Below are 71237 nucleotides of genomic sequence, written 5' to 3' on the forward strand. Positions count from 1 at the left end.
TCCTGTTCTTCCTCTCTACCACACCATTTTGCTGAGGTGTGTAGGGAGCGGAGAACTCGTGCTTGATCCCCTCCTCCTCAACGAACTCCTCCACTTGAAGATTCTTGAATTCGGACCCGTTGTCGCTCCTTATCTTCTTCACCTTGAGCTCAAACTCATTTTGAGCTCTCCTTAGGAAGCGCTTGAGGGTCCCTTGGGTTTCAGACTTATCCTGCAAAAAGAACACCCAAGTGAAGCGGGAAAAGTCATCAACAATAACTAGACCATACTTACTTCCTCCTATGCTCAGATAGGCGACGGGTCCGAAGAGGTCCATATGCAGCAGCTCCAGAGGTCTTGAAGTGGTCATCACATTCTTGCTGTGATGTAATCCTCCCGCTTGTTTACCTGCTTGACAAGCTGCACAAGGTCTATCTTTTTCGAATTGCACGTTAGTCAAACCTATCACGTGTTCTCCCTTTAGAAGCTTGTGAAGGTTCTTCATCCCCACATGTGCTAAGCGGCGATGCCACAGCCAGCCCATGCTAGTCTTAGCAATTAAGCATGCATCTAGACCGGCCTCCTCTTTTGCAAAATCAACTAAATAGAGTTTGTCGTCTAATACACCCTTAAAAGCTAATGAACCATCACTTCTTCTAAAGACAGACACATCTACATTTGTAAATAGACAATTATATCCCATATTACATAATTGACTAACAGATAGTAAATTATATCCAAGAGACTTAACTAAAAACACATTAGAGATAGAGTGTTCATTTGATATTGCAATCTTGCCTAAGCCTTTCACCTTGCCTTGGTTCCCATCACCGAATACGATTGAATCTTGGGAATCCTTATTCTTGACGTAGGAGGTGAACATCTTCTTCTCCCCCGTCATATGGTTTGTGCATCCGCTGTCGATAATCCAGCTTGAACCCCCGGATGCATAAACCTGCAAGGCAAATTTAGGCTTGGGTCTTAGGTACCCAACTCTTGTTGGGTCCTACAAGGTTAGTCACAATTGTCTTAGGTACCCAAATGCAAGTTTTATCACCCTTGCATTTTGCCCCTAATTTCCTAGCAACTATCTTCCTATCTTTTCTACAAATAGTAAAGGAAGCATTTAAAGCATGATAAATTGTAGATGGTTCATTAACTTTCCTAGGAACATTAGCAACATTTCTCCTAGGCATATTATGAACAACATTTTTCCTACCAACATTTCTATCATGCACATAGGAAGAACTAGAAGCAAACATGGTATGAGAATCAAAAGCATTATATGCATTATAACTCCTATAAGCATTTCTATATTGTCTCTTGTCATGATACATAAAGGCATGGTTCCTTTTAGCACTACTAGCCATAGGGGCCTTCCCTTTCTCCTTGGTGGAGATGGGAGCCTTATGGCTTGTTAAGTACTTGTCTTCCCTCTTGAAGCCAAGTCCATCCTTGATTGAGGGGTGTCTACCAATCGTGTAGGCATCCCTTGCAAATTTTAGCTTATCGAAATCGCTTTTGCTAGTCTTAAGTTGGTCATTAAGACTAGCTATTTCATCATTTAATCTAGAAATTGAAACTAGGTGTTCACTACAAGCATCAATATCAAAATCCTTACACCTAGTGCAAATCATAACATGTTCTACACAAGAATTAGATTTATTTGCTACTTCTAATTTAGCATTTAAATCATTGTTAACACCTTGTAAAGTAGAAATGGTTTCATGGCAAGTAGATAGTTCATAAGAAAGCATTTCATTTCTTTTAACTTCTAAAGCATAGGATTTTTGTGCCTCTACAAATTTATCATGTTCATCATACAACAAATCCTCTTGCTTTTCTAAAAGCCTATTCTTATCATTCAAGGCATCAATCAATTCATTAATTTTATCTACCTTGGTTCTATCTAGGCCCTTAAATAAACATGAATAATCTATTTCATCCTCATCACTAGATTCGTCCTCACTTGAAGGAGCATAAGTAGAGTTTCGAGTACATACCTTCTTTTCCCTTGCCATAAGGCATGTGTGACGCTCATTGGGGAAGAGGGATGACTTGTTGAAGGCGGTGGCGGCGAGTCCTTCATTGTCGGAGTCGGATGAGGAGCAATCCGAATCCCACTCCTTGCCAAGATGTGCCTCACCCTTTGCCTTCTTATAGTTCTTCTTCTTCTCCCTCTTGTTCCCTTGATCCTGATCACTATCATTGTCGGGACAGTTAGCAATAAAATGACCAATCTTACCGCATTTGAAGCATGAGCGCTTCCCCTTGGCTTTGGTCTTGCTTGGCTGTCCCTTGCGACCCTTAAGTGCCGTCTTGAATCTCTTGATGATGAGGGCCATCTCTTCATCATTAAGTCCGGCCGCCTCAATTTGTGCCACCTTGCTAGGTAGCGCCTCCTTGCTTCTTGTTGCCTTGAGAGCAAGGGGTTGAGGCTCGTTGATTGGACCATTCAATGCGTCGTCCACGTACCTTGCCTCCTTGATCATCATTCGCCCGCTAACGAATTTTCCAAGGACTTCTTCGGGCGACATTTTGGTGTACCTGGGATTCTCACGAATATTATTCACCAAATGAGGATCAAGAACGGTAAAGGACCTTAGCATCAGTCGGACGACGTCATGGTCCGTCCATCGCGTGCTTCCGTAGCTCCTTATTTTGTTGATAAGGGTCTTGAGCCGGTTGTATGTTTGAGTTGGCTCCTCGCCCCTTATCATCGCGAACCGTCCAAGCTCGCCCTCCACCAACTCCATTTTGGTGAGCAAGGTGACGTCGTTCCCCTCATGAGAAATCTTGAGGGTGTCCCATATTTGCTTGGCGTTATCCAAGCCGCTCACTTTGTGGTATTCATCCCTGCACAAAGAAGCTAGAAGAACAGTAGTAGCTTGTGCATTCTTATGTATTTGCTCATTAATGAACACAGGACTATCCGAACTATCAAAGTGCATTCCACTCTCTACAATCTCCCATATACTAGGATGGAGAGAGAATAGGTGACTACGCATTTTGTGGCTCCAAAATCCGTAGTCCTCCCCATCAAAGTGTGGAGGCTTGCCGAGTGGAATGGAGAGCAAATGTGAATTTGAACTTTGCGGAATACGAGAGTAGTCAAAAGAAAAGTTCGAATTAACCGGTTTCCTTCTCTCGTAGTCGTTGTGGTCGTCGTCCTTTTGGGAAGAAGTAGACTCATCGCTGTCGTCGTAGTAGACGATCTCCTTGATGCGCCTCGTCTTCTTCTTCTTCCCTTCTTTCCGTCTATGGCCCGAGCCAGAGTCGGTAGGCTTGTCGTCCTTCGGCTCGTTGACGAAGGATTCCTTCTCTTTGTCGTTGATCACGATTCCCTTCCCCTTAGGATCCATCTCTTCGGGCGGTTAGTCCCTTTGTGAAGAGAACGGCTCCGATACCAATTGAGAGCACCTAGAGGGGGGGTGAATAGGTGATCCTGTAACACTTAAAACTTAGGCCACAAAAACTTGGTTAAGTGTTAGCACAATAACCGCCAAGTGGCTAGAGAGGAATCTTCAACAAAACACAATAACCAACAAGATCAATCACAGAGATGGCACGGTGGTTATCCCGTGGTTCGGCCAAGACCAACGCTTGCCTACTCCACGTTGTGGCGTCCCAACGGACGAGGGTTGCAATCAACCCCTCTCAAGCGGTCCAAAGACCCACTTGAATACCATGGTGTTTTGCTTGCTTTTTCTCAATCCCGTTTGCGAGGAATCTCCACAACTTGGAGCCTCTCGCCCTTACACTTGAAATTCACAAAGAACACGGAGCAAGGGAGGGATTAGCAACGCACACAAGACACAAGAATCAGAGTGTCAACACGCACACAAGTCGCAACAAGAGCTCGCAACACAATTCAATGAGTTCACAACTCCACTAGAGCTCTATATGCTATCACAATGAAACGAATGCGCAAAATCGATGTCTTGGTGCTTAGGAATGTTGTAGGAATGCTTGGTGTCCTCCTCCATGCGCCTAGGGGTCCCTTTTATAGCCCCAAGGCAGCTAGGAGCCGTTGAGAGCAATCTAGGAAGGCTGATCTTGCCTTCTGTCGACTGGCGCACCGGACAGTCCGGTGCACACCGGACACTGTCCGGTGCCCGATTTCCTTCCAAAAATGGCGTAGCCGACCGTTGGCAGCCTGAGAGCCGTTGGCGCACCGGACATGTCCGGTGCACACCGGACAGTCCGGTGCCCCCTTCTAGCCGTTGGCTCGGCCACGTGTCCCGCGCAGATCGTGCGGCCGACCGTTGGCCCTGCCGACCGTTGGCTCACCGGACAGTCCGGTGCACACCGGACAGTCCGGTGAATTATAGCCGTACGTCGCCGGTGAATTCCCGAGAGCAGCCACTTCGCTCGAGCCAGCCTGGTGCACCGGACACTGTCCGGTGCACCACCGGACAGTCCGGTGCACCACCGGACAGTCCGGTGCTCCTAGACTCAGCAAAGTCTTGGCTGTTCGAGCCAAGGCATTTTCAATTGGATTTTTCCTGTTTCCAGCACTTAGACACAATACATTAGTCCATAAAACCATGTACTAAGTCTGAGAAACATACCTTTATCTTTGATTTGTACTTTGTCCACCTTTTTACACTTAGGCACTTGTGTTGGACACTAAACCACCAAAATACTTAGAAATGGCCCAAGGGCACATTTCCCTTTCAGGCGTGTAGGGAGAAGAGAACTCATGCTTGATGCCCTCCTCCTCAAGAAAGCTTTCGATTTGTGAGTTCTTGAATTCCGTCCCATTGTCGCTTCTAATCTTTTTAATCCTTAAGCCGAACTCATTTTGAGCCCGTCTCAAGAATCCCTTCAATGTCTCTTGGGTTTGTGATTTTTCCTGTAAAAAGAACACCCAAGTGAAGCGAGAATAATCATCCACAATTACAAGACAATACTTACTCCCGCCGATGCTTATGTAAGCGATCGGGCCGAATAGATCCATGTGGAGTAATTCAAGCGGCCTGTCGGTCGTCATGATGTTCTTGTGTGGATGATGAACACCAACTTGCTTTCCTGCTTGACATGCGCTACAAATCCTGTCTTTCTCAAAATGAACATTGGTTAGTCCCAAAATGTGTTCTCCCTTTAGAAGCTTGTGAAGATTCTTCATCCCAACGTGGGCTAGTCGGCGGTGCCAGAGCCAACCCATGTTAGTCTTAGCAATTAAGCAAGTATCGAGTTCAGCTCTATCAAAATCTACTAAGTATAGCTGACCCTCTAACACTCCTTTAAATGCTACTGAATCATCACATCTTCTAAAGACAGTAACACCTATATCCGTAAAAAGACAGGTGTAGCCCATTTTGCATAATTGAGAAATAGAAAGCAAATTGTAATCTAAAGAATCTATAAGAAAAACATTGGAAATAGAGTGGTCAGGAGATATAGCAATTTTACCAAGTCCTTTGACCAAACCTTGATTTCCATCCCCGAATGTGATAGCTCGTTGGGGATCTTGGTTTTTCTCATAGGAGGAGAACATCCTTTTCTCCCCTGTCATGTGGTTTGTGCACCCGCTGTCGATGATCCAACTTGAGCCCCCGGATGCATAAACCTACAAAACAAATTTAGGCCTTGTTCTTAGGTACCCAAACGGTCTTGGGTCCTTTCACATTATAAACAAGCATCTTGGGTACCCAAACACAAGTCTTTAACCCCTTGTGTTTGCCCCCAACATATTTGGCAACTACTTTGCCTGATTTGTTAGTTAGCACATATGATGCATCAAAAGTCTTAAATGAAATATTAGGTTCATTTGATGCAATAGGAGTTTTCTTCTTAAGCAATTTAGCTTTAGTGGATTGCCTAGAACTATATGCCTCACTCTTATACATAAAAGCATGATGAGAGCCAGAGTGAGACTTCCTAGAATGAATTCTCCTAATTTTGTGTTCGGGATAACCGACAGGGTATAAAATGTAACCCTCGTTATCCTGAGGCATGGGAGCCTTGCCCTTAACAAAGTTAGATAATCTTTTAGGAGGGGCATTAAGCTTGACATTGTCTCCCTGTTGGAAGCCAATGCCATCCTTAATGCCATGGCGTCTCCCACTATAGAGCATGCTTCTAGCAAATTTAAATTTTTCATTTTCTAAGTCATGCTCATTGATTTTAGCACTAAGTTGAGCTATGTGATCATTTTGTTGTTTAATTAAAGCTAGGTGATCATGAATAACATCAACATTTATATCTCTACATCTAGTGCAAATAGTAACATGCTCAACGGTAGATGTAGAGGGTTTGCAAGTATTTAATTCAACAATCTTAGCATGTAAAATAGCATTCTCATCTCTAAGATTGGAATAGAAGCATTGCAAACATTTAAATCTTTAGCCTTAGCAATTAATTTTTCATTCTCAATTTTAAGGCTAGAGAGGGATGCATTCAGTTTGTCAATCTTAGCAATCAAATTAGCATTATCATTTCTAAGATTAACAATTGAATCATCACAAACATTTGATTTCTCAACCTTAGCAATTAATTTGGCATTTTCATTTCTAAGGCTAGAAATAGTGTCATGGCAAGTGCTTAGCTCACTAGTTAATTTTTCACATTTTTCTACCTCTAGAGCATAAGCATTTTTAGTCTTAACATGCTTTTTGTTTTCTTTAATAAGGAAGTCCTCTTGGCTATCCAAGAGTTCATCCTTCTCATGAATAGCACTAATTAATTCATTTAATTTCTCCTTTTGTTGCATGTTAAGATTGGCAAAAAGAGTGAACAAGTTATCCTCGTCATCACTAGAATTATCCTCATCACTAGAGGTTGCATACTTAGTGGAGGATCTTGATTTTACCTTCTTCTTCTTGCCGTCCTTTGCCATGAGGGATTTGTGGCCGACATTGGGAAAGAGAAGTCCCTTGTTGACGGCGATGTTGTCGGCGTCCTCGTTGGAGGAGGAGTCGGTGGAGCTCTCGTCGGAGTCCCACTCTCGGCAAACATGAGCATCACCGCCCTTCTTCCTGTAATATCTCTTCTTCTCCTTCTTTTTCCCCCTCTTGTCGTTATCCCTATCACTATCACTAGACAAAGGACATTTAGCGATAAAATGAACGGGCTTACCACATTTGTAGCAAACCTTCTTGGAGCGGGGTTTGTAATCCTTCCCCCTCCTTTGCTTGAGGATTTGGCGGAAGCTCTGATGATGAGTGCCATTTCCTCGTTGTCGAGCTTGGAGGCGTCGATGAGAATCCTACTTGGTGTAGAATCCTTCTTTTCTTCCTCTGTCGCCTTGAATGTGACGGGTTGCACCTCGGGTGTTGAGGTGGCGCCTTGCTCGATGATTTTCTTAGAGCCTTTGATCATCAATTCAAAGCTCACAAATTTTTCTATCACTTCCTCGAGAGACATTAGTTTATATCTTGGATCACCACAAATTAATTGAACTCGAGTAGGGTTAAGAAAAACAAGTGATCTAAGAATAACCTTGACCATCTCATGGTCATCCCATTTAGTGCTCCCGAGGTTGCGCACTTGGTTCACTAAGGTTTTGAGCCGGTTGTACATAGCTTGTGGCTCCTCTCCTTGGTTGAGCATAAAACGACCGAGCTCCCCCTCGATCGTCTCCATCTTGGTGATCTTGGTCACCTCGTCTCCTTCGTGCGCGGCCTTTAGCACATCCCAAATTTCTTTAGCACTTTTTAACCCTTGCACCTTATTATACTCCTCTCGACTAAGAGAGGCGAGGAGTATAGAAGTTGCTTGGGAATCAAAGTGCACAATTTGGGCTACTTCGTCCGCATCATAATCTTCATCCCCTATGGAAGGTACCTGTACTCCAAATTCAACAATGTCCCATATACTTTTGTGGAGTGAGGTTAGGTGATATCTCATCAAATCACTCCACCTAGAATAATCTTCACCGTCAAACATTGATGGTTTGCCTAATGGGACGGAAAGTAATGGAGTATGTTTGGAAATACGAGGATAGCGTAGAGGGATCTTACTAAACTTCTTGCGCTCATGGCACTTAGAAGTTACGGACGGTGTGTCGGAGCCGGAGGTGGATGGCGACGAAGAATCAGTCTCGTAGTAGACCACTTTCTTCATTTTCTTCTTCTTGTCACCACTCCGGTGCGACTTGACGCGGGGAGGTGATTCCTCCCTCTTCTTGTTGCCGGACTCCCCCGATTGAGCCTTCCCGTGGCTTGTGGTGGGCTTCTCGCCGGTCACCATCTCCTTCTTGGCGTGAGCTCCCGACATCACTTCGAGCGGTTAGGCTCTAATGAAGTACCAGGCTCCAATACCAATTGAAAGTCGTCTAGAGGGGGGTGAATAGGCAAATCTGAAATTTATAAACTTAAGCACACACTACAAGCTGGGTTAGCGTTAGAATTAAATGTGAGTCCGAAAGAGAGGGCGAAAACAAATCACAAGTGAATAAGAGCGGATGACACGGTGATTTGTTTTACCGAGGTTTGGTTCTTGCAAACCTAATCCCCGTTGAGGTGGTCACAAAGACCGGTCTCTTTCAACCCTTTCCCTCTCTCAAACGGTCACCTAGACCGAGTGAGCTTCTCTTCTCAATAAATCGGGACACTAAGTCCCCACAAGGACCACCACACAATTGGTGTCTCTTGCCTTGATTACAACTGAGTTGGAAACAAGAAAGAAGGAAGAAGAAAAGCAATCCAAGCGCAAGAGCTCAAATGAACACAAATGTCTCTCTCTAGTCACTAATTTTGTTGGAGTGATTCCGGACTCGGGAGAGAATTTGATCTCTTTGTTTATGTCTTGTATTGAATGCTATAGCTCTTGTATGAGGTTTGAAGGCTGAAAACTTGGATGCAATGAATGGTGGTGGTTGGGGGTATTTATAGCCCCAACCACCAAAAGAACCGTTGGTGGAGGCAGTTGTCGTATGGCGCACCGGACAGTCCGGTGCGCCACCGGACACTGTCCGGTGCGCCAGCCACGTCACCCTACCGTTAGGGTTCGACCGTTGGAGCTTCTGACTTCTGGTCCACCGGACAGTCCGGTGGTGCACCGGACAGTCACTGTTCACTGTCCGGTGTGCCTTCTAGCGCCTGTCCTGACTTCCGCGCGCACTGTAGCGCATTTATTGTTCGTTGCAGACGACCGTTGGCGCTGTGTAGTCGTTACTCCGCTGGCGCACCGGACAGTCCGGTGCTACACCGGACAGTCCGGTGAATTATAGCGGAGCGGCTCCCAGAATTCCTGAAGGTGGCAAGTTTGGAGTTGGGTTCCCTGGTGCACCGGACACTGTCCGGTGGTGCACCGGACAGTCTGGTGCGCCAGACCAGGGTACACTTCGGTAGTCTTTTGCTCTTTTTATTTGAACCCTTTCTTGGTCTTTTTATTGGTTTGTTGTGAACCTTTGGCACCTGTAGAACTCATAATCTAGAGCAAACTAGTTAGTCCAATTAATTTGTGTTGGACAATTCAACCACCAAAATTCATATAGGAAAAGGTGTAAGCCTATTTCTCTTTCATTGTCGAGTGTGAACTTGTACTTTATTTTTACTATTTTGTATTTATTTCTATATTTATATTATTTTGTATTTCATTCTATATCCATATTTGGATTGATGTACTAACTTCTTTTTGTTAATACAGGATGCCAAAGAAAATGACGTCCATAGCGTGGATTTTGCTAGGGATGACGAATAGCTTGAGGAGCGAGGACTCAGTGTTTCAGGGCACTGGTTCTTCATTGAGCAGACGTAGAGCACTGACACAACATTTACCTCGAGATGATCAGATCATTGTAAATTACTTGTTAAATCAATTCATTTTTACAATATGAGTATATGTGCAATTATTTATTAACATTCTTACTTTTAATAGGATGATGAACCTAAGCGACAGGAAGTACATGACGTAGGAAGAGGAGAGGATGTAGGAAATGTAGGGGTAGGACGGAGAGGGGAGGAAGGAGAGGGAGTTGGACAAGATGCTGGGAAGATGGAGGAGATGACAATGAAAGAGAGTCAGGAGGTGGGGACTCTGGGGCTGGTGGAGAGTCAGGAGGTAGGGACTTTGTGGGAGATGCTGGCGGGTCTAGATCATCCCAAGCAAAGAGCACAAGGAAACTACATTTCGTCAGCCCTCCACGAGCTTACCGGCTTTTAGGATTTTGATAAAACCAAGTGGAAATTGAATGACATGCTCTTTGTTTCATTGTTACTATAATTTATAGATTTATTCCTAAATTGTATTATGCTTGCAGGACTTGGATCTACAAAACGTTTATGGGCACAGGACACTACAAGCAGGTGAACGGGGTTCTAGGTAATCTCGTTCGTCTCCACTAGCCCGTCTTGTGACTTTACCGAGTGGCGAGTGTGTCTCGCCACCACATGGGAGCACTACCGTTATGGTATCTGTAGAGAGTTTGGCAACGCGCAATCATTAATTTGAGATTTATTTTGTGTATGATTTTTTTCCTTGAGTTCTTTATCTCATTTCATTATTTAGTGGTGTCTTTTTTGATATAACACTCTTTTTTTGGTAGAAACGTTACAAGTTGCCGAAAAATGGGTCTTATGATCTCAACGCTCGTTACATGTTTGAATATAACACGGATGATGTTGTTGTGGATGCAATATACTATGCCTGGATTCAGGCTATAAAGTCATGGTATAGGACGAGTGGTGATGACGACCAGCGCTAAGGACCAAAGCGAAGTGGTCATCAATTTACCTTACTGAGGAGCAATACCTTTAGGTAAACACTTTAATGACTCTTTTATATTTTTGGCTCATTCTTTTTTTGGTACAAGCTAAAGCATCAATTTACTTGATCGAGGAGCAATATCTAGGCATCTGTTCCTTGGATGACCACCCGATCATATGATTATTGAGCCTTATGCATGTAGTGGGCTTCCCCTGAGTTCGACGCCGTTTTTTGAAAGGAACATGGGAAACCGTGGAACCGAGATGTTCCACAACTACGACGACGATGGACACGTGCACTTGGCTAAGAGAATAGTAAGTTATATTATGTCCTAACTTCAAAATAAATAGACACATGTCGTTCTAACTTGTATGTACAGGAAACTTGAACCGGTTCTAGTCTGACGGATGTGGAGGTGTATGCGCATGAGCATAGTGATCCTGATCCCTAGAATGTTGATGTGTTGTGCACTCAGACAGCCACTGACCGTCTCATAAGATTTTTATACTCTAGTGCATGTGTTTTGCATCACCTTCATGGTGTCTTGTTATTTGTTGTGCTTTTCTCTAGACAGCATATCAGGAGCAAATGGTTGAGCGTCATGGGCAGGACTATGACCGGAAGAACTAACCAATTGACCTCGAGACAACATATCCAACGTAGGAGAACAAGTTCATGAACAGTGAGAGTATTTCATTTGAATTTTGTTGTTGCGCTCTTTTGGATTTCTCCCTCGTTTGGAGCTTGGTGAACCAGCTCCTCGCTAAATCCATTACGGGCAAGATAAAAAAGATGCAGTTGCTGCACTATGATCTAATTGTCTAGGTCTATACACCATTGTCCATACAGAAACCGCATGCATCCGAGAAGCAATCTTAGGCCCTTTTTGTTTCCCTCTTAAATTATAAAAATTAGATTATAGTGGAATAGCAGGAGAGTAAAATACCTCTTTAGATCACAAATAAGCTGAAATAAGCTACTCATTGCTAGTTTATTTTAGCTTATTTATGGTTCTAAAGTGATATTTTATCCTTCTACCTTTCTACCATAATCCAACTTATATAATTTAGAAAGGAAAAAAACATCCTTAGTTCAAGTACAAATTCTGCTACAAATGTGAAAAAAAAAAGATGGTTAGAATTTTTATGCGCGGTGCTCCAATGTAAAGAGGAATGTTCTATCCAGAAGTTAGGCCTAGAATGGCGAAGTATAGTCATTAATTTTTTAGGCAGTCGAGAAAAGTGGTGGAAGAGAAGCGAGGACGATGGCTACAAAGAGGGATATGCTAAAAATGCACGAATGGTTTTGGTGGTTCAGGCGTAGAGACCAAGCGTTGAAGAGCTTCCAATATCAGCAAACTTCAAAACCTGCAATTGGTGAAGTCGCTTTATCATCGGAATGGTAGTGTTTCCAAATTCTTTTGGTAGCTAGGGTATAGTTCGTGGAAATTCTAGAATGATTTTGCATAAGAGCCCCGACGGTACAGGCTGAAAAATAAGTTTAAGACTCGCGAGCTAAGCTCGGCTCAAACACATTTCCAGTCTGACGAACATGTCTCGATCTGAAACTCCAATCAACAAGTAGCCGTTGTTAGTTGTAACGGCAGCTATACTTTGAATGGAATGACGTACATACTGCCTAATGATAACTTAAAACTTGAGAAGACTAAGGGGTGTTTGGATGGCCCGTGTTTTGAATGCCAAATAGAAGATCTTAATATGAACTAATCATGGACTACTACTAGTAAGAACTAATCAAGGCTAATTGATGAGTAAAACTCATTAGAAAAGAAGGAACTTCTAGCTAGTCCATGTTTAGTACTATTATCTAAGGATGGACAAAACGTTAGTCCCATAATCCAAACAGGCCTGAAGACCATTGCAAACAGTCTTTTGACACACTTGTAACAGTATTTCCAATCTTTCGCCGCAAAATACACATCGAGGTCAGTATGATTCTGGTATTGCTTTGTGAAACATAGCACGAATAACATAAAAACAAGATGGGACGCTGTATCTAAATCCAGAAAATGTGAGCATCCATTCATGTGGTGAGACGGGTAATACAACTCTGGGAAAGGTTTATTTCTCGACTGACAAGTGACAACTGGAACTGGTAGGTTGATCAATCATTTTAACCATTCAGTTTCGAAAGGGGTAGAGGCATCCAGCAGTTCCAGATCCTTGTTCGGTGCTTCAACTACCCATTCCCCTTCTTCAGATAAACAAATGCCAATAGTAGCAGTAGATCATGCATCCATCGTCAGAATGCTGCCCATCCAGCTCCTGTGCTCTTTGTTTGTCCGGGTTCAGCAGATGAAGGTAGATTTTGCTGCGTATCACATATACATATGGTTGAAGTGTAAGGGCATGGAAAAGTGAGTAAAATAACCAAAAAAACAAAGACCAGCGAAAATTAATTTGCATGGCATTCTAAGCTTTTATGTATGCTTATCCAACTGAATGAAGAATATCAGACATTCTTTTTTATTTATTATAGACTTGCTAGTTTCATTTGATTAGAGCAACTCCAATAGTTATGTAAATTTTAGCTCTCTAAATCATAGATTTAAGAAGTTGCTAAATGACTTTTGGAGTAAAAAAATGTGAGTTCTCCAATAGTTCTCTAAATATAGATTGTAATTTTGTTTTGTATCTATCCACATAAAAAAATAAGTCACAAAAACTACATAATGCAGTAAATATTTTTGTTTAGGGAGTTGTTAAATGATTGCCAAATGTAGAGAGAAAATAAGATTAGATGACAAGTTGTTAAATTTAGAAAGTTCATTTAGAGAACTGTTGGAGAATAATTTTTATATTAACTACCTAAATTATTGATTTAGGAAGTCTTTTAGAGAACTACTGGAGTTGCTCTTAGGGGCACCTAGAATAGAGGTGACAAGATTGACCAGATCCAAATGGACAGCTTCTTTTTTTATTTTGTTTAAGCTCAGAGGATTGCTTTATCATGTGTAGCATAAATCTTGTCTTATTATCAGTTTATGAAATCGGCTAGTATGTGCATGGGACAGCTGCATGTGATCTTAGTAGTGCTCCATTCTGGACAACAATACCCTAAATTGTATAGGCACCAAATAGAAAACCTCACCTTTATAGCAGAAAGATCTGAAAAAGGATCGTTATTTCTCTTGGTGGGTTCTTTTGGAGCCCTGATTCCTGCAGTATGTCCAGAATTCATCCTTGCAGCTGCAGGGTCGTTAGGTGGTGGTGGAAGTGGAGATCTAAGCTTCCCAGCTGCGCCTGGAGGTGGCGCAAGAAGCATGCTTGTCTTGGGTTTTGCAGTGGTCCCTCCAGATAAACCAGCAGCTGAAAGCATACCACTTCCAGTTGATGGCTTGTTTTTTACAGTTATCCTAATGGTTTCACCTTCCTAGAACAAAAGGAACACCATTGAAGTTCATGCAAATACCAGAGATAATGCACAAGAAAATATTGACAGATAGGAGAGATGGACATGACAGTGCTCTTCTGTAAAAACCAGTATGATACTATGCGGGAAATTTACAACACAAACTACAAATTTACAAAAGAAGCAATATCAACTTTCTTGTTGATCATTACCACACAATATTGGCACATTGATTAACTATTAACTCATTAAGTACATGATGTAGCCTTTGTTCACAAATGCAGAAGGCTGAAAAGTCATAATTCTTTTCTGCTTTTCATCAAAATGAGAATTCTTCTGGATCAATTTGTATCAATAATGTCATGCCAAACAAGTTCAACAGAAGTTCCACAAATAATAGGCTTATTATTTGGTTCCAGTGATTAAAGGGGAAAATCACCTATTTGATCATTGTTAAGTGAACAAATTGACTGCATGGCTAAAAGTCTAAGAGGGTATTATTTCTGAAAAATCTTGATATATATTCTATAAATTGATTGTATTATTTCAGACAAACCAATAACAGAAGTACAGAACAAGGTCATCTATAATCCCAATCGAAAATGTGAACTTACTAGAATTTGCTTATTTTGGATGTGTTTCTTGCATTCCCAATCTTTGATCAGCTTTACAATTCTAGATACATAGTTATACAAGATGTAGGATTGTATCTCTTTTTAAAAGATTTGACAGCCAATCTCAGTTTACTTGCTATGCAAATAAAAAAACATTTTTCATATTATATTATCAGGTAATTTATCTATATAATCAGTTTACGAAGTTAGCTGATCGTGGCTAGCAACACATTATCATTTTCAACTAGTCTAATTGCATTGATTGCCAGTTTTATGAAAGATAAACAACAAGATGTTGTAGCTCATCCGCTTAAAGTACATAACGTTCTGCCACTCAGAGGAAGCAACAACAGAATTAGTCAAACAATGACGAAAAAAATGAGAGACAACAAGTGCTTTCAGATCACCTTGAGTCGGCGATTGACAGCCGGATGTATATCAATCTCACCGCCGCCAGTCTCCTCGCCGCCAGCGCCCGTGGTCTCCTTCTCCTGCTCCCTCTTGACGTACTTCTCGTGGTCAGAGAGGGCGACGTTGAAGTCGAATGCTTCGTTGCGCTCGTTGAAGCCGAGCCCGACGAAGGCATGCTTCCCCCTGCCGTCCTCGATGCGGAGCACGAAGTAGCGGGAGGAGTCGAGCACGGTCTCGACGGCGCTCTCCCGCTGCCCCGGCAGCACGAAGCAGGCGGCGAAGAGCTCCCCCGTGGCCGGGTCCTCGAGCCGGATCTCGCAGCGGTCACCGCAGGACACCACGCGGAGGCGCCCGGACCAGATCTTGTCCGACTGCAGCCACTCGCCGCACTTGTAGCCGCCGCTGGTGGTGCGCGGCGGGATCTTGTACACTGACACCTCGCGCACCACCAGAAGCGTGTGCTCGAAGGCCTCCTCCTCCTCGGCCAGCGACGACGCCATGATCCTGCGTCCCCTCAAAACTCACTGCCTCCTCACTGATGCAATCCAAAAACAGGTAATGGTAACGGGACCAGGTTACGACGAGAGGAAAATGAACCAGTAGAGATCTGGATCACCTCGGGCACGATCTGAGCCAAGACGATATTTCTGTGATATATCTCGTAGGAATTTTGGCGGTTGGGGGTTTGGATTGGGGTTCTCGAGGAGAGAAGAAGAAAGGTTGAGAAGACGTGGGATCGAAGGGTGGAAGGTGGGGGAGGAGGAATGCACAAATCAGATTGTCACGTTTTACGATTTTGTCCTTCCTTTTGGGATAATTTTGATCTATGTCTTTCTATATTTTTTCCTTTTAGTTTTCTTCTGCATGTGGCTTTTTATGTACGGAAACAAGGTATTTGTGCATTTCATATCCGTGTTTTTTTTAATTTTGGATTAACACTAACATGGCATTTGTGTATTTCGTACCAGAGTTTTTATTAGGCTATTCTCAATGTAAGTTTCATGCATATTTAATGGTGTGCCGCGTCAGCATTTTGGATGACATGACATAGCATTTAAGAGAAATGAGTTTTATAGGATAAAATTAGTTTCATGTGGATGAAATCATGTCAACCGGTTTATAAGGTCTTGAAAACTGTGTAAAATCTCCATTGAGAGTGGTTTGTTTCATCTTGACATATTTTAATAACCTCTTGTCGGAGACCATAATTAGGGGTACCCCAACACTCTTAAACTCGGCTGGTAATCACCATCAGCACAAGCTGCAGAGCCTGATGGGCGCAATTCAGGTCAAGGCTCCGTCCACTCAAGGGACGCGATCTCGCCTCACTCAAGCCCAGCCTCGGGCAGGAACAGTAGATCCAGGCGGATTCACGCCTCGCCCGAAGGCCTCCTCAAGCAACGGGCACACCCTCGACTCGCCCAAGGCCCAGCTCGGGCAGGCTTTGCAGTGAAGCAACCTTGGCCAGATCGCCTCGCCAACCGACCGTATCGCAGAAGCATTCAATGCAAGGATCGCCTGACACCTTATCCTGACGCGCGTTCCCCAGTCGACAGGGCCGAAGTGACCGCAGTCACTTCGCCCCTCCACTGACTGACCTGACAGGAAAACAGCGTCGCCTGCCTTGCTCCGACTGCTGTGCCACCCGCCAGGGTGAGACTGACAGCAGCCGAGTCCAGCCTCAGGCACCACAGGAAGCTTCGCCTCGCCCGACTCCAGGGCTTGGCCCCCGCCTTGGCCTCGGAAGGTGGTCTCCGCCTCGCCCGACCCCAAGGCTCGGCCTCAACCTCGACCTCGGAAGGCGGTCTCCGCCTCGCCCGACCCCAGGGCTCGGACTCGACCTCGGGAGGAATCGCGTCCTTGCCCGACCCCAGCCTCGGCCTCAGGAGGAGTCTCCGCCTCGCCCGACCTTGGGCTCGGACCGACCACGCCGCAGGGGGTACATCATTGCCCTACCCCTAGCTAGCTTAGGCTACGGAGGAACAAGACCGGCGTCCCATCCAGGCTCGCCTCGGTGACAAGTAATGATGGCTCCCCTTGTGCGCCCATGACGACGACGGCTCTCAGCCCCTTAAGGAAGCAAGGAGACGTCAGCAAGGTCCCGACAGCCCCAACAGTTGTGCTTCTACAGGGCTCAAGCGCTCCTCCGACGGCCACGACATCGCATGCACAGGGCTCTAGCACCTCTCCGACAGCCACGTTGGCATGTACATAGGGCTCTGGCTCCTCTCTGCCGGACACGTTAGCATATTGCTACACCCCCCATTGTACACCTGGACCCTCTCCTTACATCTATAAAAGGAAGGTCCAGGGCCCTCGTACGAGGAGGGTGGTCGCGCGAGTCTCTCTCTTTCTCCCTCGCGAACGCTTATAACCCCCTACTGCAAGCACATCCACTCTGGCGCAGGACAACACGAAGCCGCAGTTTTCCCCTCTTTGTGTTCCGTCTCGCGCCAACGCATCTGGGCTGGGGCACGCAGCGACAATTTACTCGTAGGTCCAGGGGCCCCTCGGGGTTGAAATGCCGACAGTTGGCGCGCCAGGTAGGGGCCTGCTGCGTGGTGACGAACAACTTCCCGTCAAGTTCCAGATGGGTAGTCTCCAGCAACCTCTTCAACCCGGGACGTTGCTCCGTTTCGGGAGTCTCGAGTTCATGTCCCTCGACGGCAGCTACGACATGGTACTCCTTCCTCCGCCGCGCGACAACGACGGCTGTCAGCCCGCCCGGCGGCGGCGGACTCGGCGATGTCTTCTTTCCATGGCGGAAGAGCAACATCCGGGTTTGTCCCGTCGCCTTCCTCGCCGCAGGAGAAGGAGGCGGGGCAACCATGGCCAAGCAGGAGGCAGCACCTCGTCGGCTGTTGAGCGAGTCGACGACGCCGGCGTCCCAGCGGGGGACACGTCGGGCGTTGACTTCACGTCTGAGACAAAGATGGGCGCCGTTTCCCCACAACACGCCAACCCCAAGCGAACGGATGACGCCAGCACGCTCGCGAAGGACTTGCTGGGCGTTAGCCTCGTACCTGAGATAACGGCGCAGTCCGTCCCCTACGCGACTTCGTCACCGTCCGTCGATCAGGAGGTACCGTCCGTTTTCCACCCTGTGCCTTTTAGATTCAGCTTCGATCTGCCAAGCGACCCCGCTTCGGTGGACGCTTTCATAAAGGCATATCCTAACCTTCCGGGGTACCATATGTGTTCAACCTGGGACCGACTGACGGCCGTCTCGACCTACGGGCCCCGGGCTCCGAGGAAGACGACGAGCCCGACTCTGGTTGGGATTTCTCCGGGCTCGGTAGTCCTAGCGCCATGCGAGACTTCACGACCGCATGTGACTACTGCCTCTCCGATTGCTCCGATGATGGCCACAGCCTTGATGACGAAGGTTGTGGCCCAAGTCGCGAATGTTTCCACGTCGATCTGGGGGGTCACGACGAAGGCAACCACCTTGGTATGCCGGAGGACGATGATCCCCCTAGGCCTGCGCCTCGAGTTGACATCCTACGGGAGCTAGCTGTGGTCCTAGTCCCTGCTGGGGGTCAGGACACACAGCTCGAGCAAATCCGTGAGATGCAGGCCAAGCTCGACGAGGAAGCAGGACAACTTGTGCAGCTCCGGCAGAACATCGGGCAGGAGTGGGCAGGCTGAGCACTAGCCGGAGAAGCGCGTCATCTAGCCCAGGACGTCCAGCACCGCATCGCTGACGATGCTAGGGCAAGGTTGCCCCCGGCTTCCAGTGGGGTCAGCCAGAACCTGGCTGCAGCGGCAATACTACTCCAAGCGATGCCGGAGCCATCCACCACCGAGGGGCGGCGTATCCAGGGAGAACTCAAGAATCTCCTGGAGGATGTCGCGGTCCGACGGGCCGAGAGCTCTGCCTCCCGAAGGCAAGGGTACCACCTAGAGCATCGCGCCGTGAAAGGGAATTAGGCTTACACCTAGTTCCTAAATAATTTTGGTGGTTGAATTGCCCAACACAAATCTTTGGACTAACTAGTTTGCCCAAGTGTATAGATTATACAGGTGTAAAAGGTTCACACTCAGCCAATAAAAAGACCAAGTTTTGGATTCAATAAAGGAGCAATGAGGCAACCGAGGGCACCTCTGGCTGGAGGCACCGGACTGTCCGGTGTGCACCGGACAGTGTCCGGTGCGCCCAGAGGACACCAACTCAAACTCCTCGCCCTCGGGATTTCTCGGAAGCCGGCGCGCTATAATTCACCGGACTGTCCGGTGTGCACCGGACATGTCCGGTGCTCCAAGGAAGCGCGGTCTCCGGAACTCGTCAGCCTCGGGTTCGCGCGGCAGCCGCTCCGCTAAAATTCACCGGACTGTCCGGTGTGCACCGGACTGTCCGGTGTGCCAGCGGAGCAACGGCTCCCTGCGGCGCCAACGGCTCCCTGCGGTGCATTTAATGCGCGCGCAGCGCGCGCAGACGTCAGGCACGCCCATACCGGTGCACCGGACATCAAACAGTACATGTCCGGTGTGCACCGGACACCCAGGCGGGCCCACAAGTCAGAAGCTCCAACGGCTAGAATCCAACGGCAGTGATGACGTGGCAGGGGGCACCGGACTGTCCGGTGTGCACCGGACTGTCCGGTGCGCCATCGAACAGACAGGTTCCCAACGGCCACATTTGGTGGTTGGGGCTATAAATACCCCAACCACCCCACTATTCATTGCATCCAAGTTTTCCACTTCTCAACTACTACAAGAGCTCTAGCATTCAATTCTAGACACATTCAAAGAGATCAAATCCTCTCCAATTCCACACAAAACCCTAGTGACTAGTGAGAGTGATTTGCCGTGTTCATTTGAGCTCTTGCGCTTGGATTGCTTCTTTTCTTTCTCACTTGTTCTTGTGATCAAAACTCCATTGTAATCAAGGCAAGAGGCACCAATTGTGTGGTGGCCCTTGCGGGGAAGTTTTGTTCCCGGCTTTGATTTGAGAAGAGAAGCTCACTCGGTCCGAGGGACCGTTTGAGAGAGGGAAGGGTTGAAAGAGACCCGGCCTTTGTGGCCTCCTCAACGGGGAGTAGGTTTGAGAGAACCGAACCTCGGTAAAACAAATCCGTGTGTCACACTTCATTATTTGCTCGCGATTTGTTTTGCGCCCTCTCTCGCGGACTCGTTTATATTTCTAACGCTAACCCGGCTTGTAGTTGTGTTTATATTTGTAAATTTCAGTTTCGCCCTATTCACCCCCCCTCTAGGCGACTATCAATTGGTATCAAAGCCCGGTGCTTCATTAGAGCCTAACCGCTCGAAGTGATGTCGGGAGATCACGCCAAGAAGGAGATGGAGACCGGCGAAAAGCCCACTACAAGCCACGGGAGCACTTCATCGGAAGAGTCCCGCACCAAGAGGAAGGAGAAGAAGAAGGACTCCTCCAAACGGAAGGAGAAAAAGTCTTCCTCTTCTCACCACAAAGAGAAGAAGGAAAAATCTTCTTCTCACAAGCCGCATCGGAGAGGGGACAAGCACAAAAGGATGAGGAAGGTGGTCTACTACGAGACCGACACTTCATCAACATCAACCTCCGACTCCGACGCGCCCTCCGTCACTTCTAAGCGCCAAGAGCGCAAGAAGTATAGTAAGATCCCCCTACGCTACCCTCGCATTTCCAAACATACTCCTTTACTTTCCGTCCCATTAGGCAAACCACCAACTTTTGATGGTGAAGATTACGCTAGGTGGAGCGATTTAATGCGATTTCATCTAACCTCGCTCCACAAAAGCATATGGGATGTTGTTGAGTTTGGCGCGCAGGTACCTTCCGTAGGGGATGAGGACTATGATGAGGATGAGGTGGCCCAAATCGAGCACTTCAACTCTCAAGCTACAACAATACTCCTCGCCTCTCTAAGTAAAGAGGAGTATAACAAAGTACAAGGGTTGAAGAGCGCCAAGGAGATTTGGGATTTACTCAAGACCGCGCATGAAGGTGATGAGCTCACCAAGATCACCAAGCGGGAAACGATTGAGGGGGAGCTCGGTCGGTTCCGGCTTCGCAAAGGGGAGGAGCCACAACACATGTACAATCGGCTCAAGACCTTGGTGAACCAAGCGCGCAACCTCGGGAGCGTAAAGTGGGATGACCACGAAGTGGTTAAGGTTATTCTAAGATCACTTATTTTCCTTAACCCTACTCAAGTTCAATTAATCTGTGGCAATCCTAGATATACCAAAATGACCCCCGAGGAATTTATCGGGAATTTTGTAAGTTTTGAGTGCATGATCGAAGGCTCGAGGAAGATCAACGAGCTTGACGATGCCACCACATCCGAAGCCCAACCCGTTGCATTCAAGGCAACGGAGGAGAAAAAGGAGGAGGCTACACCAAGTCGACAACCAATCGACGCCTCCAAACTTGACAATGAGGAAATGGCGCTCGTCATCAAGAGTTTCCGCCAAATCCTCAAACAAAGGAGGGGGAAAGACTACAAGTCCCGCTCCAAGAAGGTTTGCTACAAGTGTGGTAAGCCCGGTCACTTTATCGCTAAATGTCCATTATCAAGTGACAGTGACAGGGATAACGACAAGAAGGGCAAGAAGAGAGAAAAGAAAAGGTACTACAAGAAGAAGGGCGGCGATGCCCATGTTTGTCGCGAGTGGGACTCCGACGAAAGCTCAAGCGACTCCTCCGACGACGAGGACGCCGCCAACATCGCCGTCACCAAGGGACTCCTCTTCCCCAACGTCGGCCACAAGTGCCTCATGGCAAAGGACGGCAAAAAGAAGGTTAAATCTAAATCCTCCACTAAATATGAATCCTCTAGTGATGACAATGCTAGTGATGAGGAAGATAATTTGCGTTCCCTTTTTGCCAACCTTAACATAGCTCAAAAGGAAAAATTGAATGAATTGGTTAGTGCTATTCATGAAAAGGATGACCTTTTGGATTCCCAAGAGGATTGTCTAATTAAAGAAAACAAAAAACATGTTAAGGTTAAAAAGGCTTATGCTCTTGAAATTGAAAAATGCGAAAAGTTATCTAGTGAGCTAAGCACTTGCCGTGAGATGATTGACAACCTTAGGAATGAAAATGCTAGTTTAAATGCTAAGGTTGATTCACATGTTTGTAATATTTCAATTCCCAATCCTAGAGATAATAATGATGATTTGCTTGCTAGGATTGAAGAATTAAATATTTCTCTTGCTAGCCTTAGATTAGAGAATGAAAATTTGATTGCTAAGGCTAAAGATTTTGATGTTTGCAAAGTTACAATTGCCGATCTTAGAGATAAGAATGATATACTTCGTGCTAAGATTGTGGAACTTAATTCTTGCAAACCATCTACATCTACCATTGAGCATGTCACTATTTGTACTAGATGTAGAGATGTTGATATTAATGCTATTCATGATCATATGACTTTAATTAAACAACAAAATGATCATATAGCAAAACTAGATGCTAAAATTGCCGAGCACAACTTAGAAAATGAGAAATTTAAATTTGCTCGTAGCATGCTTTACAATGGGAGACGCCCGGGCATTAAGGATGGCATTGGCTTCCAAAGGGGAGACAATGTCAAAATTAGTGCCCCTCCTAAGAGATTGTCCAACTTTGTCAAGGGCAAAGCTCCCATGCCTCAGGATAACGAGGGTTACATTTTATACCCTGCCGGCTATCCTGAGAGCAAAATTAGGAAGATTCATTCTAGGAAGTCTCACTCTGGCCCTAATCATGCTTTTATGTATAAGGGTGAGACATCTAGTTCTAGGCAACCAACCCATGCTAAGTTGCCTAAGAAGAAAATTCCTAATGCATCAAATGTTCATGCCATTTCATTTAAAACTTTTGATGCATCTTATGTGCTTACTAGCAAATCCGGCAAGGTAGTTGCCAAATTTGTTGGGGGCAAACACAAGGGCTCCAAGACTTGTGTTTGGGTACCCAAAGTTCTTGTTTCTAATGCCAAAGGACCCAAAACAGTTTGGGTACCTAAAGTCAAGAACTAAACTTGTTTTGTAGGTTTATGCATCCGGGGGCTCAAGTTGGATACTCGACAGCGGGTGCACAAACCACATGACAGGGGAGAAAAGAATGTTCTCCTCATATGAGAAAAACCAAGATCCCCAACGAGCTATCACATTCGGGGATGGAAATCAAGGTTTGGTCAAAGGATTGGGTAAAATTGCTATATCTCCTGACCATTCTATTTCCAATGTTTTTCTTGTAGATTCTTTAGATTATAACTTGCTTTCTGTTTCTCAATTATGTCAAATGGGCTACAACTGTCTATTCACTGATGTAGGTGTCACTGTCTTTAGAAGAAGTGATGATTCAATAGCATTTAAGGGAGTGTTAGAGGGTCAGCTATACTTGGTAGATTTTGATAGAGCTGAACTCGACACTTGCTTAATTGCTAAGACTAACATGGGTTGGCTCTGGCACCGCCGACTAGCCCATGTTGGGATGAAGAATCTTCATAAGCTTCTAAAGGGAGAGCACATTTTAGGATTAACAAATGTTCATTTTGAGAAAGACAGGATTTGTAGCGCATGCCAGGCGGGGAAGCAAGTTGGAGTCCATCATCCACACAAGAACATCATGACGACCGACAGGCCGCTTGAGCTACTCCACATGGATCTATTCGGCCCGATTGCTTACTTAAGCATCGGCGGGAGTAAGTATTGTCTTGTAATAGTGGATGATTATTCTCGCTTCACTTGGGTATTCTTTTTACAAGAAAAATCTCAAACCCAAGAGACTTTAAAGGGATTCTTGAGACGGGCTCAAAATGAGTTCGGCTTGAGGATCAAGAAAATAAGAAGCGACAACGGGACGGAGTTCAAGAACTCACAAATCGAAGGTTTCCTTGAGGAGGAGGGCATCAAGCATGAGTTCTCCTCTCCCTACACGCCACAACAAAATGGTGTAGTGGAGAGGAAGAATCGAACTCTATTGGACATGGCAAGAACAATGCTTGATGAGTACAAGACACCGGACCGGTTTTGGGCCGAAGCGGTCAACACCGCCTGCTACGCCATCAACCGGTTATATCTTCACCGAATCCTCAAGAAGACATCATATGAACTCCTAACCGGTAAAAAGCCCAACATTTCATATTTTAGAGTTTTTGGCAGCAAATGCTTTATTCTTATTAAAAGAGGTAGAAAATCTAAATTTGCTCCTAAAACTGTAGAAGGCTTTTTACTTGGTTATGACTCAAACACAAGGGCATATAGGGTCTTTAACAAGTCCACTGGACTAGTTGAAGTCTCATGTGACGTTGTGTTTGATGAAACTAACGGCTCTCAAGTAGAGCAAGTTGATCTTGATGAAATAGGTAATGAAGAGGCTCCATGCATCGCGCTAAGGAACATGTCCATTGGGGATGTGTGTCCTAAGGAATCCGAAGAACCTCCAAATGCACAAGATCAACCATCCTCCTCCACGCAAGCATCTCCACCGACTCAAAATGAGGATGAAGCTCAAGTTGATGAAGTAGACGATCAAGCAAATGAGCCACCTCAAGATGATGGCAATAATCAAGGGGGAGATGCAAATGATCAAGAAAAGGAGGATGAGCAAGAACCAAGACCGCCACACCCAAGAGTCCACCAAGCAATCCAACGAGATCACCCCGTCGACACTATCCTCGGAGACATTCATAAGGGGGTAACTACTAGGTCTCGGGTTGCTCATTTTTGTGAACATTACTCTTTTGTTTCCTCTATTGAGCCACACAGGGTAGAGGAAGCTCTCCAAGATTCGGATTGGGTGGTGGCAATGCAAGAGGAGCTCAACAATTTCACAAGGAATGAGGTATGGCATTTAGTTCCACGTCCTAACCAAAATGTTGTAGGAACCAAATGGGTCTTCCGCAACAAGCAAGATGAGCATGGTGTGGTGACAAGGAACAAAGCTCGACTCGTGGCCAAAGGGTATTCACAAGTCGAAGGTTTGGATTTCGGTGAAACCTATGCACCCGTAGCTAGGCTTGAGTCAATTCGAATATTATTAGCCTATGCTACTTACCATGGCTTTAAGCTTTATCAAATGGACGTGAAAAGTGCCTTCCTCAATGGACCAATCAAGGAAGAGGTCTATGTTGAGCAACCTCCCGGCTTTGAAGACAGTGAGTACCCTAACCATGTTTATAGGCTCTCTAAGGCGCTTTATGGGCTCAAGCAAGCCCCAAGAGCATGGTATGAATGCCTAAGAGATTTCCTTATTACTAATGGCTTCAAAGTCGAAAAAGCCGATCCTACACTCTTTACTAAAACTCTTAAAAATGACTTGTTTGTATGCCAAATTTATGTTGATGATATTATTTTTGGGTCTACTAACGAGTCTACATGTGAAGAGTTTAGTAGGATTATGACACAGAAATTCGAGATGTCGATGATGGGGGAGTTGAAGTATTTTCTAGGATTCCAAGTCAAGCAACTCCAAGAGGGCACCTTCATTAGCCAAACGAAGTACACTCAAGACATTCTAACCAAGTTTGGGATGAAGGATGCCAAACCCATCAAGACACCCATGGGAACTAATGGGCATCTCGACCTCGACACGGGAGGTAAGTCCGTGGATCAAAAGGTATACCGGTCGATGATTAGTTCATTGCTTTATTTATGTGCATCTCGACCGGACATTATGCTTTCCGTATGCATGTGTGCAAGATTCCAATCCGACCCTAAGGAATCCCACCTTACGGCCGTAAAACGAATCTTGAGATATTTGGCTTACACACCTAAGTTTGGGCTTTGGTACCCTCGGGGATCCACGTTTGATTTGATTGGTTATTCGGATGCCGATTGGGCGGGGTGCAAAATTAATAGGAAGAGCACATCGGGGACTTGCCAGTTCTTGGGAAGATCCTTGGTGTCTTGGGCTTCAAAGAAGCAAAATTCGGTCGCTCTTTCCACCGCCGAAGCCGAGTACATTGCCGCAGGACATTGTTGCGCGCAATTGCTCTGGATGAGGCAAACCCTGCGGGACTATGGTTACAAATTAACCAAAGTCCCTTTGCTATGTGATAATGAGAGTGCAATCAAAATGGCCGACAATCCCGTCGAACATAGCCGCACTAAGCACATAGCCATTCGGTATCATTTTCTTAGGGATCACCAACAAAAGGGGGATATCGAGATTTCTTACATTAATACTAAAGATCAATTAGCCGATATCTTTACCAAGCCACTTGATGAACAATCTTTTACCAGACTTAGGCATGAGCTCAATATTCTTGATTCTAGAAATTTCTTTTGCTAGCTTGCACACATAGCTCATTTGAATACCTTTGATCATATCTCTTTTATATGCTATGACTAATGTGTTTTCAAGTCTATTTCAAACCAAGTCATAGGTATATTGAAAGGGAATTGGAGTCTTCGGCGAAGACAAAGGCTTCCACTCCGTAACTCATCCTTCGCCATCACTCCAACCATCTCTCTATTCTTTGGGGGAGAAATGAGCATCAAAGAAACGGACTTCGTCTTTGGTATAATCTTAACTCATTTACTTATGACCAAAGGGGAAGAAATTACTTCGAGGGCTCTAATGATTCCGTTTTTGGCGATTCATGCCAAAAAGGGGGAGAAATGAGCCCAAAGCAAACAGACCGCACCACCACCATTTTCAAAAAACTTCGTGTTTCCAAAAATATTATCAATTGGTTTTCCTACTATGTTCAAAAGGGGAAGAAAGTAGTATTTCAAAAATATATCAAAACCCTCTTGAACACTAAGAGGTGGATCTCATTTAGGGGGAGTTTTGTTTAGTCAAAGGAAAAGCATTTGAAACAGGGGGAGAAAATTTCAAATCTTGAAAATGCTTTTGCAAACTCTTATTCATTTACCTTTGACTATTTGCAAAAGGTCTTTGAAATGGATTTACAAAAGGATTTGCAAAAACAAAACATGTGATGCAAACGTGGTCCAAAATACTAAATAAGAAAGAAACATTCCATGCATATCTTGTAAGTAGTTTTATTGGCTCAATTCCAAGCAACCTTTACACTTACATTATGCAAACTAGTTCAATTATGCACATCTCTGTTTGCTTTGGTTTGTGTTGGCATCAATCACCAAAAAGGGGGAGATTGAAAGGGAATTAGGCTTACACCTAGTTCCTAAATAATTTTGGTGGTTGAATTGCCCAACACAAATCTTTGGACTAACTAGTTTGCCCAAGTGTATAGATTATACAGGTGTAAAAGGTTCACACTCAGCCAATAAAAAGACCAAGTTTTGGATTCAATAAAGGAGCAATGAGGCAACCGAGGGCACCTCTGGCTGGAGGCACCGGACAGTGTCCGATGCGCCCAGAGGACACCAACTCAAACTCCTCGCCCTCGGGATTTCTCGGAAGCCGGCGCGCTATAATTCACCGGACTGTCCGGTGTGCACCGGACATGTCCGGTGCTCCAAGGAAGCGCGGTCTCCGGAACTCGTCAGCCTCGGGTTCGCGCGGCAGCCGCTCCGCTAAAATTCACCGGACTGTCCGGTGTGCACCGGACTGTCCGGTGTGCCAGCGGAGCAACGGCTCCCTGCGGCGCCAACGGCTCCCTGCGGTGCATTTAATGCGCGCGCAGCGCGCGCAGACGTCAGGCACGCCCATACCGGTGCACCGGACATCAAACAGTACATGTCCGGTGTGCACCGGACACCCAGGCGGGCCCACAAGTCAGAAGCTCCAACGGCTAGAATCCAACGGCAGTGATGACGTGGCAGGGGGCACCGGACTGTCCGGTGCGCCATCGAACAGACAGGTTCCCAACGGCCACATTTGGTGGTTGGGGCTATAAATACCCCAACCACCCCACCATTCATTGCATCCAAGTTTTCCACTTCTCAACTACTACAAGAGCTCTAGCATTCAATTCTAGACACATTCAAAGAGATCAAATCCTCTCCAATTCCACACAAAACCCTAGTGACTAGTGAGAGTGATTTGCCGTGTTCATTTGAGCTCTTGCGCTTGGATTGCTTCTTTTCTTTCTCACTTGTTCTTGTGATCAAAACTCCATTGTAATCAAGGCAAGAGGCACCAATTGTGTGGTGGCCCTTGCGGGGAAGTTTTGTTCCCGGCTTTGATTTGAGAAGAGAAGCTCACTCGGTCCGAGGGACCGTTTGAGAGAGGGAAGGGTTGAAAGAGACCCGGCCTTTGTGGCCTCCTCAACGGGGAGTAGGTTTGAGAGAACCGAACCTCGGTAAAACAAATCCGTGTGTCACACTTCATTATTTGCTCGCGATTTGTTTTGCGCCCTCTCTCGCGGACTCGTTTATATTTCTAACGCTAACCCGGCTTGTAGTTGTGTTTATATTTGTAAATTTCAGTTTCGCCCTATTCACCCCCCCTCTAGGCGACTATCACGCCGCGACTTCCCGATTCATGTGGGAAGCCTCGGTCCACACCGGGCGCACGCGGGACGCGACGCCTGCAGCCCCTGGTCGCCTCGGCAACGAGCACCACCGCCGTGACCGTCGAGCCTACCTCGACGAGAAGGTGCGTCAAGGCTACCACCCCAGGCGTGGGGGACGCTACGACAACGGGGAGGATCGGAGCCCCTCGCCCGAACCGCCTGGTCCGCAAGCCTTTAGACGGGCCATACGACGGGCGCCGTTCCCGACCCAGTTCCGAGCCCCGACTACCATCACCAAGTACTCGGGGGAAACAAGGCCAGAACTGTGGCTTGTGGACTACCGGCTGGCCTGCCAGCTGGGTGGAACGGATGATGACAACCTCATCATCCGTAACCTCCCCCTGTTCCTCTCCGACGCCGCCCGGACCTGGTTGGAGCATCTGCCTCCTGCGCAGATCTCCAGCTAGGACGACCTGGTCAAAGCCTTCGCTGGAAACTTCCAGGGCACATACGTGCGCCCTGGGAACTCCTGGGATCTCCGAAGCTGCCGCCAGCAGCCAGGAGAATCCCTGCGGGACTACATCCGGCGATTTTCGAAGCAGCGCACCGAGCTGCCCAACATCAACGACTCAGATGTCATTGGCGCGTTCCTCGCCGGCACCACTTGCCGCGACCTGGGGAGCAAGCTGGGTCGCAAGACTCCCACCAGGGCGAGCGAGTTGATGGACATCGCCACCAAGTTCGCCTCTGGTCAGGAGGCGGTCAAGGCCATCTTCCGGAAGGACAAGCAGCCTCAGGGACGCCAGCAGGAAGACGTCCCCAAGGCGTCCGCCCGGCGCGGCACGAAGAAGAAGGCCAAGAAGAAGTCGCAAGCAAAACGCGATGCCGCCGACGCAGATCTTGTCGCCGCCACCGAGCACAGGAACCCTCGGAAGCCTACCGGAGGGGCCAACCTGTTCGACAAGATGCTCAAGGAGTCGTGCCCCTATCATCAGGGTCCCGTCAAGCACAACCTTGAGGAATGTGTCATGCTTCAGCGCTACTTCCATAAGGTCGGGCCCCCGGCAGAAGGTGGCGGAGGCCTCGACAACGACAAGAAGGAGGGCAACAAGGCAGAGGAGTTCCTCGAGGTCCACGACTGTTTCATGATTTATGGTGGGCAAGTGGCAAACGCCTCGGCTCGGCACCGCAAGCAGGAGCGCCGGGAGGTCTACTCAGTGAAGGTGGTGGCGCCAGTCTACCTAGACTGGTCCGACAAGCCCATCACCTTCGACCAAGGCGACCACCCCGACCGCGTGTCGAGCCCAGGAAAGTACCCGCTCGTTGTCGACCCCGTCATCGGCAACGTCAGGCTCACCAAGGTCCTCATGGACGGAGGCAGCAGCCTCAACATCATCTACGCCGAGACCCTCGGGCTCTTGTAGATCGATCTGTCCACGATCTGGGTCGGTGCGGTGCCCTTTCACGGGATCATCCCCGGGAAGCGCGTCCAGCCCCTTAGACAACTCGATCTGCCCATCTGCTTAGGGACTCCCTCCAACTTCCGAAAGGAAACCCTCACGTTCAAGGTGGTCGGGTATAGGTGTACATTCAGGCCGCCCGGCCCGGCCCGGCCCAAGCCCGAAAAGGCCCGTATTATTTGAATTTCGGGCCGGCCCGTTTGAATTTCGGGTCGTGTCGGCCCAGCCCATGGGCCTAGCCCTCGGCCCACGGCCCGACTCGTAATTGCTTAAACCTGTCGGGCTCATTTCGGGCGGCCTGAAATTATAAAAGCCCGAAATTCACATTAGGGCCCGAAATTCAGTTTTTGGCTCGAAATTCACATCAGGCCCGAAATTCAAAACAAATTTAATAAAACAAATAAAAGATAAGATAAATAAATTTGACCAAAAGAAACTTAATATTTGTATTAAGTTACTAGAGCTATGCAATGACTACCTCGTTTATAAATTATTTTGTTAGAAAGAAAAAGAGTATAATTAGCTCTATATAAAGTTCGTAAGTTCAGTTCATTATCTAATGTTCATAACAAAAATAAAATTACATCGCATACTCTAATTCAAAGCTAAAAAAACATCTAACTAACATGATCTATAGCTTTGTGTTCTTTATCAAGTACATAAAAGTTTGGAATGAAGTGTGATTTTAATAAATATATGGGCCTTTTCGTGCCTCTATATGGGCCATTTCGTGCCTGCCTTAAACGGGTCGTGCTCGTGCCCGCCCATGGGCCGCGACCTTGGCCCAAACCCGACTCGATATATCATGCCGTGCCGGCCCGACACTAAAATATTTCGTGCTGTGTCGTGCATGGGCCGTGCTTTTTTCGTGCTTCGGGCCGGCCCGTCACACCCGGCCCAAATGTACACCTATATGGTCGGGTTCCGAGGAACCTACCACGCAGTGTTGGGAGACCATGCTACACCAAGTTCATGGTCGTCCCCAACTACACCTACCTCAAGCTCAAGATGTCGGGCCCCAACGGGGTCATCACCGTCGGATCCACGTACCGACACGTGTACGAATGCGACGTGGAGTGCGTGGAGTACGCTGAGGCCCTCGCCGAATCCGAGGCCCTCATCACCGACCTGGAGTGCCTCTCCAAGGAGGTGTCAGATGCGAAGCGCCACGCCGGCAACTTCAAACCAGCAGAGGCGGTTAAGTCCGTCCCTCTCGACCCCAGCAACGACGCATCCAAGCAAGTCTGGATCAGCTCCGAGCTCGACCCCAAATAGGAAGCAGTGCTCGTCGACTTTCTCCGCGCGAACTCCGAGGTTTTTGTGTGGAGTCCCTCGGACATGCCTGGCATACCGAGGGATGTCGTCGAGCACTCGCTGGATATCCGAGCTGGAGCCCGACCCGTGAAGCAGCCTCTGCGCCGATTCGACGAAGAAAAGTGCAGAGCCATAGGCGAGGAGATCCACAAGCTGATGGTCGCAGGGCTCATCAAAGAGGTATTCCATCCCGAATGGTTAGCCAACCCTGTGCTTGTGAAAAAGAAAGGTGGGAAATGGAGGATGTGTGTAGATTACACTGGTCTAAACAAAGCATGTCCGAAGGTCCCCTACCCTCTGCCTCGCATCGATCAAATCATGGATTCCACTGCTGGGTGCGAAACTCTGTCATTCCTCGATGCCTACTCAGGGTATCACCAAATCAAGATGAAAGAGTCTGACCAGCTCGCGACCTCTTTCATCACACCCTTTGGCATGTACTGCTATATTAATATGCCATTCGGTTTGAGGAATGCAGGCGCGACATACCAAAGGTGCATGAACCACGTGTTCGGAGAGCACATCGGTCGAACGGTCAAGGCTTACGTCGATGACATCATAGTCAAGACGAGGAAAGTCTCCGACCTCCTCTTCGACCTTGAAACGACCTTCAAGTGTCTGAGGGCGAAGGGCGTGAAACTCAATCCCGAGAAGTGTGTCTTCGGAGTCCCCCGAGGCATGCTCCTGGGGTTCATCGTCTCCGAGTGGGGCATCGAGGCCAACCCGGAGAAAATCGCGGCCATCACCAACATGGGGCCTATCAAAGACTTGAAAGGAGTACAGAGGGTCATGGGATGCCTTGCGGCTCTGAGCCGCTTCATCTCGCGCCTCGGCGAAAGAGGCCTACCCCTGTACCGCCTCTTAAGGAAGACCGAGCGCTTCACTTGGACCCCCGAGGCCGAGGAAGCCCTCGGGAACTTAAAGGCGCTCCTTACAAGCGCGCCCATCTTGGTGCCCCCCGCCGCGGGAGAAGCCCTCTTGATGTACGTAGCCGCAACCACTCAGGTGGTCAGCGTCGCGATCGTGGTCGAGAGACGAGAGGAAGGGCATGCACTGCTCGTCCAGAGGCCGGTCTATTTCATCAGTGAAGTACTATCCGAGACCAAAATCCGCTACCCGCAAATTCAGAAGCTACTGTACGCGGTAATTCTGACGCGGCAAAAGTTGCGACACTACTTCGAGTCTCATTCGGTGACTGTGGTGTCATCCTTCCCCCTAGCGGAGATCATCCAGTGCCGAGAGGCCTCGGGTAGGATTGCAAAGTGGGCGGTTGAGATCATGGGCGAGACAATCTCGTTCGCTCCTCGGAAGGCCATCAAGTCCCAAGTCTTGGCAGACTTTGTGGCTGAATGGGTCGACACCCAGCTTCCGATAGCTCCGATCCAGCCAGAACTCTGGACCATGTATTTCGATGGGTCGCTGATGAAAACAGGAGCAGGTGCGGGCCTGCTCTTCATCTCACCCCTCGGGAAGCACCTCCGCTACGTGCTACGCCTCCATTTCCCGGCGTCAAACAACGTGGCCGAGTACGAGGCTTTGGTTAACGGGATGCGCATCTCCATCGAGCAAGGGGTTCGGCGCCTCGATGCTCGTGGCGACTCGCAGCTTGTCATCGACCAAGTCATGAAGAACTCCCACTGCCGCGACCCGAAGATGGAGGCCTACTGCGACGAGGTTCAGCGCCTGAAAGACAAGTTCTACGGGCTCGAGCTCAACCACATCGCTCGACGGTACAACGAGACTGCGGATGAGCTGGCTAAAATAGCCTCAGGGCGGACAACGGTTCCCCCGAACGTCTTCTCCCGAGACCTACATCAACCCTCCGTCAAGACCGACGATACGCCCGAGCCTAAGGAGGCCTCGGCCCAGCCCGAGGCACCCTCGCCCGCCGAGGGTGAGGCACTGCGCGTCGAGGAAGAGCGGAATGGGGTCACGCCTAATCGAAACTGGCAGACCCCGTACCTGCAATATCTCCACCGAGGAGAGCTACCCCTCGACAGAGCCGAAGCTCGGCGACTGGCGCGGCGCGCCAAGTCGTTCGTCTTACTGGGTGACGAGAAGGAGCTCTACCACCGCAACCCCTCAGGCATCCTCCAACGATGCATATCCATCGCCGAAGGTCAGGAGCTATTGCAAGAAATACACTCGGGGGCTTGCGGTCACCACGCAGCACCTCGAGCCCTCGTTGGAAACGCCTTCCGATAAGGTTTCTACTGGCCAACCGCGGTGGCTGACGCCACTATGATTGTACGCACCTGCCAAGGGTGTCAATTCTACGCAAGGCAGACACACCTGCCCGCTCAGGCCCTGCAAACAATACCCATCACCTGGCTGTTTGCTGTGTGGGGTCTAGACCTCGTCGGTCCCTTGCAGAAGGTACCTGGGGGCTTCACGCACCTGCTGGTCGCTATCGACAAATTCTCCAAGTGGATCGAGGTCCGACCCCTAAACAGCATCAGGTCCGAGCAGGCGGTGGCGTTCTTCACCAACATCATCCATCGCTTTGGGGTCCCGAACTCCATTATCACCGACAACGGCACCCAGTTCACTGGCAGGAAGTTCCTGGACTTCTGCGAGGACCACCACATCCATGTGGACTGGGTCGTCGCAGCTCACCCCATGACGAATGGGTAGGTAGAGCGTGCCAACGGTATACTCCTGCAAGGACTAAAGCCGAGGATCTACAACAACCTCAACAAGTTCGGCAAGCGATGGATGAAGGAACTACCCTCGGTGGTCTGGAGTCTGAGGACGACGCCAAGCCGAGCCACGGGCTTCTCGCCGTTCTTTCTAGTCTATGGGGCCGAGGCTATCTTGCCCACAGACTTAGAATACGGTTCCCCGAGGACGAAGGCGTACGACGACCAAAGCAACCAGACCAGCCGAGAAGACTCACTGGACCAGCTGGAAGAGGCTCGGGACATGGCCTTACTACACTCGGCACGGTATCAGCAGTCTCTGCGACGCTACCACGCCCGAGGGGTTCAGTCCCGAGACCTCCATGTGGGGGACGTGGTACTTCGGCTACGACAAGACGCCCGAGGGCGCCACAAACTCACTCCCCCTGGGAAGGGCCGTTCATCATCGCCAAGATTTTGAAGCCCAGAACATACAAGCTGGCCAACAGTCAAGGTGAGGTCTACAACAACACTTGGAACATCCGACAACTACGTCGCTTTTACCCTTAAGATGCTTTCAAGTCGTTCATATACCTCGTTCTCTTTACATGCACAAATAAAGTCTAACCGTCAAGGAAGGGTCAGCCTTGCCTCGGCAAAGCCCGACCCTCCCTCGGGGGCTAGAAGGGGGGAACCCCCTCTGCGTCAAAATTTTCCTCGAAAAAGTTTTTTTTTACCAAAACGACTTTCGTGTTTCCCGACTATATCGGTAACAGAACCCCGCAAAACGAATAAGAGCGCATGTAAGCAGCAAGGCCGACCGAGCCGAGGGACTCCTACGCCTCCGGGATACGGATACCTCACTCGTCACCTTCCGCGAAAAACAACTCTTACTCGGATAAGCGATTCTGCTACTGACAAACAAGTCCGGATACTCAAAACAAGAGGAAGAGAAATGTAGCTTTATAACACGACGGCAAAGTGTTTAGGCCTCGGCGGCCGCGAAAGACACATGCATGTTCCAAACAAACTGCTCCGGCAGAATCAGGCATCGCCCGGGGGAGGAGCGGCACCCTCGGCTTCGTCCCCACCCTCAGCGTCGTCTCCACCCTCGGTGAGGTCCGCCCCGGCCCTGGACGGCGATGCAAGCGTGTAAGGAAAATGGACCCCAGGCCATTTGGCTAATTGAGTTTTGGTGTTTGATGAACAACACAATCCGTGAACTAATAAGTTTTCTAGTGTTTGTGTTTGTAGTTCACAGGATGCAAAGAGAATTGGACCAAGGCAATGAGGATGCAACACCTCAAAAGAAGACATAAAAAGATACATAGGAGTCCAATACTCAAGAACAAAGAAGCCCGAAGAAATCAGCGAAGAATTCCAAGATAAGGGCTGTCAGCCAGCGCCTGGTGGCGCACCGGACATTGGTGTCCGGTGTGCACCGGACTGTCCGGTGTGCCAACGGGCAGACGGCAAAGGTCGGATCCAACGGTCGACTGCTACAGGCGCCAACGGTCGGCTGACGTGGCGTGCACCGGACATCTACTGTGCAGTGTCCGGTGGTGCACCGGACTGTCCGGTGCACCCGACGACAGAAAGCTGCTGCTTTCTGTCCAACGGCTAGTTTGGGGTGTGGAGGCTATAAATACCACCCCAACCGGCCATTCTCATGTGTGAGAGCCCAAGCAACATACCAAGACACATAGTGCATATTTCCAAGAGCTCAAACACCCAAGTGCTTAATAGAATCACTCGGTGATTAGCGTAGGTGCTTTGCGAAGTGCTTAGGTTAGTTAGACCGCTTTAGCGCTTGCTCTAGGTGAACCCTAGATTGTTGAGTGAGTTTAGATAAACCTCACAACCCCTCGGCTCTTGCGTGAATCGTTGTAATTGTACCGAGTGGGGCGAGAGTCTTGCGAGACCGTGACAACCGCGTTTGTGTCACGGCCGCCACCGTGTACCGGAGGGAACGAGGCCCGCGGCGTTTCGGCCGGAAGCTCGATAGTGGAGACGGCGGGGAGCGTCCGAGAGGAGCCGGAAGCGGAGCACCACTTGCGCGTGGAGAAGGCCCGTGGCTCTCTACGGAGTTACTCGACCGTGGTGCTTGGCCCTCGCGTGGGCTTCCCTTTGCGTAGGGGCACCAACGAGGATTAGTCGGGACCTTGCGTGGTTCCGGATACCTCGGTAAAAATACCGGCGTCATCCACGAGAGTTTGCTTCTCTACTTAGCTCTTTACATTCCGCATTTATATTAAGCATTTAAGTTTCAATCTTGTAATCATACTTATTTAGTGTAGATTGAAACTTCGCCTTTGCGGTAGAGATAGCAACACTTAGACAAAACCTAGCTTGCACATTCTAGTTTTGATTATTTGCATAGGTTTTGCTCTAGGGATTTAATTGTGGCCTAGTTTAGTAAAAGTTTTAGAAGTCCTAATTCACCCCCCCCCCTCTTAGGCGTCACCCGTTTCCTACAAGTGGTATCAAAGGCCGGTTTGGCTCATTTGAAACGCTTTAGCTTCACCGCTAAAAAGAGTCGATGCTTTTTAGAGGAAGGGATGGATACCCATAGGCCACCACACTTTGACGGCACTAACTTCCCATATTATAGTGCTAGAATGGCTTGTTACCTAGAGGCCGTTGATCTAGGTGTTTGGAGAGTCACTCGTGACGGGATGAAACCCCTCAAGAATCCCGAGAAACCCACCACGAGTGAGGAAAAAGAAATTCATTTAAATGCTAGAGCCAAAAATTGCTTGTATGAATCTCTTAGCATGGATATTTTTAACCAAGTATTTACCTTGAAAACTGCTAATGAGATTTGGCTAAAATTGCATGAGCTCCATGACGGCACATCCAATGTCCGTGAGCAAAAACATTGCCTAGTCTTAAATGAGTATAATTCTTTTGCTATGAAAGATGATGAGCTTGTTAAAGACATGTATTCTCGTTTGAATCTAATAATCAATGAGCTCAACTCTATTGGCATAAATAAGCTAGGTGATGCGGACATTGTGAGGAAGATTATCTCCCTGCTACCACAACAAAGATATGGGAGCATCATCACCATCCTTCATAACATGGAGGACTTGAGCAACATGACCCCGACCATCGTGATTGGGAAAATCGCGGCCTTTGAGATGTCGCGAAAAATGAGTCGAGGAGAGGAGCCAACTTCCTCAAGACCATATGCTTTTGCATGTGATGAAAGGAAGGGCAAAAAGAAGGCTCCCACTCCAAGTTCCTCAAGCGAAGAAGAGGAAGAAGAAGAAGAAAGTGATGATGATGAAGATAATCAACCATGCACATCATCCTCCGAGGACGAAGAAACAATCCGACGCATCGAAAAGGTAATGAGGATGATCCGCAAGATTAATCTAATGGGTGTGCCCCTGCAGGTCGAGGATCTTCTCTTTAACATTGATAGGAAAAAGCAAAGGAAGAGAGGATGCTTCGCATGTGGGGAGAAGGGCCACTTCAGGGACAACTGTCCAAATATGGCCAAACCCAAAAAGGAGAGGAGCAAAGGCAAGGCGCTAACAAGTGTTAGAACTTGGGATGATTCTTCAAGTGAAGATGAACGTCCAAGGACGCGCAGCCACCGGTCCTCATCACGCTCATCACGGCCATCACACAAATGCCTTATGGCAAGAGGTAACAAAAGCATTCCATCCTCTAGTGATGAAAGTAGTAGTGATGATGAAGGTGAGGGAAAGCCCTCTCTAGATGAGCTTGCGGAAGCCGTAGAATTTTTCCAGGATGTTTGCACTAAGCAAAAAGCTCAACTTAAAACTTTGAAAAATAAGTTGGTTAGCTCTCAAAATGATTACAAAGGTTTGCTAGAAAAATTTGAAACTTTTGCAAACTTAAATAGTGAGCTATCAACTAAAATTGAGCTATTAGAATCTAGTGCTCCATCCACTGCTACCGATGATGGCCTTATTAAAAAGAATGAAAAACTTAAGGCTAAGTTAGCTAGCTCCCAAGAAGCTATTGAAAATTTGCTAGGGAAAATGGAAATTCTTAGCATACACAATAATGAGCTAACTACTAAGCTAGAAAACATTGGTAGCACCCCAGCAGCATCTTTAGTTGAAATACCTGAAATAATTAAGAAAGATGCTTCTACTTCCTGCTTTGATTTAATTGATGATTCTAACCCCTGCAACCAAGTCGTTGTTGAGAATATTGTTGTAGAGACATGTTCGGATGAGGTTGCAAAGGAAAATGAACAATTAAAGCAAGAAGTGGCTCGCCTTGGCAAGGCTTTGTATGACAAGAAAGGCAAAGCCAAACAAATCCGACCTCCACAGGATAACACCACTGCGGGAGTGAACAAGCCTGTAGAGGGAGAAACTGTGATTTGTAGGCTATGCCACAAGGAAGACCACAAGTCTTTCCAATGCAAGGCGATGACCGGGGATAGACAAAGGCAAAAGCTCAAGCAAAAGCCATCAAGCAAAATCTCCAACACCTACATCAAAAAGGTGAACAAAAAGGATGCTACACCATATTTGATCAACAAGAAAAAGAACGGAAAGGTGATAGCAATCAAGGCCAACAAGCAAGCCAACAAAGGAAAGGAGGCCAAACGCATCTGGGTGCCAAAGGAGATAATCTCAACCATGAAAAGCACCAAGAAGGTTTGGATCCCGAAAGGGAAGTGAGTGGACCAAAGGTCGGCGGGAAATTTGGAGACTTGGCAAAATTGGGATGTATATCATGGGATACACCATATTGGATCAAGTTTATTGCCAAGTGGGTTAGTGAAAATTTTGGACCCAAATTTCCCACCCATGACTAAGGTAACTAGTTTTATTGTATTTCTCGTTTTTAGATATGCATATCTATTTATCTTTTATCTAGTTTACCTTTCTTGCCTAGTATTACATTTGTTATGTAATTTTGTTTAAAATCATGCATACTAGGTAAATCATATGGTAGGATTGCTTGGTTTTAATTCATATACTTAAGCAAACCTACATGGCTTAAAATGTTTAGTTAAAGCACGACACATAGCTTTTATATCACTCCATAGTAAATGATGCATCAATTGAAAATTTTGATTCCTACAAGTTGTATCATTTAACTTATATGTGCCAAAGTTAGGATTATAGATAATTTGCCCCTCTTGATATCAAATCAAAGTGCATGTCTCCTACATGTATTCAAAACTTGTATGCACACCTTTAGGGGGAGGTTACTCTATAATCTAACACCTTGAGACTAACACCTTTTCAAGTCTATTTCATGTGATAGTCTCATTGTAAGGAAAATAAGGTCCCCGGAGAACGACAACAATCTTCCACTGCAAAATCTCCAAGAACTCTCATGTCTCTCAAGCTCGCCATTGATCTTCAATTGGTATCTTTTGAGACTACATTCAGTATCATTTACATGTCTTCTCCAATATTTGATTAGACTATATTTCATATCATATGCTTCCATGTTGCAAAAATGCATAAGTAGTTAACTCATATTCTGTTATCTATGCATAAGGGAAGTTAGTCTTTTCAAATCATGTCTTGCACCTCTAATTTTCACATGCTTTTTCCTAAGTAGAGGATCTCTGTCAGGGGGAGTATTTCTTCATCTCTAAAAAGGGGGAGAAACTTCTTTCTAAAAGAGAACACTTGTTGGGGACTTGTTCTCAAGTGCTAGGGGTTAAGAACGAGGCAACATAAAGAATGTTAATCGTTAAAGTCCTTCGTCCTTCGAAGCATTATTTCCCTTAGGATATAATGGTCTACGGACGAAGGTCATGAAGGACGTACCTTCATAAACTCATTAAATAATGACGAAGGATGAAGTATAAAGAATATGAAAGACAACATGAACAATTATATATTATTATCAGGCATAAACAGAAATATCATTGAATTACAAGTGTACCTTCAATTGGAAGGAGATGACAGTACAAGTGTGACGCAAAAAGTGAATGCCAAGTCAGCGTGCCCAGTACGGGGCTACTGTTCATCTATTTATAGGCACGGGACGCAGCCCGTGCAAAATTACATTAGTGCCCTTTACTCTCAATAATAATTCTATAGTAATCTATCGAGGTCTAAATAGCCTTTTCATCTTTAAGTCGGTTTCATCTGCTGCTGTCACGCCGAAGCTTTCCTGCTTACACCTTCGGCGATTCACCAACCTTCGTATTATTCTGGTCTACGGTAATGCCTGACTTGAGTCCGAAGATACCTGTCACACATTATACTCCAGAAACACTATTAAATCCTGTTTTTGAGGACCTTCGGATGCCGAAGGTCCCCAACAGTAGCCCCTCGCAATATTAATTTGTTCAAAATAATAAATTTAGATTGCGACCTGGACGAAGGCTTTACGCCGAAGGTCCGAAAAAACACCTTCCCTTTGCTAGAATAGCAATATTCACTGACAAACGGGGTCTTTCAATTTTCAACGCACTCGGCGTATAAATACGGCCATACCGCAAACGCATTTGACACGCTCTCTGGCCACCTGCTCCTGCTCACTCAATTTTTAGCTCTTGTGCACTACGATTTGCTAAGCTTTTAGTTTTGAAGCTTCGGCTTTAAAAATAGTTTTTTAGTGTCTCCGAAGATGTCCGAAGATAAGAAGACTGCTGCTGAGACGAAGCTGAGCCTCGACGAAGAGAAAAATTTGGGGTTTCTTATAGCGATGTCAAAGACCAACACAGAAAAAATCACCAAGGAGATTCTGGAAGGTTTGTCTGAGGATACTGGTGACAGTGACAGCTATGATGTGGACAGTGGTGGTGAAGACTCCGAAGATCGTCCATGGCGACCAAGCCATTCAGTTTATGGTAAATCAACTATCAAAGAGAATCATCTTATCAACATGAGAGGAAGGTATTTTCGGGATTTGTCCATTGTGAGGGCCGACGAAGGGGAGAAAACTTGCCCCCACCCTGAAGAGAATGAAGTCGTAGTGTACCGAAGCTTTTTGAAAGCTGGGCTGCGATTTCCTTTGAGCAGCTTCGTTGTGGAGGTGCTAAAAATATTCGAAATCTATCTCCATCAACTTACCCCCGAGGCAATTATAAAGCTGAATATCTTCGTGTGGGCCGTGAGAAGCCAAGGTCTGAAGCCTGACGCAAAAAGCTTCTGCAATATACATGAATTATCATATGAAACAAAACCTTGGGGTAAGGAACAGTATCATAACAATTTTGGCTGCTACAATTTTGTTTCTCGGTCCGGGTCAAGCTGCCCCGTGCCAACCTTTCGGAAGAGATGGCCCGGAGACTGGATGACGGAATGGTTCTATGTGAAGAGTGATTTGACAATACGAGAAGATATCAAAGGTATAATTATGCGCCCTATTTGGCAAAGCTTCGGCCTTCGAAGGCCGAAGGTTGAAATGAATGAAGTTGCCGAAGAATGCCAGAGGGCCTTCGGCGCAGTCTGTTCTTTCATTGGGACAAGAGACTTAGTACAAGAGCATATTGCCTTCAGGGTATGGCCGCTCGCGGAGAATTGGGAAATGCCACAAGAAACAGTAAAAGAGGCCGACGAAGGTGGACTTATCAGGTTGAAGTATACTTTTAAATTTGGAGATAAATTCGTTGAGCCAGATGATGACTGGTTAAAAAGTATTGAAAATTTAAGCGATGAACTGCTTGGGGCTTATTCGAAGGCCGAAGACACTGCAATGTCAGCAGCCTTCGGAGGCCGAAAAAAGAAAAGACTGAATCGGGTATTTGATGCAATCGGGTTTGTCTACCCTGACTATTGCTATCCCATTCGAAGGCAGAAGAGAAAAAGCACAACCTCTGCAAAGGAAGAAGCTGCAATTGCTCCTAGCGAGCCAGAACCGAAAAGAAAGAAGATAAAGGTCCTCACACATCGGCCGCGCTATATTGAACCAGCTTCGGTGCCTGAGTTTACCGGAGAAACTCCTTCGGCCGCCGAAACTGAAAAACCAGCCGAGTCAACCTTGCTGCCAGAAGTCGCAGAAACGTCCGAAGTGCCAACAGAGATAGAATTGGAACAATCGAAGATTTTGTTATCAGAAATGAAAGAGAAGGCCGAAGCGCCGTCCGCAGAAAAAATGGAAGAGGTAAAAGAAGCAACTGAGGGATCCAAAACATCAGAAGTTTTGAGTCCCGCAGCAAACATTGATACAGTAAAAAATGAAAAAGTGCCAGTAGTGACTCCAAAAAGAAAGAGAATGGCTAATGTGCTAGATGTACTGGAAACGATCAAATCTTCAAGCACACCTCCGAAGAGGGCTGCTGTCATTTCTGAAACAACAACTGAAATTTCTGGTTCTATAGCTCCAGGGCAAGAGACTGAAGCCGAAGCTGAGCCCTCAGAGCCTGCAAAGATAAAATCCTTGGAAAGTGAGACAGAAAAAATAACAAAGCCAACTTTTGTTGAAGAAACCAGTGTCATTGCCCCCGAAGCATGCCCGAAAGTTCGTGACTATATTCTTCGTCATGCTTCGGGGAAAAAATTATCAGAAAAAGAAGAGCAAGAGGCCCAGCACTACGCCCAAAAACTGAAATATCCGAAGGGGGCGTTAATATTCAATGGCAGTGGAGAAGAAGACTTCTTGTATTGTCTCCCCGACAGCAAGGAAATTTCTGTCTGTCGGGAGATGAGCAGGAGCTTCGGATTCCCAACTTTAGAAGACGGACTTTCGGTGCTGTCAAAGAACGATCTAGCCGACAGCCTAGCTTACAATAGCTTAAAGGTGCGACAAATGAAATCCTTGTATTTTTTGTTGAGTTCAAAATTTTTCGTTTGTTTAAACCTATTGACACAGACATATTTCTCTTTGCAGGGCCTGATACTCAGCAATGCCCTCAGGGCACAAAAAGATGCTGAAGACGAAGGGTGTTCTATAGCCCTGAGCAACCTTCGTTCCGAAGTTATTGAACTGAGGAACGAAGGTCTCGAAAAAGATAAAATGTTGTACTCATTGATAAATAAAATAAAGGAGGACGAAGCTGCTTTTAAAGGCCAAGCTGAAGCTCAGAAGCGGGAAATTGAAGATCTTCGGAAACAACTGGCCAGAGCCAAGGAAGAACGCATACTTGAAGAAACAAAGCGAGAACTCAGCGACCAATGGGCCGATCACTTAGAAATAACTGTTGAAGAGCTTCGTTCGTCCAAAAAGAGATGCTATAACAAATCTATAGAGTGTGTTAAAAAGTTAAAAGCTAGCTTCACCAGGGTTGGCGCCTTCTCAAGCGAAGAAAACTTTACGAGAGGCAATCCCGAAGGTCCTATCGAATGGATCGACCACGAAGCTGAGGCCTTCGAAGAAATTTTAAATAGCCGAGGAGATATATGTGCCTTCTCTGGTGCCAGAGGGATTGCCACCATCTTAGAGAAGAAGGGCTGCGAACATGTAAAAATTTTAGTACAGTCCGAAGCTGCTTTGTCCTTTGAAGATGCAAGAGATCCTTCGGCTGAAGCTAGTATAGTTGGTGGAAAATTTTTTACCGATATCTGGGATAATGGTGGCCGAGAAATGGCCGGAGAAATTATTCGAAGAAGTGAAAAGGGCATTCACGATGCTAGAGAAGTAGCTGAGGCTGCTGAAAAGAGCGTAGAGGCCGAAGGTCAATTAGGTATTAACTAATAGTTTTTATTGTGTTGTAATCTTTAGGCTTTAAGATTTGTTTGCGATTTGTAATAGCAATGTAGTCGTATCCTGTCTTACTTCAGATCCTGCTAAAACGTCTTCGGGCCCTCAGCCGAAAGGAGACGACGAAATTAAAAAGATGGCTGGAGATATTATGGACGAAGTCGTCAATCGGCTCTTGAACGAGGCTGCAGAAGTCGTTTTGAGAGAGGATTAAGTATTTTTGTGAAAACTTCTGAAATGTAATATACTGTAACATTTTGTAACCCCAAATGTAATATACCTATTTTTGTTAGTCAATTCTTTACGATGCATGAAACTTTACACGTACCGCTTTTGAGTCTTTGACGAAAAAAACACCTTCCCTTCTTTTCATGCTTCGTGAAGAAGAATTTTTCTTTGTCACAACCATATCCAATATTCTGATGAATAATATCCAGGCTTCGTGAAAATATTTTCCGAAGCTACACTTCCGAAGATCAATGATGTATCTTTTTGTGACTATGGTTTCTCCCTTTTTTCAAAGCGTTCTTCTGTAGATTGATAATGTGTCCACCTCTTGTGCCATATGCAAAATGATGTATGATGCTTATGCTATGCGAAATGATGCGATGATGTTATGTCATGTGAGATGATGTTTATTCCGAAGATACATACGCATCCCTGCAATAAAATACAATCTTTTATAAGCCTCCCTTAGGAGCTTCTTCGCCTTTTACTTCAGCGGAATCAGCGTTTATTTTTCGCTGTAAGCCTCCCTTAGGAGCTTCTTCGCCTTTTACTTTCAGCGGTATTCGCGTTGACTTTTCGCGCTTCGCCTTTTACTTAGGCGGTATCAGCGTTTATTTTTCGCTGTATGCTCTGCATTCCCTTTGGAACGACTTTGGAGCAGAAAACTTACACTGCGCTCCCTTTGGAGCGACTTTTTGTGACTTCGGCAAACTTACTCTGCGTTCCTTAGAACGACTTTTTGTTGCTTCGAAGAATTTTCAATAGTTCGAAGGTCCTCTTTGTTATCATGAGGCTGTGAAGAAAATATATTTTCCCTGTAGGATTCAACGAAACTAATTACATGAAATCTAAACAATGTCCTTTATTACAGAAAATAAAACTGAATGAAAAAGATTGCTATTAAGGTAGGATATTTGTCAATAGATGTGCTTTGACTCTGGCACAGTGCTATTGACTGTACGAGCTTCGGACTGCTCTCTGAAGTCCCTCTGGTGTGGAGCATACTGGCTCCCTTCTCGCTGCTGGCCTTGTTGCAACGGAGGTGGAGGCGGAGGCTGTTGCCAAGAAGCTTGAGGCTGACTCGCCGAAGCAACAGAAACTGCAGGATGATTGCCCACATATTCTGGAATGTAGGGCGAATGATACGAAGCTGTATGCATGACCTGTTTCGGCTGAGCTTGTTGTGCTGCTGCTTCAGCTATTTCCTTTTGCTTCTGAATAGTAACATGGCACATCCTGGTAGTATGGCCTTTGTTCTCACCGCAGAATAAGCAAAAGATTCTTCTCGGTTGATCGCCAAATCTTCCTCCAAAGCCCCTGGCGCCTCTGCCTCTTGGAGCTGGTGGTCGGAAGGAGCTTTGCTGTTGTCCCGAAGCCTGTGAGGAGCATTGTGGCCTTTGCTGTTGGCTTCCTCTGTCATCATTTTGTGTAGAGTTATGAATTGATCTCACGTGCCTCGGGTAGAACCTCCCTCCGAAGCCCCTGGTCATTTCAGAAAACCTGAAAGCCTCCTCCCTTCTTTGGCGAAAATCATTATCGGCCCGAATGTACTCGTCCATCTTTTGGAGCAGCTTCTCCAAAGTTTGAGGAGGCTTCCTGGCGAAGTACTGAGCTGACGGTCCTGGCCGAAGCCCCTTGATCATGGCCTCGATGACAATTTCATTGGGCACCGTTGGTGCTTGTGCCCTCAAACGCAAGAACCTTCGGACATACGCCTGAAGGTATTCTTCGTGATCCTGGGTGCACTGAAACAGAGCCTGAGCAGTGACCGGCTTCGTCTGAAATCCTTGAAAGCTGGTTAACAACAAATCCTTCATCTTCTGCCATGAAGTGATCGTCCCTGGTCGAAGGGAGGAATACCAGGTTTGAGCAACACTTCTGACAGCCATAACGAAGGATTTGGCCATGACTGAAGCATTGCCGCCATACGAAGATACTGTTGCTTCGTAGCTCATCAAAAACTGCTTCGGGTCTGAGTGGCCATCAAATACGGGAAGCTGAGGCGGCTTGTAGGACGGAGGCCAAGGTGTAGCCTGCAGCTCAGCGGACAGAGGAGAAGCATCATCAAAAACAAAATTCCCATGATGGAAATTGTCATACCAGTCATCTTCGTTGGGAAAACCCTCCTGATGAAGGTCTTGGTGCTGAGGCCTTCGGAGTTGCTCATCCTGAGCAAGATGACGAACTTCTTCAGAGGCTTCGTCTATCTGCCTCTGCAGTTCAGCTAGCCTGGCCATCTTTTCTTTCTTCCTCTGTACTTGTTGATGAAGCATCTCCATATCTCTGATTTCTTGATCTATCTCGTCCTCTGGTGGTGTCGGGCTGACAGCCTTCCTTTTCTGGCTTCAGGCCTCCCGCAGGGAGACTGTCTCCTGATTGTGGTCCAGTGGTTGCAGAGCTGCAGCCCCAGTCGCTGAAGCCTTCTTCGGCGCCATAACGAAGGTTTATGATCGCCGAAGGTGTTCAAAAAAACTCAGAGTGGAAGTGAGTTCACCGGAGGTGGGCGCCAATGTTGGGGACTTGTTCTCAAGTGCTAGGGGTTAAGAACGAGGCAACATAAAGAATGTTAATCGTTAAAGTCCTTCGTCCTTCGAAGCATTATTTCCCTTAGGATATAATGGTCTACGGACGAAGGTCATGAAGGACGTACCTTCATAAACTCATTAAATAATGACGAAGGATGAAGTATAAAGAATATGAAAGACAACATGAACAATTATATATTATTATCAGGCATAAACAGAAATATCATTGAATTACAAGTGTACCTTCAATTGGAAGGAGATGACAGTACAAGTGTGACGCAAAAAGTGAATGCCAAGTCAGCGTGCCCAGTACGGGGCTACTGTTCATCTATTTATAGGCACGGGACGCAGCCCGTGCAAAATTACATTAGTGCCCTTTACTCTCAATAATAATTCTATAGTAATCTGTCGAGGTCTAAATAGCCTTTTCATCTTTAAGTCGGTTTCATCTGCTGCTGTCACGCCGAAGCTTTCCTGCTTACACCTTCGGCGATTCACCAACCTTCGTATTATTCTGGTCTACGGTAATGCCTGACTTGAGTCCGAAGATACCTGTCACACATTATACTCCAGAAACACTATTAAATCCAGTTTTTGAGGACCTTCGGATGCCGAAGGTCCCCAACAACACTCATTTAGGGGGAGTAATCCTTTCAACTGATGTCATTCATATTGTTTAATTTAATATCCTTCTAGTGATATCATTTGATTCAATTCTTGTTGAGGGCAAGCTGTTATTTACTTCCTACATACTTTTAATGTCTTCCTTTTCGGTGGTTGATGCCAAAGGGGGAGAAGTTTAGGGACCAAAGCAATGAAAACTTTATCAAACACCAAACACCACCAATTTAAAATTTTATATCTCCAAATGATTTTTCAAGTGGTTTTGGTTATTTGGTCCAAAAATAGGAAGTAAGTGAATTATGGAGTTAGGGGGAGGCTTAAGTCCATAATATCACATTATGGGGACAATCATGCATCTTAGCAAGTAAATTGCATATTTTCATTCAAATACTTGTATTATTTGCTTGCTTTGGTTGTGTTGTCATCAATCACCAAAAAGGGGGAGATTGTAAGGAAAATGGACCCCGGGCCATTTGGCTAATTGAGTTTTGGTGTTTGATGAACAACACAATCCGTGAACTAATAAGTTTTCTAGTGTTTGTGTTTGTAGTTCACAGGATGCAAAGAGAATTGGACCAAGGCAATGAGGATGCAACACCTCAAAAGAAGACATAAAAAGATACATAGGAGTCCAATACTCAAGAACAAAGAAGCCCGAAGAAATCAGCGAAGAATTCCAAGATAAGGGCTGTCAGCCAGCGCCTGGTGGCGCACCGGACTGTCCGGTGAGGCACCGGACAGTCTGCACAGAGAGGCCGCAGACAGGTGCTCTCTGGCTGTAGCACCGGACTGTCCGGTGTGCACCGGACTGTCCGGTGTGCCAACGGGCAGACGGCAACGGTCGGATCCAACGGTCGACTGCTACAGGCGCCAACGGTCGGCTGACGTGGCGTGCACCGGACATCTACTGTGCAGTGTCCGGTGGTGCACCGGACTGTCCGGTGCACCCGACGACAGAAAGCTGCTGCTTTCTGTCCAACGGCTAGTTTGGGGTGTGGAGGCTATAAATACCACCCCAATCGGCCATTCTCATGTGTGAGAGCCCAAGCAACATACCAAGACACATAGTGCATATTTCCAAGAGCTCAAACACCCAAGTGCTTAATAGAATCACTCGGTGATTAGCGTAGGTGCTTTGCGAAGTGCTTAGGTTAGTTAGACCGCTTTAGCGCTTGCTCTAGGTGAACCCTAGATTGTTGAGTGAGTTTAGATAAACCTCACAACCCCTCGGCTCTTGCGTGAGTCGTTGTAATTGTACCGAGTGGGGCGAGAGTCTTGCGAGACCGTGACAAACGCGTTTGTGTCACGGCCGCCACCGTGTACCGGAGGGAACGAGGCCCGCGGCGTTTCGGCCGGAAGCTCGATAGTGGAGACGGCGGGGAGCGTCCGAGAGGAGCCGAAAGCGGAGCACCACTTGCGCGTGGAGAAGGCTCGTGGCTCTCTACGGAGTTACTCGACCGTGGTGCTTGGCCCTCGCGTGGGCTTCCCTTTGCGTAGGGGCACCAACGAGGATTAGTCAGGACCTTGCGTGGTTCCGGATACCTCGGTAAAAATACCGGCGTCATCCACGAGAGTTTGCTTCTCTACTTAGCTCTTTACATTCCGCATTTATATTAAGCATTTAAGTTTCAATCTTGTAATCATACTTATTTAGTGTAGATTGAAACTTAGCCTTTGCGGTAGAGATAACAACACTTAGACAAAACCTAGCTTGCACATTCTAGTTTTGATTATTTGCATAGGTTTTGCTCTAGGGATTTAATTGTGGCCTAGTTTAGTAAAAGTTTTAGAAGTCCTAATTCACCCCCCCTCTTAGGCGTCACCCGTTTCCTACAAAGCGGAAGGATCTCCACCTTGAAGGAGGACGCCAGCACCGCGCTTGGGCCCGCGACGGCCGCGTCGAGCCTCTGAACCTCGGCTAAGGCAGCTTCATCTTCGTCGGGTAGATAATACCCCTCGCTGACCCGATCCAGGTCTATGTCGTAGTGGGAAGCGAGCACGGCGAAAGTCCGCCTAACGCCGTGATGCAGTGCCTCGCGGAGTCTGCTGCGCACATGGCCGCCCAAGGCCTGCAGGCAACTCTGGGGGGAGCTTCCCGAGGGGACGTCGTCAAGACCAGAGACCTGGCAGAAGGTCGAGATAGCTTCAGACATGGCCACGTGGTCGGCCTCCTTCTGCTCAGCTGCCTGGTCAAGTGCCTTGGCGGACTCGTTGAAGGCTGACTCGAACTCTGCAAACAGCCAGATAGAATTCTTCAGACACGAGTTGAAGAATGAAGCTGAATCAAAATCACAAAGCGGCCAAAACATACCTTCAGCCCGGGCACGCTGCTCCGAAGCTGTGGCTTGGGCGGACTGGGCAGACCCGACGGCCACGGCCAGGTCCTCCGCAAGGGCTCCGGCCCGAGCAGACACCTCGGCTAGCTAGTCCCCAAGGGCCTCAGCCCGGCTTTCAGCCTCGGCAGCCTGGTTCCGAGTTTGGTCCCGCTCGCCGATGACCTGGCTAAGCAGCTGCCGCTGCTGCGCCTCTGCGCGTGCCGCCGCTGCCTCCACCCCTAGCTCATCATAGAGCAACCGAAGGTCCGCCGCCTCGGCGCTCCGTTGGGCGAGGCGTTCGATAGCCTCGGTAAGCGTGGCCCTCAGGAACCGCAGCGAACCCCAGACGTCGGCCTCGCGGCGGATGAACGACGACTTGGCGGCGCTCAGATCCGTCAGATCCTGAGGAAGGGAAGCAGGGCGTCACAAAGAATGCCCTGGTCACGCGAAAGGTATGCCTGAAATCCTTACCTGGAGGATCCTAGGAACGTCCCTGGATAAGATCTCCATGGTCGACCGAAGCGACCCCTCGCTGCCTCGGCGTACTCATGGAGCTCATCCCGAGACTGCTCCTCCCGCTCATCGTCAAGGACGAAGAGGGGTTTCGAGGCATCGTGGGTCCAAAACCGGAGCGCCTGTCCACACCGCTCATTGGGATCGCGCCGCGTGGGGATGAGGTCGCCGCTCCCCAAGACGAGTCGCGGTTCTGCACCCCCTCCTCCAAGGCGTCGGGACCCCCTGCAGTCGACGCATCGGGTACCCCCTCGGCTGAGGAGGCGGGCTTCCAATCACCGACCTCGAGCAGCGGCACCTCAGCCATCTCAGCATCAGCGGTGATGGGTGGCTCCACGGGCAGAACGGCAACAGCCTCGACAGAAGCTGGTGCCGGCGCCGGCAGCACGTCAGGTGGGCTCAAGGCCGCAGCCGCGCCAGCAGTCTCCCCCGACACGACGACCGCCTTGATAGAGGGGTCAGCCTGGGGAGCTCGCCCCATGGCAACTCGCGCCGCCTGGGCCCCCCGCTTGGGGGCATCTTATGCGGAGGTCAGCCAACCGGCGTGGCACGGTGCGGCACTGGCTGCAGAAGCCGGCACCATCTTAAGGGCCTTCCTGGGAGCCAGATAGGCCGAACCGTGCCTCCGTTTGCTGGGAGGAAAAGGTAAAGCAGGATCAGGACACACGAAGAAAGATCCAGGACATAGGTATCCTCAGATACTTACCCGCTCCGGACCAAGGCCAATCGTGCCTGCGGGGAGGCCCCTCGGGCCTCGGTCCCCGCAGGCGCCGCCGAGGTTCGCCCCGCTGCCGGCTTCAGCGCCGTTCCCACTTCGGGCGCTCGGGGCGCTGAAGGGACGGCCTGCCCATGCGACGTCACGACGGCCTGAGGATCAACCTCCTGTACGGTCGGCATGAGCGGCTGCTCTTGGGGGACAGGCGGGTCAGCCTGACCCCCCGGGGTCACCTCAACTACCTCGGCCAAGGGGTCAAGTACCCCCTCAGCCTGTCCCTGCTCTTCGGACCGGGACCCCGATGTCCCGGCCTCAGATACCGACGGCACCAGCCCGCTCGGGGGCTGGCTCGACGACCCCTGGCCTAGCCTCAGATCCGGGCTGAGGCCAAGGCGGGCCGCCATGTCGTCGTCCTCGTCATCATCATCGTCATCATCGTCGTCAGGCGTCTTCGGCGACGGCTCCCTCGAGAGCCCGTCCCTCTCCTGCCTCCGACGGCGCCTCTCCAAGGCGTCCCGAGCCCGCATCCGCTCGCGAGCCCGAGCCTTTTTCGCGTCCTTCTTCTTCTCCGCGGCGACCCTTCGCACGGCTCGGTCCACCGTGTCCTCCAGGACCGGTGGCAGGGAAGGCTTGTAACACCCCAACTCTTGGAGACGAACGGAAATCCCGACCGTGAGAATCAAGGGCAACCTAACACAAGAAAGGAGAAAAAGCGGACACTCACCAGGGACACGCACCCACGCTCGGGACGCATCAAGGGCTAGGTAAGGGCGCCGGTGTCTAGCCTCCCTACCGTGCCCGCTACCCGCCTGCGGAGGTCATCGGCAGAGAGGGGGACCGAGGACATCTGCGAACCCTCCAAGTCGACCCCTGGCATCATCTCCGAAAGCGGCAACCGCCGCTCTGCCAAGGGAAGCACCCTCCGGCGATGGATGGCGGCAACCACCCCCGCGGCGGTAAGCCCCCCGTCTCGTAGCTCCTGCAAGGCCTCCAGAAGGGGCTGGAGTTTCTCCTATTTCTCGCGCGTGGCCCCATAGCGCCAGTTGCTGCCGGCGGCAGTCACCACTCGTTGAGAAAACGACGGGAGCCTCCCGTCGTCATTCCGGAGGTAAAACCACCGGCGCTGCCACCCCTTGTTCGAAGACACAAGGATGGCGGGGATGTACTGTTGCGCGCGCTTGCCTCAACTGGAGGATGCAGCCACCGGCCCGCACCGCCATGCGGACCTTCTTTTCCCCCGTCGTCAAGGCAAAAGGCTCCGCGGTGATGAGATGGATCCACAGATCCCAGTGGGGGTCAATCCCCAAAAAACCCTCGCAAACCGTCGCGAAGATGGCCGCTTGCGCAATGGAGTTGGGGTTGAGATTGTGCAGCTCCACCCCGTAGTAATGCAGGAGCGCCCGCATGAAACGACTTGCTGGCACTCCGAACCCCCGCTCATGGAAGGAGACGAAACTCATCACGTACCCCGGCGGAGGGGTCGGGTCAGACCCGCTCGGAGGGACCATCCACCCCGGCTGCGGGTCACCAGAGAGGGGACGGAGCAAACCATCGACGACAAGGGCCTCCAGATCATCCATCATGACGGTGGAGAAAGGCCACGGGTCGCGCGGCGGAACAACGGTTACCCGGTCGGCCATCGCCAAACGAAGGGGTGGCGGCGGAGCGGACAAGGTGCGTGGTTTTCTTTCTCTGGCTATTCCCTTGGGTCATGGAAACCAAAGCAGGAGGCAAGTAACAGAGTAAAGAACCACCACCGGTCCTCTTCTAGGTATATAAAGGCCCGGGCAAGACCCGTTCAACACTTCGCCCGAACCCGCCGCGAAATTCAAACTCGAAGGCGAAACGCTCGTTCCTCGAACGGCTCGCGCACGCACAACGGCTGCCCCACGAACCACCCGTCCCGTCGCATTAACTTCGCGGCAGGGCAGGCGACACCTTTGGTAGGCGAAGCGGGCGACGTTTCACCTCCGCCACGATGACCGCGTCAAAAAAGGTGCGCCACATCGTTTAATTTCGTATCCTTTTCCTCTTCCCCTTTCTCTCTCTTGCTACAGGGACCGGAAATGGGATATTTCGAAAGGGATCCTTCTCCGCGAAGGAAGCGGGCCCCGAGCCCTCCTACTGATCAGGGGTTCGAAAGCTGGCCCCTCGGAAGGGTTCGACAGTCGCCCCAGAGCACTCGGGCTTCAGGCTCATTACTGATCAGAGGTTCGAAGGCTGGCCCCTCGGAAGGGTTCGACAGCCGCCTCAGAGCACTCGGGCTCCGCGCCCACTACTGATCAGGGGTTCGAAGGCTGGCCCCTCGAAGGGTTCGACAGCTGCCCCAGAACACGCAGAGCGGGGGATGACTCTGGGTACGTCCGATACATGGCCAAGGCTCGGGCTATGCTCCCGAGGTACCCTAGGACATTTCCGAGACCAGCAGGAGCGATTCTGTAACGGAATCCCATCAGAGGGAGGCATCGAGCCCTCGGACCCTATCGAACGGGACTGGGTCCGACAAATCACCTGCAGGTACTTTTGGAGCGCGCTTCTGGGCCACTAGCCGACCCTTATCGAACGGGGCACGGGCGTCCACTCGGATCACCCATTAGCAACTCACTGGAGACACCATGTTCGGCGCCCTCCGAGGGCAACATGGCGCTTTCCCCCCTCCTCCTTGCGGAAAGGCGATGAAGGAGCGTATGATAAAAGCCGACTCAGTCCTTGATCGTCCTCTCGCTCTGTGCAGAGGCTCGGGGGCTGCTCTCGCAAACCCGGCTCCGGCCAAACTGTTGACAGCGTCAACAAACCAGCCCGAGAACTTGGAACCTGACCATGCACCCGGGCTACGATCAGATCGCATGAGGGAACAACCAGACCGGCCGAGGCATCACGAAAGGCATTAAGACCTCAAAGGAGTCAAACCACTCCTCCGAGGCCTCGGGGGCTACACCCGGCGGGTGCGCTCGCGCGCACCCACCGGAACAAAATGTAACCGAGAAAGGTCGGTCCCCTTGCAAAAAAGTGCGACAAAGCCTCCAAGCGAGTACCAACACTCCCTTTGAGGATCGGGGGCTACTGTCGGGGACCATACTTAGGGGTACCCCCAACACTCTTAAACTCGGCTAGTAATCACCATCAGCACAAGCTGCAGAGCCTGATGGGCGCAATTCAGGTCAAGGCTCCGTCCACTCAAGGGACGCGATCTCGCCTCACTTAAGCCCAGCCTCGGGCAGGAACAGTAGACCCAGGCGGATTCACGCCTCGCCCGAGGGCCTCCTCAAGCAACGGGCACACCCTCGACTCGCCCAAGGCCCAGCTCGGGCAGGCTTCGCAGTGAAGCAACCTTAGCCAGATCGCCTCGCCAACCAACCGTATCGCAGAAGCATTCAATGCAAGGATCGCCTGACACCTTATCCTAACGCGCGTTCCCCAGTCGACAGGGCCGAAGTGACCGCAGTCACTTCGCCCCTCCACTAACTGACCTGACAGGAAAACAGCGCCGCCTGCCTTGCTCCGACTGCTGTGCCACCCGCCAGGGTGAGGCTGACAGCAGCCGAGTCCAGCCTCAGGCGCCACAGGAAGCTCCGCCTCGCCCTACCCTAGGGCTCGACCCCCGCCTCGGCCTCGGAAGGTGGTCTCCGCCTCGCCCGACCCCAAGGCTCGGCCTCAACCTCGACCTCGGAAGGCGGTCTCCGCTTCGCCCGACCCCAGGGCTCGGACTCAACCTCGACCTCGGGAGGAATCGCGTCCTTGCCCGACCCCGACCTCGGCCTCAGGAAGAGTCTCCGCCTCGCCCGACCTTGGGCTCGGACTGACCACGCCGCAGGGGGTACATCATTGCCCTATCCCTAGCTAGCTCAGGCTACGGAGGAACAAGACCGGCATCCCATCCAGGCTCGCCTCGGTGACAAGTAATGATGGCTCTCCGCGTGCGCCCATGACGACGGCGGCTCTCAGCCCCTTACGGAAGCAAGGAGACGTCAGCAAGGTCCCGACAGCCCCGACAACTGTGCTTCTACAGGGCTCAAGCGCTCCTCCGACGGCCACGACATCGCATGCATAGGGCTCTAGCACTTCTCCAACAGCCACGTTGGCATGTACATAAGGCTCTGGCTCCTCTCTGCCAGACACGTTAGCATATTGCTACACCCCCCATTGTACACCTGGACCCTCTCCTTACATCTATAAAAGGAAGGTCTAGGGCCCTCGTACGAGGAGGGTGGTCGCGCGAGACTCTCTCTCTCTCTCTCTTTCTCCCTCGCGAACGCTTGTAACCCCCTACTGCAAGCGCATCCACTATGGCGCAGGACAACACGAAGCCGCGGTTTTCTCCTCTTTGTGTTCCGTCTCGCGCCAACCCATCTGGGCTAGGGCACGCAGCGACAATTTACTCGTCGGTCCAGGGACCTCCCGGGGTCGAAACGCCGACACCTCTATTGGTCATTTAGTTACAACATTTAATTAGTATGTTAATCTATGAAATAGTGGAATGAAAGTTTGCATTGAGAAACATTGTTTTATTTTTAGTTTCATGACACTCTTGATGATGTAGTATTGTTGGAAAAAGTGCTATGAAATCCTTATTGTGAATAGCCTTAGGCATCGTTTGTTTCGTTAGAATTGAATTTCATTCTAATAATCATAATTTAGACACAAACTAATTAAGTTAATATATTTGTATATTACGATAAATCATATTAGGCCCCGTTTGTTTCCTTTCATTTTGAGGAATTGGAATCTTACTATTTGAATAGGCTATTTTTTAGAATGTGACATTTCACCACTTTCCAAAGTTATAATATAAGCCTATCTCAAATTTATGGGGTGAGAGATGGAAATTGATTCTATAGATTTACATGCTATTTTCTGATGCACAACTTATAGCACACTCTTTTACTTGATTTGTTATAACATGAACGTAGTATATAACTATATCTCTCATATGATTTAAGATAATATACAAATATATTACATATATAAATATATGAACTTAATTAATTTTGTCTAAATTATAATTATTAAAATGGAATTCAATTCCAATGAAACAAACAGGGCCTTATAGATAAATACTAACGTGGCATTTGTGCATTTCATACTAGAGTTTTCCTTTTTAATAAATGTTTGGGCATCAATGTGCACCAACCAATTGGGTTGGAGTGTCACCAACATAAAAAAATGTTTTATTGGTACTATTATATTTCTTAAAGATGGGAGATTTGTCATTACTATTCCTATTTCTGAAGTACGCCATTACAATTCCCATAAACGTTGAAATATGCCATGCTTATGTAACATACGATAGGTTGTACCCCCTCCACCCCATTCAGTTGGCATTACAACGGTGTGGTGCGTGGTGCCTTGGTTGTATTATCCTTTCCATCACTCACCCCTCTCCCTCGCCCAACTAGAACCCTAACGCGATAGCAGTGGTGGCGACTTGGATGTTGAATTGTTGATGAACTCGACAATGGCATAGGAGACCAAGAAAACAACGAGCAATGCGACGCAAGTGGGTCCATAAAAAATAGGCAATGGAATAATGTTGTGCTCGATGGCTAACAACTGCCTGCACGTGTTGCCCTGGATGGAGAACGGCGAGGAAGGTATTTGTCCCTCCTTGTTTTAGCATGGATACATGTAGATTAGGCTTTGATCCATGCAATGTTGTTAGTGATGCCCATATTTCAATGGAATTGGAATGATACTATGGTTCCACTAGTTTTGCTAGAGATTAAAGTGGAAGCATCGTGCATAACAAACTCTTTGGCTAGGAAAGTGTCGGTGTTTCGAACCTCGCTTCGACAAAAAAATGTTGTGCGCGTTCCGGGCTCCGGACGGTGTGCACGGTGGACGCAAGATTATCGGGCAGAACGTCTCTACTTCCAGTTATCGGCGGCTTGTGCTACCAACACCTTTGATGATCCAAGCTCATAGTAGGGGTTATAAGCGGGCGAGAGAGGGAGGAAAGACTCACAGGTCTCTTATCTCGGTGGAGGTGGAGCTAAGGGTTAAAGAGTGGAGTCATAGCTAAGTCTTGGCTTGGCGGCGGAGGCTCCGGTCTCTGGGTCCTCGTTGGCGTGTCCTCCTCCTGTTCATCGATCCTTCTAGACATCTTCTCGTCTAGGGTTTGTTCTTGTGCATGCGTTCGTCTGTGTGTTCAGGGGTCCAAGGGTCCAAGGGTCTAGTCCCCTTTCTTGGGTTGGCTTCCTCCTTTTATAGGCCAAAGAGGGGGTTGGACAGCGTTGGCTTCCTTAAGGAGCCACGGGGCGATGGTAAAACCGAGCATTCTACCATGGGTGAAGCCACGTGTACTCATGGGCCTCGGGGTCGCCTCGCTGTCTCGTATTCTTTATGGCGAACGGCGGGGGCAGCGTGGGGCCCGAGCGCGCTATGCTGACCTCTAGCCTCCGTAGCCTAGGGCTCGGTGCGACTCATCGTGTTTGTGCCCTACCAGGGATCTGCATACTCAGGCCTAGTCTCGATAGATCATGAGTGCGCCGCAGGCCAGGGGTTTGCGGGCCATAAATGTGTCGCAGCCCGAGGAGTTCATAGGCTATGAGTGGGAGGCGGACCCACGCCTCTTATGTGGCTCGTCAGGCGCAGTCAATGCGACCGGTCACTTATGACGGGTCAGTCACGGGCCAGGCGAGGGATCCACTCGAGTAGTTTCCCTTCGGCACACTCGGCCCTCCTATCGGACTCTACCACTCTCTACCCCGGGCTCGGTGCCATGGGATGTCAGTCGCGGGCCAGGCGAGGGATCCACTCGAGTAGTTTTCCTTCTGCACGCTCGACCCTCCTATCAGACTCCGCCACGCTCGACCCCCGACTTAGTGTCGTGGGGTTCGTCCGGGGACAGGTGCTTCCAGGGTTAACGTTAGTGGACCGTCTTTGGGAGGCTTTTTGGCTTTCTTCGGGCACCCGGTTCCCATGTACCCGACAAAAATGGACCCTCGATCGGTCGGGGCGGTCTCGGTTGAGATCCATGGCATTATACGCGGCAGAGTAGAGGATGTTGAGCCCACTACCTCCGTCTACGAGCACTTTGGATAGCCTTACCGTACCCACAATGGGGTCAACGATAAGCAGGTATTGATCCGGACGGGGAATGTGCTCGGGGTGATCGGACCGATCGAAAGCAATGGCATGGTCGGCCAACTAAGGAAGGTCGAGGCTGCTGGCCGGGGGTTGAACACCTCACATCGTTCAAGCTTCCGGCGTCGCGTTGTAGTCGTACCCCAGAGATTAGTAGGCAGTCGGTTTCGGTAGAATTATTTCTCCCATCCACTCGCCTGATTAAAAATTCTAGATCATCACATTTTTCTGACGGAGGGGTATTGTATGTTCCAAATTTAACTAATTTTTTTAGAGGCAAAACATCTCGAATTTGATCAGAATTATAAAAAAAAAAAGAATTACGAAGATAGACTCGTGTTATACTCGCAGGTGTGTGTGATTGCACGAGTCCCTTTAACTTAGGTTAGAGAGAATCCGGTTCCTCAAATCACGCGTGCTAAGAATACAGCTAGGCGTCCCTGGATTAGAAGCAATACGGAGACAGATAGGCGCTGCACAAGGCATTTGAAGTCGCTGACCTGTGGGTCGCTCCTACTAGCATGTGAAGGATGATAGATTGTAATGCGAAGTACTATCTGAGACGGGCTACAAATTCATTTACAAGTACATACAGTATATAGCATATCTGCGTATGCAGACGTGAGATTTCGAGAGACGGGCTACAAAGTTTACTTATTTTGATCTATCACTCATTTTAAAGCAAATGACCACAGAACTCTATGCCTGTTTACAACAAGAAAAAAAAATGTTGGAGCAACCCACCAAAGGGTACAGAATTAGACGCACACCAAAGCCACAAAACAAGAACACAGCTCATCTTCCATGCGAGGAAATAGCGTGACACCGAGCCTCACGCATGGATAAGACTGTCAATAAGGGTTGATGCATGCTAGCTAGCTGGGAAAGGTTGTTGCCAGCACCTTGTTTTATAGATCATCATAAGATAGACGTGACCCGGACAGAGTGGTCTGCGGATCCAGTGATGTACATTGGCAGTGTTGGATGCCAATCCACACTTGTGATAGATGAACTGTGCGGCAGTGTCCTCAGTTCGCTTTCATGGCCTTGTACCTGAAGGGATGCGTAAGGATCATTGTACCCATCTCTACAAACGTAAATTTATGTGGGGGCAATAAGATGATTGTGAAACCTGGTATATTGGGGCCCGAACCAAACCGGAGGTGACCAGCAGCCTCTTGCCATTTGAATCCAATGCTATTTCATGCATTCGTGTTTTAAAGCTCTCCGGATTGCAGAATCTGATAGCAGAAGCGCAGGGACAAATGAGCAGGTTATAACTGTCTCAACAATTCACAAATGATCACACCAAATGTAGGGTGTTCTCACCTGCTGCAATCTCTTGACCAAAGAATCTGACCTTGATTGTGCAAACTCCATTCAAGTATCTAGAGTCAATAAAGTTAACATTCGGATGAAACCATGCAAATTAATGGATTGTTATTAAATTAAATATTTGTATAAAATCATTCACGTTAGTACAGAGAAACAATAACAATATAAAACATGTTGCGACTTTAATTTTGTTTATAGTTGCTAACTGGAGTATAACTAAGAAGATTATTTGCCATGAGGATCCAGGGGCTATAATCTGATGTGCAGACGATAAGCACTTAGTAGGGCATCAGAAAGTTGCATAAATGAAGTAAAAAAAAAGGTGAAATGCTGCATACCTTTCCGTCCGAGCCTAAGCTGAAGATGCTAGTTTCTGCTGGCCCAAAAAGAACAGAGCTCACAGGTGAATCATGGGCAGGCCATCCTGTAATTTGAAGACCAGCAGACATGTCTGTTTGCAGTTAAGGAAGATGGCAGGCTCAAATAATCACAAAGGAGGAGGGGGGAATCTCATGCAAACAAAACAGAAGCAGGTTCTAGCATCATTGCAGCAAACAGTGCAAAGTTCCAAGACCACTCACCGATAAACTCTCTCATTGCTAAACTGGCTTTCCAATATTTATGATTGCTAACTAGCTAAGCTCTTATAATTCTGGTTGAGGTCAGACTAGTGTAGCTGAATAATTGATCGACAATAACAAGATGTATGTCTTAAGAACAAAATACCAGTACAAAAAAAGTAGAAATCTGCATCAAATATGAATAAACTATAGATTTGATAGGGATGGTACAAGAATATCACAATGAAAGGATACCAAACATGTGAATCATTCCATCTGTAGCAGAAGCTGCCAAAATCTTCCCATTGTGATTGAAGCAAAGAGAAGTAATGGCAGGTGGATCCTCACCAAGAGGGAGGACAGTCTTCACAGTAGAAGAAAAAAAAGGGGGGGGAAGCCTTTAGAAAAGATACTGGCTACAAATCCACATACAAGTTCAAGAGAGGATGAAAGCAAATGAACTACCAATGGCTTCCATGTTTTCATATGCCACACTGTCAAGTTGGCAAATCCTGTTCTCTCAAATGTAGTTGATCCATGCCTGAAAAGATGTATAAGTTCAAACTAAGTATAATAAAACGATGCTACTAGAGAGAAAAGTATGTGGAGTTAACAAAGCTATGGACTTCTTATCATGCACATGAAGTATGAAATCTAGACAATACCGTCTTGATGCAGCTGCAGAGACAAACACAGGTTCAACAGGGCTGCATTTCAAATCTAAGATGCTGCAAGAAATAGAAAAACTTTGTTAACAAAACATTCTCAGCAAGGAACAAGCAGACTATAGATTATAACCTTGGAAAGTTTCTAGATGTACTCAGGTCGCAAACAACTCTCTTTGCATCAGCATTCCAAGCTTTAATTCCTCCATTAGCTGTGCCTATGAGCAGCTATGGTCAAGAGAAATGGGTGACAAAACAGAAATCTTCAACAAGTTTAGTTTAACCAAATTTAGAGTAATGGAAAGATAGTAGTGCCATCAAATCCAATATAGGCATACCAATCTGTCAGATCTGCATTCCCATGAAAGTGCACTGACTTCAGACCCACAGTATATAGTAGCATTTCTGGATGATGCAGTTGACGAATCATATGTCCAAATCCTTTCGAAAGGATAATGTCAACGAGTCAAACTCCAGAACCTTGAGTTTGGCAGCCAATGTGAAGTTACTCAAATATAGCAAAATTACCTAACTGTGCCATCAATTGATGAACTAGCAATATTTGACCCAGATGCAGAAAATCGACATCGGCTAATTGGACTGTTATGGCCTAAAAATGTTTCCTGTTAGCAAGTCTAATCAGTCATACAGGTGACTGCAAAAGGGGATGATATAATAGTAGAACAAACTGTAGCTTACCTGGAAATCTACTTTCACCTCAGGAAACTCTTCCTCAGTCACCAAAACCTGCTGATCCTCTGCAGCAAAAGAAAGGGTACCAAAGATATGGAAAACATGTACTATACATAAAGCACAACAGAAGAATAAATTGAAGAATATGAAATAGGAAAAATATATTGGTGCACACATTAAAACAATCTAAACTACGGAAGCATTAGACCATCTCCAGGTGCCCAGAAAACCGACTTTTCATTTCAGATGATGTAAAATTGAACTAACACTGAAAGCATATAGGCCCCAATTTGGTTTCGGTGATTAATGACAACATAATATTATTGTGACTAACGTGTGTGTTACAGAAACAAGGTAAGTTAGGTCACAGTAACAAAAGATGATTGGGTTCATATGATATTCATGCCCTTATTGATGGAAAACAATGGTCAGTTTTCAAAGGATGGTCGAGAAGGTTAAAAATCAGCTAGTTCTAAGTGTCAATGAAGTCAGACACTTAGATTAATAATAAGACCTTTATTTTCTTCTATAAAGGGGCATGAAACATGTAGCTTGAACCAGACATGTCTAGTTAGGTGTGGTGGTGCACAGTTGTGAAAACTAGTGATAGATAACCCAAGAGAGCCTACAAAAAGTTTGAAACAAAACCCAACTCAAAAACGATTGAAACGAATGAATTGGTGATGTTGCATTGGCGATGTTGCAGTAGCAATGGACGTGTCCAGTGCTTCATCGAATAAAGCACCTAACATGAGTGTGCTCTGTAGTGTGGCCTATAGTGTGTGAGAGAAACATCGATGTGTCCAATGTACATTGAATAAGGTGCACCGGACAGGGCACCTAGAGCTTGCAGAAGTGGCCTAAAGAAAATTGTACTCACCAGACGTGCCAGAGTACCAGCAGACATGACACCGGATAGGGTACTCAGAGAATAGGTAAATTGTGTTGAGGGTGAGTACTCACCGAACATGTCTGGTGTGCCACCGGATAGGGTACTCAGAGAGATCTACAATTATGCACTCAAATACCACACTCATTAGACATGTCTGATGTATTACAGGTGTACGCATCGGATGCCACGTATAGTAACGACTACGTCGACTAGTTTCATAAACTAGTCGTTGGGAAGGCACCGTCATCAATGATTTCAAGTCGGCCGACTTGCTAGTCGATCCACCTGGGCGACCAGGCGACTAATCGCGATTAGGACGACGATTAGGTCAACTAATTGGGTCCTAGTCGAGTTGGGCGTCCATACAGTTGTCCTGCATATTTACAGGACCTATATATATAATATATATAGCAATATAGCATATAGGAGGCAATACCAAACATAACAAATATGAATATTGAAAACTAGAACTGGACAAATCAGAATTCAGATTTCAGAACATCACTCATACCAGTCACTAACACAAAGAATGAAAGAATGAAAGAAATTGAGGGCTGTGCAGGTGCATAGATGAAGAGTGTTGTGATGAACAGAGAGATGAATTCAAGAAGGGAACAGATCACATAGGGGTGCAGCGATGAAAGGTACCTTCAGACAATGTACTCATCTTGCCGCTGTGCAGGCTGCTGGCCGCCGCTGCCGAGGAGGCTGCAACCGTTGACAGACAAGGAGAGGGCAGCCGCCATTGAGGAACAAGGAGAGGTCAGCCGCCATTGAGGAGCAAGGAGAGGGCAGCCGCCGTTGAGGAACAAGGAGAGGGCAGCCGCCGTTGAGGAACAAGGAGAGGGCAGCCGCCAGAATCAAACAGTCTGCTGGTAGAACAGGGAGAGGGGCAGAGGGTAGCAGCCGGTTTTACTAAACCCTAACACTGATGGGCTCTATTACCACCCCATTAGTCGTTCCCACCCAAACTGGGCCGCGACCAGCAGTCCACAGCAAAAAACAGATCCTAGTCGTCCCCACCCAAATTGGACGACTAATCACGCTTAGTCGACGATTAGTCGGACGACCAGACGATTTGTCGAGTAGATCGGATCGGACTTCCTAGTCGCATCAACAAAACCGACTTGCCCGACTAATCGCAACTAATCGTGATTAGTCAGACGACTTGAAATCCTTGACCGTCATGTCAGGTGCAGTGAGTTGGTGAGCACCGGACATGTCCGGTGTCTTCAACTATGTTGATGGGGTGTAACGGCTAGTTTCACCCCTTGGGGCTATTTATACCCCAACTCTGCATATTAAGTTCTCTTGCCCATTTCAATTGTTGAAGCAACCCCTTGAGAGTGAGGAATAGCCTTTGTCTAATAAGGAACTTGGAAGTTGATAATCGCGCGATTAGCAGCCTCATTAGTGCACTGAGAATAGCTTGTGTGCATCCACCACCCTCATTAGACTTGGTATGGTCAATTGAGAGTTTATGCTTGTTACTCTTGGTGATCGGTATCACCTAAACGATTAGGTGGCGATTGAGAGTGTGGTGATCAGTCGGAGAGCTTGTGGGTAACCCAACTCAAGATTGTATATGGTTGTGAGCGGTTCACCATACCAGAGCGGCGAAGAACCAGCTCGTAGAGAGCACTTTTCTTACACGGACCAAGGGGAGTGGCACCCTTGTACGGGTGCTCCAACGAGAATGTCGACTCTTCGATACCTCGACAAAATATTGAAGATATACTTACCACATTTACATTTGAGAAATTCAATTCAAGCGGTTACATTTCTATAATTGTCATGCTAGTATAGGATTGAAAATTAGGGTGCAAAATTTTGTCATACCATTAGGCACTTGGATGAAGTTTCGGCTTGTGCTTAGGTTTTAATTTGAAAAAAAAAATTAAAGAAGCCCAATTCATCACCCTGCCCCTCTTGGGCATCTTGACTCAAATCGCGCCACTAGAGGAGTCAATGTAAAGGGTATTGAATCATATTTTTGCAGGCTTGTTATCTGTAGCCATGAGGAGGCAATCAGGCACGGATTATTTTGTCCAATTTGTTTATTGCTATTGTGAACCCATACATGCAGTTAAGACCAGTTCAACAGTAAACGTTATTTTTGCTCTCTTCAGTCCTACATGTCGGCAATGATTCCACTCATCACTACAGATGCTCTTAGTATGCATGGTGGTGAAGGCAAAAGCACAACTAAGGGTCAAATTGGTTGCCTGAACAACCCCTTATACAGGCCCCCATAGTGCAATTCGTCCATGTTTGGTTGCCTGCATAATCCCATATGCAGGCTAGCACTGTCCTCAAAGCAAGTTCAGCCTGCACCACCGGCCAAATCCTGTGTATCCTGTTATGAACCCTCCCTCCCACACCCGCTCTGCAGCTTAAGGCCTAGTCTGGCCACTTATGAAGGAAACCAATTACATGTGTAACGCATCCTGTGTATTCAACTATGCACACTCCCTCCCGCACCCACTCTACAGCCCAAGGCCTAGTCTGGCCACTTACGCAGGAAATAAATTACAAGTGTAACAATGTACAGCTTTATGTAGGCAAACCAAATAACAGCTTGCATTGTGTTATCCAGGTTAAGGTTAAGGGTATTCTGCATAACCGCTAATTCAGTGTAATACCAATGCATGGAAACCAGTGAAACCCTATCTTACTAGGTTCCCAGCACAAACATGTGGTAAATACTGATACAATAGCCATGAAAAAGATAAGCACCAACCTGTATGGTTGATCTCAGAAGATTCATGGAATTTTCCACCTCTTGTATAAGATTTCACTGAACTTGAGGACCGAGAATCAAAACCCTGTATCATGCTACTCGAGGCCGAGGATTCTTCATAGTTTTCTGACATCTCTTCATGAGGGGAACCAGCTGTACTAGTACCAACTACATTCTTGTTTCCATAACCACCACTATTATAGTTCCTACATTTATATGTTGTGGCATGTTTAGAGGATGCATGCATGCGTTTGTTTCTGTATACGTGATGAGGTTAGATTTAGCACTCACAATCTAACCAAGCTTAACATTAATAGCAGAAAGAAACCTATATAGAAAAGTTAATGTTAGAATACTTTATTATGAATATAATTCAGTTAACCAAATCAAACCTAATAAACTAGCTGTTAATTTTTGGAAGGATACGTATGCCAAGTCAAAAAGATTTGCATGCATTAATAGGCAAAAAAAAGTAACTTCGCCTGCAAGAGAAATGAGAATAAATTTACCTCCTCAACAGAGAGATTTCATCTTCCTTCTCCTCTAAGGATGCTTGTAGCTCTGCCAATTTATTATTCAGTTGTTTTATGTCATTCTTGAGGGATTTGATGGTATTCTTTTCACTACTAATTCTCATAAGAGCTGGGGTCCGTGGAAAAGTTAAGGGCAAACAGTGTAGCAGCAAATAACACTATGTATGTCAAATCAAAAAAATCATAGAAAGTTAGAAACAATAGCATTCACGAACATTGAGTTCTATCGCAGTGATGTTCACCTAGGAAGGGGATAACATTATAAATCAGTCAATAGGAAAGAAGATATTGTAAAATGTTGGGAAACATCCCACCAGAGATACAACAAAGAGTATATTATGGAAGGATATGAGTATCATTGAATATCCCACTCAAAAAATTCCTAAATGAAAGAACCAAAGTGTCCAGCCACTCTTTGGAGAAATATAGACGGAATTGTGGATCCAAGCTTGGGTTCTTAATATATGGAATAGCTGCACATTGTTATTGAGATTGACAAAGCATGAGAATGACGTATAAGGAGTTAGGAAAAAGAAGGCAAGAACACGCACCAAACCATGCCAGCCAATCTCCACGCTTTTGCATCAGATAATTGCCACTCTCACCAAAGAATTCAATTACTTTGTCTTGTCTTCCAGATTTCAAAGCATTAATAACATAGTACCTTAATACTGACAGCTCCAACTTAACAAGGGTTGAGAACAACTCTGTGTCCGCAGGTGACATGAAACACTGCTTGAAAAAGGCAAACAGACCGAGCAACTTGTCCAGTTGGTATTTCGGTACATACTCTGAGAACACTAAATCCACGATCTTGTCTCCTTGAAAGTTCCTGCCAATCTCAGTAGACAACTCTGTCTCATACGCTTGCAGCGTACTTGTGAAACCCCTGAAAACTAGAAACTCCCTCACGAGCTCCTCAGCATAACGCATATTCTCCATTGTAGTCCAATGTGTTGCTGAAAGTGTACTATGAGAAGTTATAAGAAGACCAACTATAGATCAGGGTTCCAACAGGCGGCACTAAGCGCACGCTTCAGCGCTAAGCGGACGGGTAACGCTTCGTTGGGGCATAAGCGCTACCAAAGCGGTGCGGCCGCCTTGGTAGAGCAGCGGCTGCTGGCTCCCGCTGCCCGCCGGCCGTACGCGGCGCGCAGTGCAGCCGCCGGGGCCGGGCGCTGTCAACGGTCCACCGGAGGCGGGAGGGGAGCGGGAGGCGCGCACGCAGGGTCACCGGCCGGTGTGCGGAGGACCGGAGGCGAGGGCGCGAGGCGATTGGCAAGAGGCGGGAGGGGGAGCCGCTGACGCCGCCGCCGAAATTGGGACTGCCCCGCCGTCGCTGAGAGCCCGAGCCCGAGCCTGAGCGCCGCCGTCGTCGCCTGCGTGCCGAGCGCGAGTCGGGGAGGGAGTCGAAGATGGAGCGCCGGCAGATGGGAGATGAAGAAACGGTGGCGGCTTTCGGCCTGTGTGCCTTCCTGGAGCTCCAGTTGGGCCTCGACCCTGGCCTGCTCCACGTCTGGCCCGTGCGATGTATAGCCCTCTCGCACATCTTTTAGAGATGGCAATGGGTACCCGCTACCTGAAACTCAGTGGGCTTTTGCTCTATTAGAATATGAATTTAGATCAATTTCTCTACCCATGAGTTTATTAATAAGTTCAAATGAAAATCCAGCGGGTACGTGGGCATGGACTTGTTCTTTCACTATCCATACCCGCAAACTCATGTGTTTTTAAAACTCGTCTTAAAATCAATATATCTTATAAATATGTCTCATAATATTATTAATTGAATATGTTCTAATTGAAATAAACTCAGGCAACGACTGCTGTGCAAGCAATCCTTCTGTGCAAGCGTGCAAGCAAACCATCTGATCCGTTAGATCGTGATCCAACCACAGATATAACCATAGTTTGTTAGGGGTTTTTTTATAAAGATTATTAAGCTAGTGGTGGAAGGGTTTAAGTGTTAAATGTGACTTACGGTTCGATCACGATCTAACGGATCAGATGATTTGCTTGCACGCTTGCATAGAAAGATTGCTTGCACAACAGTCGTTGCCATAAACTCAATGTAACAAAGTTTAAGCTAAAATTAGTTATCACTTGTTCCTTTTATTCGGGTTTATTAATACATTAACTATCATTTATATGATGAATTATTTTTCGTGTTGATGTTAGTGGGTATGGGAAACCCTTTGGGTACCCAAAACCCGCATGGGCATGGGTTTTGGCAAATTTTTATACCCGTCATAGGTATGAGTTTTTTAGCGGCCATATTTTTTCTTCACGGGTATGAGTTTGGGCAAGTAATAGCGAACGAGTTTTTACCCGTTGCCATCTCTACACATCGGCTTTTCACCTTTATCTCACGGCAACAACTGATATGCAATCAGGTCTTATATGCAAGCGTCGTTAGATTATGATTCAATCATGAATTACATTTAACACTTAAACCATTCTATCACCAACTCGTGTAGATTTATAGGAAACCCCACTAACAAACCACGATCATGTCTACAGTTAGATCATGATCTAACAAACTAAGAGGCTCGCTTGCACGCTTGCATATAAGGTCTGATTGTATATTAGTTGTTGTCCTATCTCACTCCCTATATCATTTTGTTTTATGCTACTTTATAAACAGTTTAGTTTATAATATAAAACAGTATTTTACACGATATACGTTGTATTGAGCACTTGTCCGTACGTATAGCGTGTAGGTCCACGCGAGTATACTAGCGAGCTCCTGGGCTTTCTTAGGGCTTATTTGTTTTGCTCTCAATCCATGTAGATTGGATGGAATTAAATGGATTTAAATATTAAATAAAACAAAATCTTTCATATTTTTTTCAATTCTATCCAATCCACACGGGATAGGAATCTCTACTACACCATATGACTCTATGGAGGGCGTCCACCCGACCTCACCATGCCCCTGCCCCCAAGTCCGCCACCATCGCGCCCGAGCCCCCGCCATGGAATTTCATCCCCAATCCCTGCGCCGCGCCTCCCATCAACGCCCGCATGGCATAGGTAGAGCAATCAGCACCCGACCCCAGGCCGCCTTCAACGCCGAGAGCCATCCTCGCCGCAGTCGACGACCACCTCCAATCTACGCCCGCCTCCACACCCATCCCCACGCGCGGCGCAGGTAGAGCAATTAGCCATCAGCGCCCTTCACCATGCCCCTGCAGCGTGCTTCCCCACCGCGTCCAAGCCCTTCCCCACCAGAGACCGCGCCCTTCCCCACCAGTTCCGGCATGGCACATCCACAACACGCCTCGGCTTACCCACCGGAGACCGCGACATTCACCACGCCCGGGATTCGCCAGCACGCATCTGCTTCCCCACCGGTGACCGCGCCATTCACCATGTCGTCCATCATCCATTCACCACCGCTGTCCACGCCCCTTGCCCCGGGACCCCCGCAGTGCGCAACGATGGAAGGCACATCCTGCAGTCCTGTAGCATCCCAAAAATTCAAATCCTGAAATTTTCTCAAACTCGCTCTAAATTCAAAATGAATTTTAAATTTTGTTTCAAAATGTTTGTTTGCGAGTTGATATGAACAAATAAAGTATAGTGGTCTATATTCTCTCCAAAATCCTCCTCAAATATCCTACAAATATTTCCCCAATGATCCCCCTCAAATTCCTTCCAAAAATATTGTCCAGATATTTTCCCTAGTGATCCCCTCAAATTCTTTCCAGAAATATTGCCCAAATATTCCACCGATATATCTCCAAGTATTTTCTTCCTAAGAAATACCTTCAGAATCATTTTTCAAGCCCCCACAAATATTTTCTTCATAACTTTCTTCATGCTCATACGTATACGTATGCCTCCGGTGTCATACGGTGAGCTCTACAAGCTAATTACACTCATATAAGACAAATACATGCTAATCTCCCACTAATCCACTCATCCTCCCACTAATCCTCTCATCCCTCCTCCTAATCCCCCCACCATGGCTATAAATAGAGGGGCAAGGGCCTCCTCTCATCCCACCCCAAGCCATTTCATGGCAACTCTCCCCCCCCACACACACCCACTCCATGTTCCACACAAGCACACACTAGCACAAGGATCGTTCGGTCGTTCTTCGATCGTTCGTCCCCCTGTTCTTAGTTGTTCGTTCGTTCGTCCGATCGTTTGATCGTTCGTCTGATCGTTCATGGTTCGTTCGTCCGTTCGTCCGATCGTTCGATCGTTCGTTCGTTCGTCCAAATAATCTTTTTCCTGCCGTTATGCTGCCGAAATTCCGATCGTTCGTTCGTCCGATCGTTTGATCGTTCGTCCGATCGTTCATGGTTCGTTCGTCCGTTCGTCCGATCGTTCGATCGTTCGTCCGTTCGTTCGTCCAAATAATCCTTTTCCTGCCGTTATGCTACCAAAATTCCGATCGTCCGTTCGTTCGATCATTCGATCGTTCATCGTTCGTTCATAATTCCTATTCATCGTTCATCGTTCGTTCATACGAACTATTCACCATCACTATTTTACCGTTACTATTTACCGTTACTATTTACCGTTACTTTTTACTGTTACTATTTACCGTTACTTTTTACCGTTACTATTTACCGTTACTTTTTACCGTTACTATTTACCGTTTCTATTTACCATTACTATTTACCGTCACTATTTTACCGTCACTATTTACCGTTACTATTTTACCGTTACTATTTACCGTTACTATTTACCGTCACTATTTACCGTTACTATTCACCGTTAATATTCATCGATCATCCGATCACCCCAAATTTCAACTACTCATCCATCATGCTGTCTAGTCCACCTAAGACCAGCCAGACCCATATTCCAGTTATACAAACTCCGGTGACTGTGATTTTCCTTCCAGTAGGAACTTCCCATCTGGTCACTCATCCTAGGTTTCTCCAAGTTGAGCACGCTTAACTTGAGATTCCTTCGAACCAGGCTTCCAAACTCAGATTCCAATAATTCTCGCTTCTAAATTCTTATCAAACTATTCCCTATCCAACCATGTCATCCCTTAAGCATGGTTCATATTCTAGAAAACTCCCAAAATACTCTCGTCCCATATTCTGCCTATAACTCTCATGTTCATACTAAGTCAGACGATTCATTCGTCACTATTCTCACCAACAGTAAACTTTACTGTGCTACACCACATACACTCAGCTATAAATACACCCAGCTACCCTCTCCCTCTCCACACACACTCAACACCCTCAGCCAAGGAAAACACCCCATCCACTCAGTTACTCCGCTCTGCCGGCTACACGCATAGCGTCGCTTCGCCTCCAGTCCACCCTCCTTGTCGGTGTTTCGAGACCGGGGGGTCCCTAAGCCGACGAGTGAATGTCGCCGCGTGCCCCAGCCCAGATGGGTCGATGCGAGGCCGAGCGCGAAGGGGGGAAGTGAGGTGGCCGGAGACAGGAGTGAGAGAGGTGGAAATCCCGCGGCCTTCGTGTTCGTCCCGTGCCCAGGTCGGGTGCGCTTGCAGTAGGGGGTTACAAGCGTCCACGCGGGAGAGGGAGCGAGCGGCCTCACGCGAGCGCCTGTCTCCTCCTCGTCCCCGCGCGGCCAACCCTCTCTAAGAGAGCCCTGGTCCTTCCTTTTATAGGCGTAAGGGGAGGATCCAAGTGTACAATGGGGGGTATAGCAGAGTGCTACGTGTCTAGCGGAGGAGAGCTAGCGCCCTAAGTACATGTCGTCGTGGCAGCCGGAGAGATTTTGGCACCCAGCTGGTGTGATGTCGTGGCCGTCGGAGGAGTGTTGGAGCCTGGCGGAGGGACAGCTGTCGGAGCTGTTGAGTCCTTGTTAACGTCCTCTTGCTTCCATAAGGGGGCTGAGAGCAGCCGTCGTCACAGAGTATGCGGGGCGCCATCATTGCCTTTCTGGTGGAGCGAGCCAGATGGGACGCCGGTCTTGTTCCCCGTGGCCCGAGTCAGCTCGGGGCAGGGTGATGATGGCGTCTCCTGTTGACGTGGCTGGTCTGCGCCCTAGGTTGGGTGATGTGGAAGCTCCTCCGAAGCCGAGGTCGAGTCTGTCTTCCGTGGCCGAGGTCGAGTCCGAGCCCCTGGTTCGGCCGAGGCGGAGACCGTCGGCTGAGGCCAGGGCAGAGTCCGAGCCCTGGGGTCGGGCGAAGCGGAGTTTGTCGTCTTCTGGGGCTGAGCCCGAGTCCGAGCCCTGGGTCGGGCGGAGCGGAGTTCGTCGTCTTCCGGGACTTAGCCCGAGTCCGAGCCCTGGGTCGGGCGGAGCGGAGTTCGTCGTCTTCCGGGGCTTAGCCCGAGTCCGAGCCCTAGGTCGGGCGGAGCGGAGTTCATCGTCTTCCGGGGCTTAGCCCGAGTCCGAGCCCTGGGTCGGGCGGAGCGGAGTTCGTCGTCTTCCGGGACTTAGCCCGAGTCCGAGCCCTGGGTCGGGCGGAGCGGAGTTTCATATGGTGCCTGCGGCCGGGCCTGACTGCTTGTCAGCCTCACTCTGTCAAGTGGCACCGC

General features: G+C 47.8%; 2 protein-coding genes across 5 annotated transcripts; both read right to left on the bottom strand.

Moving 5' to 3' along the window:
* Nucleotides 1-12522: 12522 nt before the first annotated feature.
* LOC100192009 (uncharacterized) lies at nucleotides 12523-15830 on the bottom strand. 2 transcript variants are annotated; one of them, NM_001137433.1, is made up of 4 exons: nucleotides 15646-15748; nucleotides 15026-15564; nucleotides 13744-14025; nucleotides 12529-12963 (listed from the first exon to the last, which is right to left on the bottom strand). In NM_001137433.1, the coding sequence occupies exons 2-4, from the start codon at nucleotides 15527-15529 to the stop codon at nucleotides 12895-12897; spliced, it is 855 nt and encodes a 284-aa protein (NP_001130905.1). In that variant the 5' UTR covers nucleotides 15530-15564; nucleotides 15646-15748; the 3' UTR covers nucleotides 12529-12894. The 2 variants fall into 2 exon arrangements, with proteins under 2 accessions (XP_008681005.1, NP_001130905.1); XM_008682783.4 differs by having other exon boundaries at nucleotides 12523-12963; nucleotides 15026-15830.
* A 42046-nt stretch (nucleotides 15831-57876) lies between these two features.
* LOC100384033 (uncharacterized) lies at nucleotides 57877-66253 on the bottom strand. Of its 3 annotated transcripts, none has more exons than XM_020537466.3 (15): nucleotides 65310-66253; nucleotides 65109-65231; nucleotides 64735-64876; nucleotides 64226-64482; nucleotides 60600-60658; nucleotides 60429-60523; nucleotides 60239-60341; nucleotides 60034-60128; nucleotides 59901-59963; nucleotides 59701-59776; nucleotides 59491-59599; nucleotides 59014-59126; nucleotides 58670-58728; nucleotides 58473-58581; nucleotides 57877-58393 (listed from the first exon to the last, which is right to left on the bottom strand). In XM_020537466.3, the coding sequence occupies exons 1-15, from the start codon at nucleotides 65698-65700 to the stop codon at nucleotides 58259-58261; spliced, it is 1929 nt and encodes a 642-aa protein (XP_020393055.1). In that variant the 5' UTR covers nucleotides 65701-66253; the 3' UTR covers nucleotides 57877-58258. The 3 variants fall into 3 exon arrangements, with proteins under 3 accessions (XP_020393055.1, XP_008644137.1, NP_001349169.1); NM_001362240.1 differs by having other exon boundaries at nucleotides 57896-58393; nucleotides 64226-64431; nucleotides 65310-66203; XM_008645915.4 differs by lacking the exons at nucleotides 65109-65231; nucleotides 65310-66253 and adding an exon at nucleotides 64517-64553 and having other exon boundaries at nucleotides 64226-64431; nucleotides 64735-64874.
* Nucleotides 66254-71237: the final 4984 nt, after the last annotated feature.

This window comes from Zea mays, chromosome 5 (genome assembly GCF_902167145.1).
Source record: "Zea mays cultivar B73 chromosome 5, Zm-B73-REFERENCE-NAM-5.0, whole genome shotgun sequence".
NCBI lineage: Eukaryota > Viridiplantae > Streptophyta > Magnoliopsida > Poales > Poaceae > Zea > Zea mays.

What these genes read in the sequence shown, in the direction of transcription:
- LOC100192009 (XM_008682783.4), bottom strand. Translation starts at nt 15,529, where the DNA reads ATGGCGTCGTCGCTGGCCGAGGAGGAGGAGGCCTTCGAGCACACGCTT. An exon ending in CTGTCAATCGCCGACTCAAG is followed by an intron (nt 14,026 to 15,025) that starts GTGATCTGAAAG and finishes CTTTTGTTCTAG; the next exon opens with GAAGGTGAAACCATTAGGAT. An exon ending in CAGATCTTTCTGCTATAAAG is followed by an intron (nt 12,964 to 13,743) that starts GTGAGGTTTTCT and finishes TGTGATACGCAG; the next exon opens with CAAAATCTACCTTCATCTGC.
- LOC100384033 (XM_020537466.3), bottom strand. Translation starts at nt 65,700, where the DNA reads ATGGAGAATATGCGTTATGCTGAGGAGCTCGTGAGGGAGTTTCTAGTT. An exon ending in AGGTGAAAGTAGATTTCCAG is followed by an intron (nt 60,524 to 60,599) that starts GTAAGCTACAGT and finishes ACTTGCTAACAG; the next exon opens with GAAACATTTTTAGGCCATAA. An exon ending in TGAAAACATGGAAGCCATTG is followed by an intron (nt 59,600 to 59,700) that starts GTAGTTCATTTG and finishes TCTACTGTGAAG; the next exon opens with ACTGTCCTCCCTCTTGGTGA.